This window comes from Furipterus horrens, unplaced genomic scaffold (assembly GCF_987537825.1).
Source record: "Furipterus horrens unplaced genomic scaffold, mFurHor1.1.pri manual_scaffold_8, whole genome shotgun sequence".
In the NCBI taxonomy this organism is placed as follows: Eukaryota; Metazoa; Chordata; class Mammalia; order Chiroptera; family Furipteridae; genus Furipterus; species Furipterus horrens.
In genome coordinates, this window is record NW_028327178.1 from 39,675,397 (window position 1) to 39,747,485 (window position 72,089).

Sequence of the window (72,089 nt, forward strand, 5' to 3'; positions counted from 1 at the left end):
CGTGTAAATTAGAAAGCAACTAAATTAGTGTCTATCTCATGAAGGGCACTGTGATAGCACTCTGCCAAGGGTTACAAATGCTGCTCCACCCCTGACCCAGCTGAAGTTGAGTAAGGCTTCAAGGCTGATGACAAGGTTATGAGGTAGTAATGTTGCTCTCCTTTTAAACACCAAACACTGAAGCCTGGAGAGGTTAAGTAACTTAGCCAAGCCACAGAACTGGTGTGTGGAGCCAGTATTCAAATCCACATTAGCATGATTTCAAAGTCCACACTCTTTCCACTTCATCATACCCATGATTTATCTACATCATGAATGTCAAAAGGGGAGGTTTTGGGGAAAATGGAGTGGGCCAGAATGTCAAATGCTTCAAAGAGGTCAAGAAAAGGTTAAGCTGGGAACAGCTCCCTCCACTGCCCCAATCCAAGATAAAACCACCGCCCAAAGGCTTCCTATGATCAGCCCTAAAATAAAAGACTCTCTTGACCATTTGTAAAGCAGAGAGTCACCTTTGAGAATTTCTCCTGAAGGAGCCAACTGGAAATTCTGCCACTAAATCTGGTGGTATCAAAGAGTCAGAAAAATTTGTTGTAGATTCAGTCCTCAACAAAATGTAAATGGAAGAATAGAATAAACAAAAAGAAAGTCCTGAGAAAGCTACAAAAAATAAGACTGTAAAGAGTAAATGGGATGATAAAAGTTATAAGAATGTTAAAATGTGTGTAGTCTATGCCAATGTGTTCCACACAGATTGAGATATGGCATGGTTTTATAAATTATATGTAATACACAACAGGTGCTCCCAATGATTTTCCATGAACAAGATGCCTTGTGTTATCAAAATAACGGGTACTCTGAATTAATAGTGGGTTTATAAAGTTCATTCAGTTGGAGTCATCGCTATCTCTGCCAGCTCAGCTACTGGTCATTGCCCAGTTGATTGGAGCCAGAGATCGTCCCTCTGCCAGATTCAACAAGAGGGGAGCATGAAGAATGCAGTCTCTTATTTACAAGCTGTGAAGCCTGCAAAAACTTTGCAGAGTATATCTGTCCATTTGGTGATAACTGATCTCCAGGGGCTCAGAAAGGGAAACTGTTTGGGTTAGCAAGTGTAGGTGTTTGTCCTGATTTCCTGCTCTCACAATGCTTTCATTTATTCCAGCTAATGCAGCCTGATGATTCACTGGAGACCAACAGACATTTGTGTTACTCCTTGGAGGTAGTAACTCAGAGCTGGTGTTTGGGGACATATGCAATCTTTGAAAAACCATACTGGCACAAGTCTCAGTAGCTTGTTAATTCCTAAACTGATTAATGAAGCAATGCTCAGAGTAGTAAGAAGTTACCAACCTCTGCCAAAGGCCAAGCTTTTGCTCACAGTTTGGTTCTCAAGTTTCATGCAGTGACCTCTCAGCCTAGCCCAGAGCCAAGGTCATTGAGCCAGGAGTCTGGAAACCCAGGATCCATACTGAGCAGCAAGATTTAGCCTCTAAGACTCAGCTTCCTCAGCTAGACTTCAGTAAGGTCCCTTCTATCTCTAAAGTTATATGAACCCATGATTTAAGAGAGTAAGTGCATTAGGGGATATGTATTTACTTAATTAGACAACACAAGAGCAGGCTTTCCCACCAACATCCAAACAACTGGAAGTGCAAATAGAAACTGCATATTCCCCCAGAAAATGCAAGAGAATTGGCTGAGGGGAAAAAAAAAAAAAAAAAAAAGACATGAAAATTCAGAATGATTCTGGGAAACAAACTTAATACATGCTCTTAGCATAAATAACCAATTAGAAGAGCTATACTAACAACAAAAAGTATAAAATACCTAGGAATAAACTTAACTAGAAACATGCACAAGACTCACAGGAAAGGAAGTTTAAAATACTAAGGGACACAGAAAAATACTTAAACAGATGAAAAGACATGCTTCATCCTGGACAGTAAAACTTAAGAAGTGAAGATATTAATTCTACCTAAGTTAATTTAAAATTTTAATATTATTCCAATAAAAATATCAACAGCATTTTTTAAAAACTGAACCAGCTATTCTAACATTTGTATGGAAAAAGAAGTGAAAATGATGATCAAATTCTTATTTTCTTAAACATTAATGAGAATACACTAACCCTCTAAATATACTGTGAAGCATAATAGCCAAAGCAATTTAGTATCAAAGCATGAACAAACAGATCATTGGTACAGAATAGAAAAATCCAGAAATAAAACCGAATATATAAAAAAATTTTTTATATTAAGTATATATCCACATAAGAATTTATACAAGAATGCATATGTGAGAATCGACATATTTTTTAAATTCCCATTTGAATCAGTGGGAGGTAAATGAATTATTCAGGAAATGATGCTGGGATAAGTAGGCTGCCATTTAGAAAAACATAAGGTTGGATATATATTCTACATGTTACAACAACCAAAAACAAAAATTCCAGATGGAAACAAAATGTAAACCTCCAAAGCAAAACCATAAAAATACCAGAGGAAAACAAGGGATTAAAAAAAAAATCTTAACAGTGAAGAAGGCTTTTCTAAATATTATACAAAACTCCAAAGCCATGAAAAGAAAAGGTAGACAAATCGAATTACCTTTTTAAAAAAATCATTATGATTGTTTTTATATAAACAAAGTCAAATGAAAAACCAGGAATAAATATCTTTAAAGTATATTTCAGACAAAAAGGCTAATTTCCTTCATATGCAAAAAATTTCTCAAATTAATGCAACCAATAACTCAATAGGAAAAATAGGTATAGACTATGAACAGAATTAAGCGGAGAGTTTACATAAATGAAACTACACACAGCTCTTAATCATAGGAAAAGATGTTCAACCTCATTCACAATAAGATGCAAAACAAAGCTGAGAGATGCTAAATGACAAAGATCTGAGTATTTGATAACAGACATTTGACTAAGGGAACATTGGCTGGGGGAGTGCAAATTGGGACAACCTCCGTGAAAACAACTTGGCAATATCTACCAAAATTAAAAGTAGAGATACTCCTTGTCTCAGTAAGGCCACTTCTAGAAACTCATTGCATAGTTATATTTGCATATAAGTAAAAAGACACCAGCTATGGAATAATAATTTTGGTATTGCTTGAATAGAAAAAGACTGGAAACAAATATTCTTCAACAGGTTACCAAATAAATAATGAATACTAAGTGAAAAAAGCAAAATGCAAAGCAATGTGTATAGTATACCACCACAAATGTAAAAAACATTGAATATATACATTTGTATATGCTTATGTATGCATTGATAGCCAATGCATATAATCAATACAAGAAATAAGTTACATCTTGAGTGAGAAATTGAGTGGCTGAGGAACAGGGGTAAAAAGGACAATTGTTTTTCACTGTATTCCAATTTATAACTTTTCCAATTTTGTATTATTCCAGAAATTTTAACTAATCCAAAGGCTAAGAAACCGCAGATTCTTTAGCCCTACACAGGGCCTGCAGAATCGCAACAAGCACTGCGTGTGATTCTTGTGGACCTAGAAGTTTGAAGACTCCTGACAGAGAGCCTCATTAGTAACACAAACTTATCAAAATAATAATAGCAACAATGATGTAAGCAGTAATGAACACATTTAAAAAGATAAAGCCTAAGACACCGCTGCCAAAATCTTGCACAAGTGTTCCTGAAAACATTTCTTTGGCACAACCACAATGTGATTGAAAGATTTTACACCACAACAAAGTTTTCTTGTTCTCTCCGGTGTTCGGTCTTAATATTAATAATTTCACCAGATTTTTAAACTTTGCAGAATGCTTTTGAGCTAAGTAAGAGTGTAACAACCCTTACTTGAAGTTACATGAAAAAGAAGTGACTTGCTCAAAGACAACACAACACCTCCAAACTCAATACTTTCCAGCTAACAACTGCATGCTACCTTATGTATTCTTAAGAAATCTATAACTTGAAAGAAATGTATACTTTTATGAAGTTTCTCAATCTAGGCATGTTGCAAATCACAACTGCATGTGTCTAAAATGCTAGGAAGACAGGACAGAACCTCAAGTCTCAAGACAGTTCTGCCGCCCCCTCTGGATTTTTCAATCTCTTCCCCTTTAAATGAAGAAGACAATATGGTAGAGTGGTTAAGAGCATGTGCTTTGGAACCAGATCACCATATGTAACCTTAGACAAGTTACTTAACTTCTTGTGTCTTTGTAGAGACATTGGTAAAATGAGATGGCAACACCTCCTTCACTTGGTATGAGGATTACATTAATCAATATATGTGCAGCACTTTGTATAGAAAGTGGCACATAGTAAGTACAGATATATGCTATTATTATTTCAGACCAGTTTTGGAGTGCTAAAGGAATAGAATCCACAAAAATAATGGTAAAAGCTAGGGAAGAGGTGGAGAGCCAGGGAAAAAGACTCTGTAATGGCTAGAGAAAAGACACAGAAGGCAAACAGCAATGAAAAGTTAGTTGTTTCCAAGAAATAAAAAGCCAACTACAAGATACTGAAGCAATGGGCCAAGCAAAGCAAAACTGTTTTTTCCTAGTTCTGCGGACTGCTCGACTGCCAGACATTTCCATTTTCCGGTCTGGGTCCATATCACTGTGTAAGTTTTCTATTGGGGGTTTGGTGTTGGGGGTGGCAGCACCTCTTACCAAGTTCCTGTGCTCATTAGTATGACCAGATCGCACCCTCTGTGGCCTAAGGCAACCGGAGGACTTGGCCTCCACAGATCAAAACCTGAGGAGGTGAGGAGACCAGGAGAAAGCTAGGAGATTCCAATCCCACCAGCTTCCCACGAGTCACGGTGCAGACTGCAGAAGCCTCTCAGACTCGGGGGACTCAGGCCGACCACAGACCCACCATTTCCTCATTACCTATAATCTGCACATGGGCCTGTGGGCTGCAAATGCAGGTGGAAGATACCTTCAGACTACACTGCCTGATTTCTCCATTGTGTGCTTGCTGCAGAGACTGAGGTCCAGAGGGGAAATGACTTCCTTAAAAGCTAAGGGATATCTAGATAATTATCTTACCACAGGGATCCACTGATAACTGAAATATAAGCCCTTCTACTAATTAAACATTATTTCATTTTTAATTGCTATATTTTTTAAATGTTGTTTTTTTTTAATCTCTTTAACTAAAACAGTGATAACAACTGCAGAACAGTCACATCTCTGACATCTGATGAGCAGGAAGAACAGCGGGTACCAGTTGTCCTTCAGTGCAGATCTGGGAGACGCCATAGTGGAGGTTTGACATGCACCTGCAACATCCTAACTTGCTTTTAGAAGCTATTTGGAAACTATCAACCAGAATTTATTTACCCAAAGTTCCTATGAACTTACTCAGGCTTCCAGCCTACTAGTATTTTATAATTGAAACAACTGAAGGCACCATATGACTCCTCTCCTCTGCAGATTCTACCCAGGGCTAGCACCTTGTCCCTACATCCAAAAACCTTAGCAGATGGGTCTGCTTTAGCTGCAACTCATGTTTTAGCCACCCTGAATCCATCTTGAGGCCTGAAGTGGCCAGAACTCTATAGAATTTTTATCTACAGACCCTGTTTTCAAAGATTTGATCTAGCAAATGTATTGGTAGTTCTCATTTAAAATAATCAAACTTGCCCTGGCCAGGTGGCTCAGTTGGTTAGAGCATTGTTCTGAATTGCCAAGGTTGTGGGTTCAATCCCTGGTCAGAGCACATACAAGAATCAACCAATGAATGCATAAATAAGTGGAATAACACATCCATGTTTCTCTCTCTCTAAAAAATATTTTAAAAAATTTTAATGAAATAATCAGACTCATATCTGACTGTCCACTAGAGCTTCCAAACAGGAGACTGTCAATGTGACTGGCTATTTCAACCCAGAGACAAAACTCATTTTAATTAGTGAGAGCTGCCTTATTCTGAAGGAATATTTGGTCCCTGCTCTCCACTCCTAGCTTCTCCCCCACCCTGCACCCCCGCCACACACAACCCCTAGTATTTGCTTCTCAGAGTCACAGGGACCTGAAGACCCCATGGACAATGCCATGGCATAGAAATAATACACCAAAGTCACCACGATGCCCCAAAATGAAAGCAGCCTGGAATCTGGCATAGCCACCAAAGACTTGCTGTATTGCTCTTCGAGCAGCTAACCTATCTATAATCTGAAATTACATCAATTTTCCAAGGACTGGGGAAAACATTTCCCATGAGCAAGAAGTTAATTTATTTGCAGGGGGAAATGAATAGCTTCTTTTGCTTTCCTGACCCTCCCATAAGCACCAGGAAACAACCCAAAGTGACCCTGAAGAAAAACCCCAGACAGAGCCTTCAGTTATGTAAGATGGCCTAAAATCAGCCAAGAGAGACAGAAGACATAAATTCTGCAACCCACAGTAATGGGTCTGCAGACTCTTTAAGCCAAGGGGCACCATCTATGTAAATGTACTCCTTAGTGGGAAATGACTTGTTCTTGTACATCATACTCTGGGGAAGTGGGTGCCGAGATTGTATGTTTGGAAGAAATGATCAAACTTCCACTTTATACAATCACAGGTGAGAAAGTTACCATTGAAAAAGCCTGGGTCAGTGGAGTTCGCTGTGTTAGGACAGGCTTCGAGAAGCCCCTCTTCCTTCTGCCCTTCGTCATTTATTTCATGAACGCTAGATTTCTTTTCCCCTTTGTGCTAAAGAAAGAGGAGCTTTAGCAAACTAATGGCACTTTAGGATTGGAAGTAGCAACATTTGAGACCCATCCCCAGAAAGAAAGATCATTTGGAAGCCCCAATAAGAAAAATTCATTTTCCAATCAAAGTATATTAACTCTAACAACTGCCAACCCACCAGAAAGCACTCAAAGTAATGAAAACCGTAAGAGGAAGGAGGGGCAAAAATGAGGGGATAATTTTCTTTTGCTGTCAGACGAGCCCTGTTCTATTAAACCATCAGCTGAACTCACACTGGTATCTCTCAAGCATCCTCCCCATTCATCTCTGCCACCCCCTGAGCTGGGGGGATCCCCCATAGCACTCTCCCCAGCATTGTTGAAGAAGTGCAGGTGAGCCAAGAAACATCAGACTCTCAGACCATAAACTTCTGATTCTGCACATGAACTAAGACATTCCAAACACCCATGTGGTAAGAGCTCCTGGCACTCTTCTTCAGTCAAGTTCACACTCAGTGCTTACTATGTGCCAAGCCCTGTGCTAGGCATTTATATGAACTTTCTCCTATAAGTTATGAGCTATATGTTACTGGCATCATTTTACAGATGAGGAAAAATGAGTTGGAGAACTTGCCCAATGTCACAGAGCTCATGCAAGCAGAGCAGGACTTGAAGCTTAGGGGTCTGACTCCAAACCCAGCACTCTTAACCATTGTTCTATTCCACCATATGGTTTCAGGGTGCATATGAGCTTCAGTGACTTCCCCAGACACATACATATCCCTGCCCTGAGTCTGACTTCCAACACCACCCCCACCACAAAGGAACACTTCCCTTCTCCTGAAAGAATTAAACTGGACCCCACAGAATGGCTGTAATCATGAATGAAAAGAAGTCAAAAATGCCCCACACATCAGGGCCAAAATGAAATTACATCATTTTGTGTTGTGGAATACTTTCTTGATTTCCTGAAATCCACCCAATGGTTAAGAAAAAGCAGAGACTGTTCAGATGGCTTTATATCTTCTAGTGAGTGAAAGAACTTCAATCTCAGATAAGCTTTAAGACTTAGTAGCACTTTGCAAAAGGGAGGTTCCAGAAAAGAGACTGTTTCTAGACTATAAAGTATATTCCATTCAGAGGAAAGAAACTCTGGATTTTTTCAATGTTCTTAAGGACCGATCCTAAAGAGAACACTTATAATCACAGATAATATGATATAATACTGGGCCCCTTTCACTTACAAAAATTGTCCCCAATGCAAATTTTGAGTGATAACTAACTCTCATGTGCCAACTTCAAATAAACCATGTTATAAAAGAGCTCCAAAAGGACAATTCATTGAAAGGAAGGCTGTAAGGCAATCTGCAAACCTCACATGTGCTTTTTTATATGAATATCTATAACCACAAACAATAGCAAAATGAAACTAAAAGGGAAGGAATTCACTGTACAGAAGACAAAACAATACCCTTTTTATTTTTAAAACTCTGGTGAAATAGGTTTCCATATGACATCCCATTTTTAAAAATTAATGTAAACCAACCTGCCTGTGGGTTAGTCACACCATAGAGACTTCATCTTAGTGTGCGCAGATACCTAGAGTATTTACAAATGTCTGTTAGGTAGTAAAGTTTTGTTGCAAATTTTCCAGCGCATATTCCACAGTAAATTAAAGGGGCGATATTGGTGTACTTGTATAAGAATTCTTAACAAATGAATAAAGGCAATTTTCCTGAGAGAAAATTTGTTCTTGAAATATTTTTCTTTAACAATTGAAAATATAGAAATGGGATGTAGTTGTAAAAGAAGCATACGAATGTCTAAGTTAACATTTTTCTTTTAAATTATTTAAGTACCATTAAGTTAAAATGTTTACATTCATTATAAAAAATGTTGTTAAATCTTATGCAAATGATTTAACACTGATTGCTGCAACGCAAATTGCACTTTAAAAAAAAAATTATTGTATACATGGAAGAAAAATATCTTGTTTGCTACCCTGTTTACAAATTCAGACTGATTTCAGATCAGTCACACAACATGAACTTTGAGAAACGTCAGTCACAGTGTATGTTACAGTTATAATGCAGTCTTGCAAACTGAGTAATATTTTTGACAAGTGACCTCATGAACCGACTCAGCCTCCAGAGATGTGTACCAAATGGCCTCAAATGGTCTTCTCCGTGAACGCATATGAAATCTGGGTGTGGAAAGGTATTAAGAAATTCTGGAATAAACAAAACCAATCAGAAGAAGCACATGATTTGGGACAATACACATAAAACCATTTTTAAAAAATCTCAGAATTCCTTAGCAGGCAAGGCCCAGTCCTAGTTCAGGTTTCTGGAAGTGGCCCAGTGGATGCCCTGGCAGACCCACAGGCAGGCTGGCTGGAAGCGGCCTCGCCAGGGAAGAAGCCCATGCTGTGGGCTGCACTGGTCTTCCCAGGAAGGGCTCCGTCTTCTCCCTGGTTCTTCATTGACAGGGGCTGGCTGGTAAGGCAGAGCAAGCCTCTTGGGAAATGTATCTCTTTCAAAATAAAGGCACGGAAATCACACATCAGAGGAATGTTCTGTCAGGATACTCGCCCTGGTTTGCACAGTGTGGCATCATCACTGCAGGTCCCAAGGGCCCTCCCACTCCAGGCAGCGGGCTCAGGCCAGGGCAAGTGCGCACCACGAATCCTGTCTCACTGAGGAGGAGGACGTGACTTCGGCCGGCGAGGCCAGGCTGACACCTATGTACAGCCCATCTTGACCTGAGTACTTGAGCTCGCTGTTCTCGGGGTTCGTGCTTTCTCCCGCACCAGACATCACCGGGGCACCCGCCTGGCAGAAGATGGGGGGCACAGAAGAGGGGAAAGAGAAGGGGAGAGAGTTATCGATAAATTTATCAGGCATCATGCTCCTGCTAGGTAAACACGTGAGGACAAACGCGATGGGCAATGCAGCCAGAGTGCGGGTTTTGTTCACTGTGCAGCACAGGGCCATTGGCCTAACCCTAGAGATCTGAGCTGCTCTCAGACACATTCTCCTGTTATCTTGAGAACTCATGGCAGTAACCACACAGCAACATGTGAGGCTAGACAAAAGTAGAAAAGGAACTGGAGGAAGCCTCTTTGTAAAAAGTGCCAAACCCAGAGATCTCTGACAGTGAAACAAGCCACACCACAGACGTAAACAGACTCTAATGATGCCCACACAATCTAATCATTTCAAGAGAAAATGCAGAACATTGTATACACACACTCACACTTACAGCAGAGCCACAAGGCTTAGCAGTTATGTCAAAGTCTAAAAGAGAAAGCTACACAGTTCAGCAAAGCCTGATAAATGAAATTTTTGAGCACTGACTTCATGAAAAATTAACCCATGCATATACAGGTTTTAATATCTGCCTCTTTTACCTTAACTTTTTCCAAGAAGAATGGGCTATGTTTGAAGCAGACCACATTATAATGAAAATGCTAACATTCTATATCCCACACAAATATTTCTTGAAGCAAAAAGTTACCTTTGTATTGTTTCTTTCATTCCTTCCACCCAAATGAGAAAGGCCGTAGAGAAAACATATGATTTATATGATATAATTTAGTAGGATCAAACCAAAATAACTAATCATGTTTAGACTATGGTTTCAGAAAGCAGTTGCATTTGGCTTTTTGAAAAATCTAGCCATAATCACATACTTTTAAATCCTGCCATTTGCCTTCTCAAAGCTCGGAAGCCCGTTATTTCCTCTGTGCTTTCAGGGATCTACCCCATAAATTACAGGATACTTGGTTTTTGACACAGGTAGAATATTTTGTACTTCTCAAAGCATGCCTTCCTTTTACATCCACAATCCCATTAAATCCTTAAAACATGTGTCTGGCTGAATTGATGTTACATTCACTTCAAAGAAACACAAGGCACCAGACACAGGCTGAACGGAATGGAAGGTGAGCTGGGCCCCCTTGGCTCCTGGGGCCTGGTCCTACTCTTTCCTGGATAAAATCTGGTTTTCTCTCTAATCCTCACATAACCGCATGAATTAGTCAAAGACCATGTATGAATGACCCATGGACAATGGTGTGGGGATTGACTGGGAGTAGGGGATGGGCTGGGCAGAGGAGGGCAAAGAGGGGAAAAATTAGGACAACTGTAATAAAATAAACAATAAAAAAGGTTTCAAAGTTAACCACATGATGTTGAGACATGGGGATTCAGGAGGTCTGACGACACGACTTCCTATCTGCCCATCCCAATGTCCTACCAGCTGGACAGATCAAATCCAGCCCTTTCATATGTACCCAATCCTTCTTTTTCCTAGCAAAAATGAGTGTTTGTAAAAATCCAGCAACAACAGTACCCCTGCACCCAAACTCCTTTTTAAATAATAAAAACTTGACGACTTAAACTGAGGGGCTTTGGGTGGATAAAAAAGCAAATTTCAAGAAGTCATTGATATGTCTAAAGTTTTAAATTGGTTCTTGTGAAAATTTTGAAATCGCTGAAATAATCCTGTCAAACACACTTCAGTGAATATGGTTGCACATATAAATATGGTGACTGCCCTGAGCAGTGTGGCTCAGTTAGCTGGGCATCATCCTGCAAAGCGAAAGGTGGCTGGTTCAAGGTCAAGGCACATGCCTAGGTTGCAGGTTCAGTCCCCTATTGGGCAACCAATCAATATTTCTCTTTCACGTTGATAGTTTCTCTTTCTCTCTTCCCCTCTAAATAAATAAATAAATAAATAAATAAATAAATAAATAAATAATTTCAAAAGTATGTAGAGATAAACTTTAGCCCTTTAATCCAGAACCTCCACAATGAGCAAAGCCAACATGGATCCATATTTGACATCCAGAGAAAGAAACAAAAGGGTGACATTAATTATAAACTCTTCATTTTAGAGTCTTCATTAGCTATTACACAGCGAGTAGAAAGAGTTCCTTAATAAATGATTTATGCCACATTCAACTCTGTATTGATCCATTTATCCCCCTGCTACCCAAAGCACATCTGCATTTATCTGACTAAATCTGACTACAGCATAGCAAGTACTTGTTCTCTGAAAGGAAGAAGGCACCTGTACTGGCCCAGGAAGCCCCCCACCTCAAATGGCCACAAGTGCTGAGATAGCAGAGCAGTCTGTTGTCACCACAAGTCAGTAACAAGGAACAACAGCAAGGTACCCATGAGATCCAGGCACTGGGACTGAGCCCCAAAGAGACAGTTGCTCCCTGGAGAAGCTCCCAGGCTACCCGAGGAGCCAGGACACATACACACTCATAAGAGTACTCAGCTGCTTATTGTAAATGATACACCAGTGGCTGAGACAGCGAGGTGGGACAAGAGGTCATAAAAGAAACCAGAGAGAGGAAAGGATTCCTGGAGAAGAGCCACAGGCAGCCCGCATGGTGAGGACAAGCATGGGCTTTCAAGTACTGTCCTGGTTCTGCCACCCATGAGTGTGGTCACCTACCTCCCTGAGTTTCTTCCTCCATAACTCACTCTGACTTACCTGCCTCAAGTATGGTTGTGACATTTAATTGAGATGTTTGCAAAAGCATCAGCATGACACCTTGCCGTGTTAAACATTTCATAAAAAGAAACTATTATTACTGGTGAGGAATGGGTGTTCAGAATGGGAAGCATGCAGGACGTGGGGAGACATATTCACAGGAAAACCAGCTAAGACAAATGTTTAAGCAAAGGAGTCAAGAGATAATGTGGGAGAAGCAAACTAGAAGACCTGAACTAGCACTTTCTGTGCCTCAAGTTTCCTCACTAAAAAATGGAAATAAAAAGAGATCTATAGCTAAGGTTGTTGTAAGAATTAAATTCGTTAATATATGTGAAGGTTTTACAGCAGTAGCAATGGTTCAAGACTAAATAAATATATGCTACTATTAGTATTTTATTATTATGGTTAAGGATAAGGAAAGCAGACCTAATTTAATCTCCCAATTCTATCCTTCACCAGGTGAGTTACCACCATCATTGGGGCAGCAGTGGGAACTCAGATCTAAGTGAAACCCACCTCAACAATGACTTTATCCTAATTGTTACTGACAGCTCTTTACAAAAAAAAAAAAAAAAAAAAAAAAGATGCTGCCATAACCCTTCAAAAGCCTCATTGGCCCTTTCTCATATAAGCCCCATTAGAGAAATCTTGACACCTTGATTATTATTCTTACACCTGAGCAATAAATAATCCCAAAAGCTACCAGGTAAAATACCTATTGTCTTAAGGAACCCTAGTGCATTGTTTGTGGAAATGCAGATGAGTGCAGCCACTGTGGAAAGCAGTATGTAGTTACCTCAAAAAATTAAAAATGGATCTGCCTTTTGACCTATTGATTCCACTTCTGGGAATTTTTCTGAAGAAACCCAAAATACTAATTTGAAAGAACATAAGCAACGCTATGCTCACTGCAACATTATTTACAATTGGCAAGATATGGAAGCAGCCCATCAGTAGATGAGTGGATAAAAAAGCTGTGGTACATTCACAATACAATACTACACAGCTGTAAAAAAAAAAATAGGAAATCTTATACTTTGCAACAGCATAAATGGATCTGAAGAGTATTATGCTAAGTGAAAAAAACAAGTCAGCGAAAGACAAAAATAACATATGATTTCATTTACATATGGAATCTAATGAACAAGATAAGCTAATAAACAAAATAGAAACAGACTCATAGATGCAGAGAGCACTTGACAACTGTCAGAGGGGAGGGTTGGGGGCTGGGTAAAAAAGGTGAAGGGATTAAGGGAAAAATACCCTCAGACAACAGTATGGTAATTACCAGAGTGAAAGGGAGGTGAGGTGAGGTAGGAGAGGGTAAAGGGGGGATAAATGGCAATGGAAGGAGACTTGACCTGGGGTGGTGAACACATAATACAATATACAGATGATGTATTATAGAATTGTACACCTGAAAACTTTAATTTTATTAACCAATGTCACCCCAATAAATTCAACAAAAATAAAAAATATATATATCAGCTCATTTGAAATCAAAAGCAACATCTGAGTCTCTCAAAATAAACTGGAGTTGAGTACTTGCACCCAAAGCCTGAGAACCATATTTGTAAATGGGGATACACTATTCAAACACGAAATACTACAATGTAAAACTTTTACATATGTCAACTGTACCTCAATAAAAAATTATAATTTTTATGTAACAATATATAATGAGATTTGATAAAATTGTGATAACCCCAGTACCCTCATCCACGGCCAGTGGTGCTATATTCTGATACACATCTTAGAAGGTAGTTAGCAGAGACATCAAGAGTTTTATACCCTACTTAGCTCTGTAATTTCACTTCTGAAAATGTATTATAAGGAAAGAATTTTAAGGAAGGGAAAGGCTCCACACAGGAAGACATCCATTGCAGTTTTACTTGTAATAGTGGAAACCATAGAAATAATCTAATGTCTAATAATACGGAATGGTTTGGAAAAGCAAAGTATATCCACTCAATAAGCTATATGCAATTATTAAAAATAATAAGATCAGGTAGCAAAATGGAAAAAATCCTGTAATGCAATGTTAGGTAAAAAACAGCAGGATGCAAAATTTCTATGTCATAATTACAATTTGTCCATGCACACGCAAGAGCATTTCAAGGGAACTCAGGAGGGCATTCGAGAGGGGACCATTTGAGAGAGCCCAATCTATTAGCCATCTATGCCTTTCTTTAATACACATTTTAACTGAATGGCATAGCACTTTGGGGGAAAGGAAGAAGACACTAGCACCAGAAACATGAGGCACAAGCACTTGAGGAATGAGCCAGCCTGGAGGGAGTCATAAAGTAGCATGAAAATACAGGGAGGAATCAGAATAGAGGTACTAACAGGGAGAAAGGTGGGTCAGAAGGGGTCTCGTGTACCCCTGGAGTCACCTCCATGCCTCCTGGCATAGGCTGGAACTTGGCCATCCGTGCACATGTGACACATGGTTTCACATAACTTAAAGCACCAAGCACAGTACATAGGTTCACCAGCAGAACCTGAGCACTTGAAACTGATATTCTAACTGTAGAAGTCTACAACTGGCACAACTCTCCTTAAGAAACCTGGCTTGTCATATCATTATTCATCTAAGTGCCTTTTCCTCATTGATGATATTCAAGAGCTACCTATTGAGAATCAGTACAATTTGGGGAGCAAATCACAGAAAACTTACTGTGACCCTGAACCCAGTACACACATACAAAAAAATACAAGTATAAAGTTCAACTGGTTACTACATCTTCCCGCATCTAGTTAAACACTTGAAGGACTTTAGTTCAGATCATAGATATCTCCACATAGCAAAGGCAGACATTGCACTAACCTAAACCAACTTACTCCACCAAATGTTTCTGAATAACAGTATAGAAGAGCACTAGGGAATGTCTGTAGCTGAATCATCCTTCCTCCTTTCGTGGGGATCTCAGGCAGGCGGAGTTCCTCACTCTCCCTCTGATCAAAGTGCATTGAGGGTGGAGCAGAAATCTGTTCTGTGTTTCCATTCACAGCTTATCTGCCCTCCACCCTCCCACAGACAACTGAAAATGGAGGCACTTCCTGTTGAAAAAAATGTGTTATCAGCACCAGACCCAGCCTGGGCTTAGCACTGAGCACAGGCCAAGTTAGGTGGGAGACGACTGGAGGCCCAGCAGCTGGGCTGGAAAACTCCCTCCTAAAGGAATAAATGACTTTGGGGACAACTCGGCTGCTGCCCAGGAGGACGTGGAAAATACCCACTAGCCTGTGAAGTAGGCACCGTTCAGGTTTAGATTGCCAGATGTTTTTTCCCGTGAGAAGCAGCCTTTGTTTGTTTTCAGCCATAGATCTGAAAAGTTAAGGATTTCTGAATTGATAAACTCACATAGTCAATGTCCAGCAGAGCCTGGCTCACCAACATTACCAGTTCTCTTTCTTTGCCTTTACGACAGACCCAGAGACAGCCTCCAGTGGGGGATGCCCAGAGAGGCAGCTCAGGAAAGGCAACACATCTGAGCAAAGAAGCCCTTCAAGGACACAACCTATCTAGAAGAATAGTATTGGTTCTCTGGCTTGCGAATTATAAACATGCATATCATTTTGGAGAAAGAAAACCAGTAAGCAGTCGACAGGGATGTGCTCAGTCCTCCACACTGTAATCTCTCTTAATGCAACTTCGATCTGAAGAAAGAAAACACTGCACCCTAGGTAGGCTGAGGGTGAGCCTGTGATCATTTCCAGAGCATAAGACTTTGATGATGATCACAACTGTCTCCTTAGCCTGAATTCAGACTGTCAACTTCCATGGCCTCTGATCTGTCCTTCCTACACATCTGAATAAGTTTGTGGTTATGGCTTTTTCTTGTGTGAGGGGAAGCCAGCCGTCCCTCACTGCCAAAGCTCTCTTCTATGCTTTTATAACCTCTGGGTTAGACTCTTGCAGTGCTTTATAGCAGCCTTCCTCAAAAGAAAAAGTAAAAACTATGTGTAAGTTCCAAAAAAGAAACACTTTCCAGATAAATCTAAACTTCTACCCTAAAAACAATGTTCATTTCAGTTTGAATGGAAGTAATAGAACCAGACCAAAAAAGAAAAAAAGTGATTCAATAGTTTCAACACAGGAAGATACACAAAAACACAAAGATTTTGTCTCCATCGGGACACGTAAAAACTATCAATCAAAACAAAGCCCTCTAGTTCTCCCACAACAGCTCAAATCAAGCACGACAACATGAGCGCCTTCCCTCACATCAAGAGTCACGGTCACTTCAGCTGATAACCTAACTCAGTTTTCAGCAGAACGGTTACTTGTTTGTAATTTAACAAACAAATTCCTTACCAGAGAGCTTGCTGACTGCCCCTGTGACCCCTCTTGCCCCTTCTCATCCTGAGTAAACTAGGTTATATCCATACTCTGGGGTACTGCCCTCTCAAGGACAGCAGAAAAATCCTATACTTACAATATCCTCTGGACAGAGGAGCAAATTGTTTTACACATCTGTACACACTTAAACAGAAAGCATGTTGCGGTGAAGAAAGTGATGGCCCAAAATTTATAAGTATTATGGGATTGTCAGTAAAATACTAATGTACAAATATAAATTGCAAGGAGGAGGGTTTGTTCTGCAACTTAAAGTCATTAGCATACTAAAGAAAAAGTTTTTCTTCTGAAATGAATCAAAACAAAACAGATGACTATTCTAGTCTTCAAATTAACTGGTAAAGAGTCCTCAGGCAAGATTTAAAACCTGGTGAATTATGATCTTTTATAACAAAAATGGCTTTTCAGGAGATTGGATGTCTTTATCTCACCATCTCAATTAGAGAAAGCATATGATAGTCCAAGGTCCAAGCAGCATTTACAAGAAAGCAATATAAATATACTAAGTATCATGAGGAATGAAAAATTGTTGCTATCAGAAATAAAAGCAGTATTTAAAATATGGTTACTTTGCTAACGCAATAGCTCTACATCTCTAAATTCCCCCCATTAGTAAAGCAAGGATTTATTTCTGATGTCTTGGGATGAAAAGCATTGCCAGGCAAATAAAGCACATCACTATTAATTTCCAAGATTAAATTTAAATAGCGCTATTCTTCTTGAGCTTCAAAGGGGTCCACAGGCATCTCCCACTTATGCTATACAATACTCCTAAGAACCAGATGGTAGGAATTACTTTTCCCTGTTAGTAGAGGAAAACAGAGGCTTTACAAAACCTTGGCAGCTTACTCGAGTCACACACAGAGCCGCAGCTAAGTGCCTGGCTGCCCAAAACTGTTTCCTTCCAGCTGCTAATCCCTGAACCCCCAGAATAAACTTCAGACCAGATCCAGGCTTCACCATCAATCAAGCAACTAAACTTAGTAAGAACTTTAAATTAAAAGTACTTATACTTAATAAGATAAAAAGGATGCTCGAGTATGTGCCCCAGCTCTGGTGAAACCATGCCAAGCTACCAATGGCCAAAAGAGGCAGCACACTAAATAAGTAAGCATTTAAACGTGGGCAGATATGGACTTGGAATTGTTTACTCACAAGACTCCAACAGAATGTCAAAATCAATACCTGCTGTTTATTTGTTCAAATCTTTCTTAAAATCTGAAGTCAATAAAATAATCTCTTTGTGCCCAGTCTCACAAATTCTGACTGCCGGGCCTGATATGGTAAGTAGCAGCATTATGAGTTATAACATGTGCCACCACCTGTCTTGGAAGATGCTTTTTTCAATCATTAAAATTTCAGAGAAAATTAACAGGTAGGTCTAAACACGAACAGAGCTAACAGTGTATTTAATTCATATTCATTAGCTCTTCATATTGCTAGTAACTCTTTTGGCAGACACCCATGAAATTCATAATAAATTACTTTTGTTCCAGTAAAAGAATTCATTTTCTTCAAAGATTCATTTAGCAATAACATTTCAAAGCATTCTAAGCCAAATTTCCTAAATTTGCCCATGTTTTCCCATAACATTATTCCAAGTTTTGAGACAATTTTCTATATTCCAATAGAGGCATGGGGAAAAAACTGCAAAGAAACTGTAATTTACAAAGAAAAATTGTGTTCTGAGGCCACCTGAAAAGGTAAATGACATTCTGCCCACACTTATTCTTTACCTAGTATTGTAATGTTTTCAGATTGTGATGAATCACTTATTAAATAAATCACAGTCCTGTGATAAATTGGGTGAACACATATATTATCACCTATTCAAAGCACAATACAGTTTTACTGTTTCCTCATATATGTAAAAGCCACCGGAATATTAATGTAGTAGCATGTATTTCTAACTACGTTTTATCATCCTCCCTGTGACATGCACATGTGCACACACAGACAGGCAAAAAAAAAGGAGGGAAGTCCACAAAAGGCCTTGAGATTAAAAGGAAAGTATGCGAACTCCACATACTTCAAGGTTCCCTGCCAGGGTGACGTGTGACTCTCACGGTGAAGGCCGATGTGGTCAGACAGGAACGTGAGTTATTAGAAGGGGCTGTGAAGGAAGAAAGAAAGGGAGCCTGGCACATAGGGAGCGTGAAGATAAAATGCCAACAAAATATTTATGTTCATGGCTTGTAGCAAGTGGCAAGTGGGATATTAATAACTATGACGATTGGTCAACTCCTGGGAGTGGTAACAGCCCTGGATTGGGAGGTAGGAGACGTCGGTTCCAGTCCCGACTTCAACATGAGCTTGTCTTGTGACCTTATGGAGTCACTCTGGGCCCTGGTTTATAAATGAGGCAATAATAAGACCTAACCACAACTCTCTCTCAGACCCTGTGGGAGATTAATGACTTTGTAACATTTTTTAGTCATTGAGAAAAGAGTGTCTTGGACTATAAACCCCGGGAGAAAAAAATGGACATTTGCCTATTATTAAAAAATCAGTTTTCAATAATTTTGTAAAAATTAACTGAAGGTAATTGGAACATTCTTAAAAGTTCCAATTAACTTAGCATTGCCTGTGTATGAATTTAAATCATGCCACTAAAGTAATTAACATTTTAAACAAATCTTTCTAATCACATTAGGTACTTTAACAACAGTAAATTTTACTATTTTTTCTGGTACCCAACTAACATTGTCTTAGTACTATAACACACTTCATTAATAAGTATAAAATTAACAAAGATATTTGTATAATGTGCCTTATATGTTTGCTCATGAGCAAATCATTTCTCTGGCACAATTTTTCCATCTGTTTCAGTGCAACAATATTTAATGCTGAAAAATTACTAATCAAAATTAGTCAGATTTAATTAAGAAAATATTATTCCTTCTCTTCAAACATTTCAAAATCACATATACTATCTGCCACATATTAACCTAGTATGCCATGGTGATGACGACCTGGGTCCAGCTCCAAGCCCTTGATATATAACCTTGGGCCTGTTACTTACCTTCTGAGTCTCACTCCTACAAATAGAAAATGGTAATAAAAGCACCTCCACAGTAGATTAATAATTAGGAATAAAAGAGAAAATGTACACAAAATACTTGATACGTAAAAGGTATTGATAGAAGCTAGTTTCCTGCCTTCCTATGCCACTACCTTATAAATGAGAAAGTATGAGAAAGGGAGAAGACTTCTCAAAAGCAAGAGTACAACTGATAAAATGCAAGACTAATCCATTAACGTCTGTCTTTCAAGTACTCTAAAGGTTCTTGTGGAATAGCCAAGTTCCTTTAAGTGAAAGCAGCTCACACTGTATAAATGACCTTTCAGCTATTTAATTATTATTGGAACAGTCAATAATAGGAACTATTATTTTGTAGCCATGATGCCACAGTAAATTCAATTACCTGGAGAAAAAGACAGTGGAGTATAAATTTGCTAATAAAGAAGTAAGCTACAGGACTAAAGTGTTGCTTTCCAATTTTCACCACAGGTAGCAAATAAAGAATTTTAAATATTAACCTTCAAAGTACCTAACCTTACTTTAGAAGGCCTTATAGCCCTGGCTGGTGTGGCTCAGTGGATTGAGTGTCAGCTTGTGAACCCCGGAAGGGTCAGTGGTTCAATTCCCAGTCAGGGCACATGCCCGGGTTGCAGGCCAAGTCCCCATCGTACATTGGTGTTTCTCTCCTTCTCTTTACCTCTCCCTTCCTCCTCTTTCTAAAAATAAATAAATAAAATCTTTTTTTTTAAAGGCCTTATAAAGACATCCAGATATCCTAACAGGTACCAGTCCCTAAATCACTTCCTGTAGGCTACAAGCATGTAACGGGTGTGCGTTAGCCCTTTCAAACCACTTGTAGCACAAGATTTAGCACCATACAGCTCAGGAGAAGTATGTCTTCTGACAAGGTCATTGAATAATGTTATTATTAAGGGGTGACTGCAATAAGAAAACAGGTCTAGCTAGGAACATAGCATCCCAGAAGAACAAAAGAGACAGGAATGAAGAAACCTATTTAACAAGGAGAAACTGACCAGAGTGGGAAAGGTCCACCCAAAGGCACAGAATCAGCCAGTGAGGATATTAGATGAAGTCCTTGTCTCAGTCTAAGGTCACCTGCCTCTCTTGTGGAAGTTTATCACACATAAGAAACCACAAGGTGAAGAAGCTTTCCTATCACTAACACACCAAGCCTAATATGTTTCCATTCAAGTCACGCGGCAGCCACCCTAAACCGTCTTGCCCTGAGGAGCCCTGGGGACCAAGAAACTAAACATTATAAGCTGTGAGGTCAGGGCATGTCACCAGCTCTGAGGAAGGATTTCTTTTCTTACTATTTGTGAGGGGAAACCCTGCTTGTAAAACGTACAAGTAGAAGCATGCTAGCATTTGTTTACATCAATTATCAAAATACTCCCAGCTAAGAATGTTTTAATTGTTGGGCTCTAGCATGGACAGAAATGCATTTGAGACTGAAATGGGGGTCAGAGAAAGCCCATCATTTAGAAATGAATGTGGTTTGAGCCCTTCTTAAGGCTGACTTGATATTAATTTGAAGTCATTTCACAGATCTACCTTCCACCTATTTTATTACCTCATCTCCTGCCTTTAGCTTCTTATACCCTGCACTCCAGCCACACTGAACTCCTAAAACTACGTCCCTGAAGTAACATAGATACCGATGCTCCTCTTCTTCCTGGACACCTTTATCCCATTGCTTCTCCCACAAAAATCCAGCTCAACTAATTCGAATTTCCTCTTCTCTGTGAAGCCATTTCCAACTCTGCATTCAAAATTCACCACTCCCTCCTTTAGCCTCCTACCCTACTTTGTCGCTCATTTAAAGCACTTCCAAATCTAACTAGTATCTATACCTGCTCCCACCACTACCACCACCTTATGAATAATCTGAGGTCAGAAACTTTATTTTACTCAATTATAAACAGGGCCTCCATAGTGCAATGCTTTGTAAATGAAACAACTGTAAAGCAAGAGCTAGCCATATACAGGGTGGGGGCAAAAGGTTTACAGTTGTCCTTACAGAAAATAATATAAGAATAAACTGTGTCTTGCATGCTTACAATTGTAAACCTATTTTTGCCCCATCCTATATGTTCAGTGATTTCTTATTCTCAGACTTTTTTATTACTTTTTTCATCCCCAAATTAATCTTTCCCATCCCAAAGATTAAGAAATACCTTTTATTTACTAAAACTTGGAGAATAAAAGTTTATACATTATATTATATACATGTTATGTTATATGCATATTACATATCATATATGCACATTATATATATACACATACATATTTTGCCTGCCTACCTGTAGTTCTATAAATAATTATTAAAAATTAAAAGCTCAAGTTTGTATTAAAACTACAGATATAACATTGAACATTAAATAATTTTGAAGTACATGGAAATGAACTATACAGGGTTGGGCAAAAGTAGGTTTGTGTAATACAAATAAACAATACAATAATTAATAAATACAATAGTAAATAAAAAATAAACTGTTCCACATACAACTGTAACCTACTTTTGACACCCCTATATATATATACATATATATGTGTATATATAGTACCCTCTAATTTCATAAATTTTTAATTATAAGTCATAGGAAAAATAGCAATATTTATAAACTATTAACTCTTATTTGGGAATTGCTGAAATAGAACATGTTAGTATAGCTCCCTTCTAGACAACAGTAACAAAAAAATTCTAAAAACATAATTCAGTCAATAAATGGAAATCAACAAAAGAATGAAAAATTCTTACACTCCACAGAGAATATAAATGCCAAAGAAAATCTGCAGTCTATTTAGGTCAACCTAATACACATTTTTCAGTAAAACTATATGTATTAGAAAATTTTAGACACAATGAAAGACTACTTAGGGGAAATTTTATCTTTAAGTTCAAAAGTCACAAAAAATTAATCAACTATCAAAAATTAAGTTTAATACATTTCTTAACAAACATAAAAGATTCCAAAGCAACAAGACAGGGACTATTTTAATCCTGGCAGAAGTTCTTCCTGATCTCACACAGAAAACAAACTACCCTTTCTCTGCCTTCACCACACACACACACATCACAGCCTACAACATTGATCTGATGACCACCAGAAGGAATGTCCTTTTTCCGAGGCAGAGGTCTAGTTAAAATACAAAATAGCAACAAGTATTGTACATAAGGCTAAGACATGGAAATAAGTCAAAGAAATGAGGCTTCAGAGGAGCACAAAAATTATTTTTGTGACACTTGTCCTAAAGAATGCTGAATGCTGTGTGCTAGGAATCCTGCCCATGCCTTCACCCTGCTGGGGAAGGAGCCCTGGAGCCTCCTCTCAGCAGCACAGGACTCAGCCAGAATACTCAGCCCCTGCCAGGCTAGCTCAGGAGCCAGGCCACACTGGAGACCTAGGAGCCACCACCCGGCACATGTCCACATGCAGGGCAGGAACAACAGGACTGAAAAGAAGCCTGCTGGGAATGCCTACTGGTGATCTAGAGCTGATTTCTCAGCCAGAATGAAAATGAGGTTTGGCTAAGACCTCTGCAGTGGTCTGACATCTTTGCTGTAATAATCATTAAGGAAAGGCAGAGCAGTCACTTGCCCTTTACATCTCTCCATGGAAGAACATGTGGCCCTAGTTCCTATCTTCCACTGGATACCTAAGATTGCATTTTGTTTTGTAGCTCCATTGTCCCTACTAAGCTAGGATAACTCTAATTTCCACAAAAGGGGCCACTGGAGAGCTATGGGATGTACCCATCATCCTAGGAGGCTTAAACACTGAGCCAACAAAGGTGCCATGTACTACGTACAGATACAACCTTGTTACGTGGATATAACATTTTCCTCACCTATAGCCCTTCACCAAAATCTTGTAAGTGGTCAGTACAAACAGCAACCACCCTCCAACATCATAAACCACGACCAAGATGGGAGAATGACGCATCTTTGTCAACACCACCCCCTGGTTCACAGATACCTCTCCAGGATGCTCTTTGCAGCTCCTCAGCTGCCACGCTGGCCACGCACACCCAGAGAAGGCTTTGAAGGGACCAACGGGCACACACTGGCACTCCTTGGTAGTGACCTGGGGAGACGCCTGGTATCTACAATTATTCTTGGACGGGCAGTTTCCAAAGACAACCAGCAGATTTGGCTTCTGCCAAGCAGGTACAGCAGGTGGGAGCTGATGGGCACATCTGTGATGGGCAAACCATCCAGAGAAATATCCACAACCCTGGTGCCAGCTGAGTGCCTGTGAAGCAGGCTAGAAGTGGGTCTCTGGGTGCAGGGAAGAGGGTGGGCAATCCAGCCCCCACACCTCCACACACAGGGAGAGCTGTCAGGAAGTGTTTCTGAGGCCACCTGCAGCTCTCACAGCTTGTTCCTCAAGTCCTCAGAGGCTGCCCAGGCCACAGGAAGGATGGGAGCGTACAGCACAGGCCTTGTGTAGAACTGTTCTCAAACCCCCCAATCCCTAAAATCCTGTTGCTTTGCCCCCTGGCCTCTAGGCCGGAACTGAGCATGCTGGGTCTCAGGTGAGAGATGCTGGGACACCAAAAGTTCCTCTTCCAGACAGGCCAGGGCCAGACCCCTCCCTGTCTTTTTATTGTTCCTCCTCTGGAAGGGCAACTGATTGGACTTGCAAATAGCCAATTTTGAAATCTTACATCACAAAACCACAAGAGCAAAACTGGACTCTACCCACTAGGGTTGCAAGTCCCCAAACTGGGCCCATTGTTGGGCAAATATCTAGTTCTCTGACATTTGTCACTCATATCTCACTTCTGCCATGCTTAAGCTGTACTGTATTACCAACAAAAGTGACTTGAAGCTGACAGTTATCCTCACTTGTGCTAAAGAAGACAGTCACTGAAGCCGAAAACCTGGCTGCTCCCTCAATGCTTTGGAATACCAGAACTTTGGCCTCATTTAACTGGACTTAGAGCATAATAAAAATTATTTTAAAATAATTCTGACCTTTTCATTTTCCCACAAGGACTTGTTCTATTTACCACTTTAGATCCTTAAAATTACATGTAAACTTCCTGTAAAAACATTATACATCAGAGTCCACCTTTATAAAGGCTAGAAACATTCTTTAACCTGTCTCCAACAAACAAAAATTAAATTTTTTTTTTCCCTTGTGAAGCTCTGATCAAAATTCTTGTTTTGTTAAAGAAAAAGCCCAAAAGAATTTGGATCAGAGGACAAAGGAAATAAATATAATTTTAAGCACAGTTTAAAATTGTTTTAAATTTTTAATTCTCACTTGTTTAGGTCTGTGAAAATACAACAAAAGAAACCAAGCTAGCTCTGTGGTTCCCAAACCCTGACTGGAAGACACCTCGAGAACAGGGTTTCAGTTTCACCTGGGGCACTTGTTCATAAACACAAATTTCCAAGCCACACCCCCAGAGTCTGACTTAGAAAATCCAGGGTGGGGCCCAGGAATGTGTAGTATTTCAAAGTACCCCAAATAGGACAAAACTAAATGTAGAAAACAATTACTAAGTAAATAGGGATTTTAATGCTGGTGTTTGATCCTAAACTAGTCTCAGTATCTGAGGACATGCTGCCCAGGTCACACCCTGGATTTCAATGAGACCTAGGGTGAAACCTGGCCATTTTTAAACAGCATCCAGGTATTTTAAGGAGATACTAGGGAGGCAGAATGCTCTTCACTTGAGAAAAACTGAGTTCCAATCATAATTTTACAGAGACTACCTGTGTGTGATCTTCACAAAGACCCTCACTCACAAATCAAATTGCTCACTGGTTTGTAGCAAGGCTGGAAGAAGCCTGCATATAATTAAGGTGCATTTAAAGAAGGCAAGGCCTCCTAGCAAGAGGACACTTGGGTGAAGAAAGATCAGTGACACAGCAGCACCTGACACATTATGATGAGCTGTGTTCTGAGTAAGTGATAAGGAGGAGGAAAAAGGAAGGAAGGAGATGGGAAGGAGAAGGGAAAGGGAGGGAAGGGAAGGGAAAAGGAGAAAAGAGAAGGAAAGAGAAGGGAAGGGAAGGGAAAGGAAAATCTAAAGCGGGAGTTGATATGATAAGCAAAAACAATTCAAATGTCATGGACTCTGGGGTATATGAAACCACTGAGCTGATAGTTTTTTTGATCTACATTAGATTTAGATACACACACACACACACACACACACACACACACACACACACATATATAGCAACTCAGATAAAAACCTGGAAATAAAACCATTTAAAGCACTTTAAACCAAAACTTCTAGATTTTACTTGGGTTAATTTAATCATAAAAATATGATATAGATCTTAATTAAGAGGTTTGTAAAGTACTTATGTTAGTATTTTGTTGACATTTAAATGTAACTTCCTCTAAAAACTATTCTTAGGTATCAGCTAACTAAACTGAACTGTTGGTTTAGATTATTGTTCTTCCAGATAAGATAAAATCTGAGATAATAAACTAGAGAGCTACCCACTAGTTTAGAGTCTATACTGTTTCAGCACTTACCCCCGAGGCTGTTGGTTGTGTTGTAGGGGAAGTATTTTTGCTGCAATCATCTGAATTAGAAGAGGTGGAAGATGGAGTCATAGGAATGGAATTATTGCTATTGCCTGCAAGAGTCAAAATTAACCTCATAAATATACATATACTCTACTATTAAGGTTGGCAAATACTTTACAATCAAATAGCACTTTATTATATTTACCAGAGCAAGCCTTTGACTTATTTATGTTCTTAGGTTTTCGTTTCCTGGTTTGAATTCCCTCTTTTTTCATAGCAAGCGGTCGAGGCACCTAAAAAAATATTTCACATAGGCCACATGGTTAATAAATATTAGCTAAAGACCCAACATCAGTACTGAAAGCTCTCATTTCTGCACAAAGACTACACTTACCCCGTCAAATGCAGATTCCTTCAGGGAAAATAAGGTGATTTACCAAGGAGTTATTACTCCTTCAGTTAATGCTTATTGTTTTAAACAACTTCAAGTATAGAATAAAACCACTGAATGCCTACTTTTATTTCAAAGAGCTCATGTGCTCTCTTCTTCCTATTATACATATGTACAAAGTTATTTTCCTTTTTAAGATAAAAGTACTTATAATATTTTGTGCTATCCTTAAAATGAAATATAGAATCTTTCTAACTATAATTATCAAATACAGGGTGCAGCAAAAGTAGGTTTACAGTTTTGACTACATGAAACAGATTTATTTTGTATCATTATTTATTAATTATTGTATTATTTTCCGTACAAACAACTGTAAATCTACTTTTTCCCCACTTTGTCCTTGTATATTTGCTTGCATTCAAAAATTCTAATTGGTTCCATGCTTTTGTCTGTTTGTGCAGGTTTTTTTAAAAGGTTACTACCATTTTATCAATTCTAAAATACACATTTTTCACATTTTAATATTTCTAATATTGAGATGTCTTACAATGGACATGTCTGACAGTTTAATTGGCAGCATTTTTTTGTTTCTTACTGCTATGTAAGTTAATAATTTAATATAATAACATCCTAGATTCAATAACATGCATATAAAAATCAAAATTTTTACTTTTATCTTCTCCTTTTGCTGATTTTTTTAATTGAAATCATTTACAAACTGTACTAATAAATATATATGCAGTATGAGCAGACTATGTGGCGCACCCCATGGAGCTTCATGTAGAGTCCACAAGCATTGCACACAGGTTCACCCTCGGCGTTTCTGCGCCACAAAGTGGTGGTTGTGGTGTGACAGTTGGCACAGGACAATCCAAGCCGCCGGGAGGAAGGCTAGAAAACAGCACAAGAAAGTAAGTGTAAGTGATTTTTATGTGCATGCTGCATACATGAATGTATCATGTCCCTGTCTTCAACAAGTTATTATAAATAAGAGGTTCCTTGAGAAAAAAAAAAATTGAAGGATAATAAGATTGACCTTCCTGACCCAAGAAATTTAAATTTTACAGTGTGCTTGATCTCAAACACACATTTGATCTGCACCAGTTAACATAGATTATAGAATAACTGTGAACCAGTCACAATGTTGGCCAGTAACTGCACGTACTGTTGTCAGAGGTCTGAGATATAAAGCTATTGAAATGCAATCACAACTACCCGCCAATGTTAAATGACTCTGGGTAGTCTCTGCTTCACCCAGAAACTGAAGATAATGAGGTCTATTTCTCAGATATGTGCAGAGGATCAAACCAGAAACTTTTGAAGAACTTATATATTAATAGAAACGGATTTTGGAAAATGTACAAAATGTTTGTAAAGAGATATATCTGTAATATATTCCATAATTACCATGATCAAATGCTACCTGAAAATTTGTATTATTCATTTTTCCAAAGGATAAGCAAGTTTTATGACATTGTTTTAATTCTGGCATTGTCTTATATATAATGATACTAATATATTTAATTTACCCTGCCAGTATAATACTGAACTTTTGTTCACACAAAGTGTTAAATGGTACTATCAGAAAGTCAACCCTGTTACTGTCATTATGATTTCCATGTTCCCTTTATGCTCATAACATCTTTAAAGAGAATTTAGTTCCCCTAAATTACGAGTGAATGATAAAGAATGAGAATTTAACCTAGTATAAGTTCCTCCCTGGAATAGAAAAAATCTAAATTTGTTTGAAGTTACCAGGCAGGCAACTAAAAAAATGGTGCTGTGATTCCTCTTTACAAAACAACAGGGAAAATCCAGGAACCAAAGTTGAAAATTACAGAATTTGGGAAGTGAGCTACACTAATTAATTTATGAAGTTGTAAAGAAATAAAGAATGCACAACAATTGGAACTACTGTAACAACATAATCAATAAAATGTACTTTAAAAAAAGAATGCACAGCAAAAATAAAAATCGAGCATGTACTGAAATTTCACAAATTAAAGGACAGAGATTTCCAAATCTTTTGGTGGCAAATTTAAAGGATTGAATTTCTCATTTACAATTCACAATCTGTTGTATTACTTTAGTATTACTCTTTACAGACAAATTATAAAAACAAAGAGACACTGGTAAGCCTCTTGGCACTACAACATTTTCTTAGCCGGTGCTAAGAAAAAAAAAACAATTTTACTTTTGGTTGTAATGAATATGCTTGAATGACAGGAGAACTATTTGGGAATTGCTTTGCTAAAATGATGAAAACATATAAAACCTTGCTCATCAGGGTTTCTTTCTTTTTCTTTCTTCCTTCCTTGCTGGTTAAAAGAAAATAATTTCCCAGGAGAACGCTCCTTTCTTTTTATAAATGTGAAATCAGAAAACAAGCTACAGGAAGGTTCATTTCATAAATAGATCATTTATGACAGTTTCCAGTGGAATTTGGAGCCAATGTGAAGCAAACTTGTTATCAGAATTTGCCTTTATAACAAAGAACTTTATGACTGTCAACTGCAGATCATAAGTGAAGCCAGTCGTCATAAACATGTGAAATGAAGGTGGCTGGGTTATAAAAGTTCCTTATAACAAGTGATCTCAGTTATGTTCATCACTGACAAGGAATTCAAGTTAACCATAAATCTCTTATTCTGCAATGTATTACAAGTTTAAATTCACAGTGATTGGTTCTGTACTGCTGGCTAAACAAAGTTGGGTTCAACATTCTACTTCTGATAACTAAGGTAGGTCCATCAAAACCATAAATAAGAAGCCCACAAAGAGAACTAATTGATAGACACACCCTTCAATTGGTATCATTTATAACCTATTTACAAAGCATATTGGCTGACCTTGGTTACTGCCAAGACAGCTGCCACACAGAAGGGAAACTAATTGATTCATAGATGTTAAAAATGATTTTCTGGCATTATTTTTACTTGTAAAAGTACAAAACAAATGGCACTATCTAAATATGGATGTTACTATATTAAATTTATAATGCACCTAGAACCGAAATGGCTATTATTCTACCAGTTTTTTGCTCAATCTCAAGAAAATGTTACTTTTCCAAGCTCAGATAGTTCAATGCACCTTTCCAAAATAATAATAATCAGTTTCATCGTTAAAACATAGGCTAATACAAGAAAACAAAGAACTTCTTTGGAACATTTTCCAGCCACTTTTTAAAATATCATGCTTGCAAGAAAAATGAAAACCATAGGCAGTCAGGCAGCCACTGAAGTTAAGGATGGCCTTTGAAGAAAATGTTTAAGCTGTGGGAGGCAGTAACAAGTTTAAGGCACATACACTCATTAAATTAACCTTGGCCATTTTATTTTAAATGCATTAAAAACAAAACCACCATAAAACTAATTGCTTCTCCTTAAGGTGTCAGACTTACATTGTGATGCAATTTCACTCTAATCTGTTTAACACAAACAACATGTGTAGCATTTGTTCCTGCTAATTAGAGTATAACAATTAAATAAATTACTTGGATACTTAAGATGTCTGGCATCTAACTGTAAAATATTTTACTTTAAAAGGTATTAGAGTATGTGTGCTTGGCTAAACAAATGTTAGTCTTACAGTGGGGCTTTTGAAAGCTTTATTTTCTCTAAATACCCTCTCCTTAAAAAAATGAGAAGATATTAAGAGATTAATCCCTGAAAAAAAGAATCAAAATTCCCACTTTAAAACATAGTAAAACATATTCATATCGGCAAAAATTCTCAACTTGAGAAGAATACATAGACTGCATTTTTTTCTCAAGTTCCGTGTAGTTCTCCGAACAGCCAGATTTCAAAATAACAAAGGTTAGAGTAAATAAATTTTCAACATACTCAAGGGCAATCCAAAAGACGGGTGGAATTTGCCGCTAAAACTTGTCTCTCTCCAGAAGAGGCAGAAGGGACCAAGAGGTATTATAAAAGGAACAGAATCAAACACCCCATCCATGAGGCTGTAGGAAGAAAGGGAGTGTGGGTTTGTTTTCATGTTCTATTGGGGGGTGGGGAGGGGTGCTGTAAATGGGCATTGCTTTTCAAGAATAAAATCCAGACCAGAGCCGAAGGCATAGTGAAAAACAACATCTCTTTCCTTAACCTGACCTGGGTCCCTATAATCTGTCTTTCTCTCTGGGGGTTACCATCGTTATAAATTTCTTGTGTCTCCTTCCAGAATTATTTCGGTATATTTACAAGTACATAAAGAGATGTAATTATTGATTTTTGTACTAAAAAAAAAAAAAAAAAAAAAAAAAACCGTAGTACCCTTCACCTCTCTTTTTTTCTCTTTCATATGAAATATCATCCCCTAAGTTAAATGTGGGGAAAAGGCAACATGTTTTTCTTCCCCAGGCGTTGATTTCGGGATAACATCCCGTCAGGCGCCAGCAAATGGGGAATAAAGGGTACTACGTGATCCCTGAGCTCAGGTCAGGCCCGGGCGGCTCCTGGCGTCGCTCGCACCTGTCCCCGCGGGGGTGCCTGGGGCGCCGGCAGCACCAGGCTGGGCTGCTCTGCGCCGTGCAGGGCCGCGCCGCAGGGAAGGAGGGCGGCGCTGGCACTTACCACTCTCTTCTGCGGCTTGATGAGGGGCCGGCTGAGGCCGTTCATCTTGCTGTAGAGGCCGCAGGCGTTGCACAAGTAGTGGCCAGTGCCGTCCCGCCGCCAGAGTGGCGTCTGGATGGAGCCGCAGTTCACACACTCCCGACTCTCGGGCAGGTCCTCCAGCAGGTCTGCGGTGAGAGCGGAGACAAAAGGCCAGGTGACGCCGCGCCCCTCCCCAAGGCTCCCGCCAAGACCCCTAGCATCCCAAGGTCCCAGCGCTTCCCTGCCAGCGCCCTTCCCCACAGATCTTTCGGGAGCCCACTGATGATATCCCTATGGAACGCTGACCATTCTCTGCACCCCTGGGCGCGCCCAGTAAAAACCTAAAGAAGTAGAAGACGGTGCGGGAAGCCGAACCCGAGTCATTTGCCTTCTACTACCAAGGACCTCAGAGTTGAGATGAACTGTGGGGAGATCGATTTGGGTCCCCTGACCCCTCCTTTCCGGCTGTTCACAAGCTATTCAAAACTGAAATCCATCATAATTACAGTATGCCACTTGCCAAGCCCAGCAAACCATACTGGGTTAACACTGATCACTGACCCCTGCTCTGGCCCACAAATATCCCAGGACACAGGGAGGCTGCCTTAGTTCTTTTATCTTCTTTTTCTTTTAAAAAGTATTTACTGTATCTGCCACCCTTCCTACCCCCATCAAAAAAGACATGTGAATTTATAAATACTGTTCTTGAGCATTTATACCAATTGATTAGAAAATGCCTCAGATCTCCTCAGAGGGAAAAATGCACTAATATTAATAAGCAGAGATAGACGTTACATTTTATTTTCATGCCACAAGGACCAAACACTAAAATATTCTAATTTTAAAGTGGGTCTAATTGTTTCTATCTGCAAATTTTCTACAAACGGTTTATGTTTTATTGATCTGAAAGATTACTAAGACCACCCCAGTGCTCAATAAAATTGTTTCCTTTTTCCTACATGAAAATTGCAACTTATGCAATCTTTCTAAATTACGTTTGTGTCATTTCTACTTGGTTAGTTTTTGGAGTTCACACCTATTCTAAACCTGTTATTTAAAACAATCTTAAGAGTAAGTGTTTATTACTTACCCTAAATTGGTTAAATATAAATGAATAATTATTATCTAATATGAGACAGGTACTTATTAATTAAATAAGTATTTTTTAAATAGACTTAAAATTAAATATTTCCTGTTTAGAGTTAGTAACATTATAAAGGGTTTAAACGTTTCAATTGGTTTTCTTTAAGGAGAATTTGAATCAATTGTTAAAGTAAATAAACATTACACTTTAGAATTTTATTTGAAGACTATGTGTGCTATTGGGTCTTTCTATTCCTTCTCATTCCCACAGTTAACTGCTTGTTACTACCATTAACTGCTGTAAAGATATTTAAATGTGTCTTTGGCATGAATACTCTTTAATTCCATTTACTATTTACCCTACAAAACAAGTCTCCTTCCTCAAGAAATAAGTTTAAAAGAAACTAGCATCCCACATAACTTGAGTTCAAAGTTGTCATGGGGACACTGCAACTTACAACATCACAAAGATTTATTCTTCTCCACCCTAAAAGCCACTATTGACTACGGTAATCAGTAAAATGCTCAGGACTTCAAGGACACTAAAGTTAAACAAGGTATTTGTCTTTGTTGTTGACTTTAAAATGTTACCTATCAGAGCCTCTCTCAATAGAGGAGTGGGGCATTCCCTGGAGAACCCAGACCTGTGCCTGGCCTTCTTCCCCCAAGATGAGAACAATAAGGAGAAGACAGTGCAAACTCTCCAGGTAAGTCTCTTTAGACATCTGAAAACCCCAAAGACAAAAGTTGAAGTTCACTGTGGATAAATAAAATTTAGCAAGTTTGCCTATTTTTAGTTAAATAAAATCTATAGCTCCCATTCCCTCCCTACCTTTCCCCACCCCTTACTCAGCAGCGACAATTCTATAACTGATTAAAATAAGAAAAATGTTTTTAAATTAAAATTATAAAATCTGATGGCACTGGAAGTTCCTTCCCCAGTTTCCCCCTGCTCAGTATCATCTCTCTCCTAACATGGCTGCCTTGCGTGCCCCTGGGGAATGACAGACTCAGGGGAGAAGGGCTCTCCCCAGGACCCAAAGAATGGAACTCAGTTAGCAGGAGCTTAAGAGAGGGCTAGGCTCATGAACTGAAGGTCTGTGAGGACCCTGAGAGCACCCCAGGATTCCCCACGCACCCAGTACCAAAACCAGGGAGAGATGTATGGAGCAGGTTCCTAGAAACCTCCACACTGGGCAGGTTGAGAAAGCTCAACACTCAGGTTTCAGTCCTGCTGCTTGCCCGTATCAATGAAAGAGTGCCTCCAGAAATGGTTTGTTTGGGGGGGGGGGGTCAAAGTGGAGAATCAGGGGACTCCAGCTAGGAAGCTGGGAGGAGAGGGGCTGTGGGATCAAGGTCTCTAGCAAGAGAACACCTGTGCGGAAAAGCAAAGTTAGGGTTACTTGCCTCTCCCAGCCTTAGACTGGCTTATTCTCACTCAGTAGCTTCCTGCCTTCTTACCAGACTCCATGCAAAACCTGGGTGTTCCCAAACCCCTTCCCATTTTTGGTTGTTTGGTTTTTAAAATATACTGAGTCTACAGAAGATTTTTCTAATTTTGCAGAGTCCTATCCAGAAAGTGAAAACATTGGTGAAAGGATAAGCTAAGTTTAAAATGAGTTTAACATAAATTGCCTGCAATCACACCCTACTGTCTGTAAAAGAATTTTCCACACAGAACCAATTATTTCAAACACCCAGAGACTCCAGTTACATCTTTTGGACTACTCTTTCTCGGTCCCATGAAATGCTGGAAGACTAGGGGAAAGGAACATGGAGATCACGCTAAGGTGTGTCAGGGAACAGGCAGGGAGCTACAGAACCTTGCTCCAATTGCAGTTGTCCCTGGACCCAACTCACAAAGCCTTTCAGATTCCCTGCTAGACTCCTAACAGACAAAAGCCTCACACCCTAACACCCAACCCCTTCCCATCCTTTGAAGATCGAACATCTCTCTTCTCTCTGCTCCTGGGTGCCAAACATGGGTCCCTATGCAGCAGGAAGGGTGACCTTGCTCTGCTCTCTCAAGTCTCTACTCAAAAGAGCAAACCTGCAGCCGCCCTCCACGCCCCGGCAACACACACACACACACACACACACACACACACACACACACACACACACACACACACACAGTGAAGATGGTCTCCAGAGCCAGCTTCGCAAGGGAAAGAGGAAATTTTGAAACCAAAATCTTAGAGCGGGTGGAGGAGAAGAGGAAGAGCTCATTGCCCTCTCCCACTGTTACTAATGCTTTTCAGATCAGATCCTTCACTTTCAGACACTCAAGTTTCCAGCATGTCTTTTGAACACAAGGTTGGCAATGCCTCGCTTTATCCTAACTAATTAGGGCCCCTAAAGGACTACTTGTCCCTAAATGGAAGGCTGAGGCTCTCAGACCTGGGGTGTGAAAGCACCAGGTAAAATAATTTAGGCTGACACTCCTCTGTCATTGCCACCTCTGTGACTCCCACAGATCCCCTCAAACAAACAAACAGCCAAAAAATAAAAAGCTTTGTCTTAGGAGTTTGCCAGGTTATGAAATTGATTAAATATCAAGTAAGAGACACCTATGAAAGCACCAGAATGCTGCGACTAAGAAGCCGAAGTGCTGCTGTCAGGCCAGACAACACAATTCACACCCTTCCCTGCTTCAGTGAACAACACACTTCAAAATAGGCTGTTTCCAGGTATTCTGAAAATTGTGTGTTCCCAGTTCACTCGCAAATTGCCCCAGACTCTGGGGTTGGAAACTGAAATTTTCGTGGACTCAACTCTAGACGAATAGATGTGGGAGCCCCAGACTCCCCCACCAACTGATGTCAAGCCAAAGGGCCTTCCCACCAGCTTTCCAATCCAGGTGTCCTCCGACTTCTTTCCCTCTCTCTGAGGAGGAGGTGGGGGAAGCCAACTAGGTCCTCAGGTCCTTTTCCTCTGTGAAGCCCTTTCAAATACTCTCCTCGAGGAAAATACACACAACTCCTCCCCTTTGGAGAGGTGAATTGAGCGAGACTGCGTGTGTACTTGAGAACAGGGTAATCAAGTGTTTAACAGTCTCCTAAACTTACCCCAGAAGGAGTCTCACTCTTCCACTCACACAAAACTAGAGTCTTCCACGGGCCTCAGGCCCTGTCGGTTCCCTCCCGAGCTCATTCCTTCCTACTGCCCACTCCATTCACTACTCAAGTCCTTCGAGCTTCTCCGAGGCGCTGAGGCGCGTTCAGTCTCTTCGTGGAAGGAACTGAGTCCGCAAAATAGAAGTACCACATCAACACTGCCACATTCTGGGGTGCCCAGACACAAGTCGGTAAATGCTGCCTGGGGCCAGGCCAACTTCTGGGCACCCCAACAGGAAAGCCCAGGTAATAGGACCCAAGTCAAGTAGCTGCTCCACACCCGCTTTTGCCCTAACGCCTCGGGTCCCACCCCCACGCGGCGGCGCGCCCCTTACCTGCGCTGGGGCCCCGTGGCACCGGGAGCGGGGCTCCGGCGCGGCTCTGCAGGCTGTGCAGCACTGGGGTCTCGAAGGGTCCGGTGGGCCAGGCGGGTGTCAGCGGCGCACCCACGTAGGGCGAGTAGGGACTCGGGTGGTGGTGGTGATGGTGATGGTACGTCCCGTTTAGCTGCCGTGCGGCCGACAGCGAGCTGTACTGGTGCTCTCGGCCGCCCATGGTCGCCAGGCTGCCGCCGCCGCCGCTTACACCGCCCGCTCCCCCGCCCCCAGCTGCGGCGTAGCCCCCAGGGTCCCGAGCCCCGCCGTTGGCCACGGGCGGGCTGGAAGAGTAGGGGAAGCGCGCTGAGACATGTGCCGCGGCGGAGCCGGCGCTGCCGGGCCCAGCAGCCCCTCCGCCAGCCGCGCCGCCTCCGCTGCCATACGGGGGGCTGTCGGCCGAGGCTTGGGGCCAGCCCGGGTGGGCGCCCGCACCGCCCGCGTGGTTGGCAGGCCCGCTGCCCGCCCCCTGCAGGTAAGGCAGGCCGGGCAGCATGGAGCCCACGCGGGTGGTGGGCACGTAGACTGGGGAGCTGGCTGCCGCCGCCGCCGCCGCGGCCGCAGCCGCCGAATGCACGAAGCCGCCGGGCGCGCCGTCGTAAGCGCCCGGCCCCTGGCTGGAGAGGGCGGCGAGGGTCTGGTACATCTCCTCAGGCTGCTCGGGTGCAAAGGGACTCAGCTTGGCGCCGCGGCTGGACCACAGCAGTTTGCTGGCGGTCGCGGCCTGATCAAGATCAGTGAAAAGCAGTAGGTCCTCCCAGCTCGACAAGGCGCTCCCGGGGCCAGCGACCCCGGGCGCCGAAGGTCCGTGGGGAGCCCCGAAGGGATGCGAGGCGTAGGGGCTGAGCAGCAGCGAGCGGGCCGGGGGTCCCGCCGCCGCCTCCGTGTCGAGCTGTGGCGTCCTGCAGTTGCTGGCGCCGCCGGGCCCGCGCTCTGCACCCCGGGAGCAGCAGGAGGAGGAAGAGGAGGAGATGGGGGAAGGAGGCGTGGAGGGCTCTCGCGCTGGAAAGGGTCTGGAGTCGCTGGCGTCCGCACCCGCGGCCCCGAAGCGCTTCGACAGGCACCAGCCGCCTTCAGTCAAGGCCATCCACAATCCGGCGCCGCTGCAAGCTGACTTCTAGCTCCTAAGGCGAGGAAACAGGGACGGAAGGAGAAATAAAAAGGAGTTACCAAAAGTGCAAGCTAAACGACAGCTCACTTCCACTCCCTTTCCTAACTAATGAGGTTCCTCAAAGATCCCGTTTCTGCCCTGGGAGTGAGAGTTGAAGAATGAGAGAGAACTGTGGCAAGCGCAGCCGCCACCGGATCCTCCAAAGGCAGGGATTAACCGCCCTCCCTCACCCGCACCTCTCTGGTACCCTCGCCCTTCCCTACACCCCCTCCGAAGCATCCTTCATTCACGCGCGCGCCTGATCCCAGGGGTGACTGTGAGGTTGGCCAAGGTGTTCCTTCCTCCTCAAACTCGCTCCCTCCAGACCATTCACACACGAAATAACTTTTTAAGTATCGTTGCGTGTCGGCACTGCCTTATCTCGCCTCCCTGCGGGTACCCCTCTCCCAGTATTAAGGTTGCCCGCGTGGAAATCATTAGCGTAAGAAAGGCAACCTGTCCCGAAAACGAAACTGGCGCGTTCTCTCACACTGGCTTTCCCAGAGCTTCCCGGACTGCGCTGACTAGACGGAACGCAAGCCCCGGAGAAAAAAAATGCAACTCAGCCCTGGGAAGGTGGGGCTTGGGGCGGAGACGGGAGTCTCGGACCTTCCGGGCAGAGGCAGTGAGGGGTGCCCACAAAGCCGAGACCCACGCCCTACCCGCGTTCCCGCGGCGGCGCCGCACACCTTAGACTTGGTTCGCGTTGTAGGAACCAGCGCGTGCGCTCTCGCCTGCCGGGCCACCCCAGCCCACCCCGCGGCCATCCTCAGCAGTGGAAAGGCCAGATCGTTCCGGAATCGGACGTAAGGGATGGAATGGAGTGCAGAGAAAAGGAGGGGAGACATGAGATCGCCCCGGAGCCGAGGCCACCCCAAAGGACAGAGCAGGAAGAATGACAGGGAGATTCGGAGGGGGTAAAGGAGAGAGGGAAATGCAGCAGGGCAGGCCTCCTCTGGGCCGCCTCTCCAAATAGCTTGGACTCATTGGAGATAACCACACTAAAACGAATGATCACACACAGACCCGGGCTACATAGCAAGAAAAGAAGTCTCTTTGCCAGCCTGGCTGTGGCTCCCGCCCCTTAGCGCCGAGATAACTCGGAGATAAGGCTGCGCGCAGATAAGCGCTTCGGGGAGACGAAAAGACACCAGAAGTTGGTACGCGGTGTCCCAGGAATCTGGGAGCCGCTGCAGCTTGCCAGGAGTAGAGAAGGGAGACCCCTTCGGAGCCGACCGCGGCCGGTAGAGCAGTAGCCAGGGGCCCGCGACGGATAGGGGTAGAGGGAAGGAAAGAGTGGAGCACGAGCGAGAGAGGAAGCAGCCGAACCTCGGGTGGGCGATGCGCATGGAGAACGGCCGCGGTGGAGGGTGCTCCGGAGCGCGGAGAGGCCGAGGGCGCCGGCAGGCGAGCGCGAGTCCGAGGTCTGCGCCCAGCTGCTGGTGAATAAAAAGGAGAGAGGAGGCGCCTCTTACTGCTCTGCCGGAAAACTGCAGCCTGCGCTCCTGATTGGACTCACCGAGCCCTAAACAAACAGCGCTCGCCGAAGGGTGCCAGGCTGTGGGTCGGAACTGCGCTCTGCAAGCAGCTGGGTGCTGGAGGTGAAGAGGAGGAGGAAGAGGAGGAGAGGGAGGGAGCAAGGGGAGGAGAAAAAAGTGGGTGGGGAGGGGACCGCGGGCTGCAGGGGGAGGGGAGTGCGCCGCCCCGGCAGACAATGAGCGCTACGCAGCCTGAGAGTGGAGCTGAGCGGCGTGCGCAGTCCTATGAGTGGGGGCGAGTGCATCTAGGGGACGCGAAGCGCAGGGACGCCGGGGGAGGGGTGGAGGTGGCGGAACTCCAGACCTGCCAGGCGACCCACACCCAATCTTCGGTGGAGCACTTACCACCGCCACTAGTTACACACGCACTCACAGGGGGTGGGGGCGGTTGGCACGGGAGGAATTGGCTGTGCACAGCCCGGTGCTGCCACCACTGTGGGAGGGACGCGCCAGCTGCTGGGTCAACGCTCCCCCAGGATTGGGGGCGGAGGGATGCTTTGCTACGCTGGTCTTCCCACTGTTCCCTCCACATTAAATGAGCTTTTTGCTCTACATTTACTTGTGTGTGATTGACCTTAAACTTTCCCCGACCTCTGCACAAAACCCTGGAGCTCAGAGTGTCGTGGTGGCCTTCGAGGTTGAGGCTTCTGTGATGTGGGAAAGGAACTCGAGTGCTCAGCTCCCTATCTGTGCCTGTCTTTATAGAAACATACTAAATTTCTGGGAAGTTTCGGGAAGTTCACGTCGGTACTCTTCCGCTCACCTTGGGGACTTTTAATTAGAGGTCGTGGTGTACTTACGTTAGTTAGTAGGTGGTGTATTAGGTTAGTCCGTGGGGTGCACAGGACGGAAAAGGGCTTCCACGCCAGTAGCGCCCGCAGATGCTCTCCGGGTTTGAGTGTCGTTCGCTCTGAGCTTTCCCTGGAGAACTTCTGTAAGTCTCAGATAAGTTGTTGGAAACAGGGGGATCATCTTCGCTGAACCCAGCACACCTACTGCTTTCCATCCACCCCCACATGCACACCCCTTCTTCGCTCCTTCCAAATGGTTATCACAACTGTGTACAAACTGATACGGTCCTTAGCCGGCAAAGGGACTGGAAATAAACGTCGCGGGGTTATCAGCGCCGATCTGTCATCAGCGAGTCGCGCGGCCACGGGTTTGTCCGCGGCAGGAGCCCTGATATTAGGTCTCGCTCCCTTTCGCTCACAAAAAGGATTTCTTCCGACAGACGTGACCCCAGAGGCTTAAGAGAATTCTAACAAGAGCAGGAGGAATTATTGTGTGGGAATGGATTTTTACACTTTTTTTTTTTTCAGGTAAATCGAAGTAAATGATTTTCTAAAGGTCAGTCTCCCTGAAAGCGTTTGGGCTCTGTTTTTGGTTGTTTGTTTTTGTGTTTTTCAGTTGGGGAAGGGAGAGGAATCTAAGCATAGTTAAACCAGAGTAGGTAGGGGCATCGTAAAATATGGTTTTGAAAGACTGTGAGACCTAGCCGCTAAATGCATGCTTTCTCTCAATATGTTAACTGGGAGCTGTGAACCTGTGTGTCCCGGGGGCGGGGGGGGGGGGGGGGTAGCGCCCAGGGCCTGGCAGCGCGGTGGAGGCAGGCGCAGAATCGAAGAAGTTCGCGACCATTCTTTCTTTCTTTTTTCATTCTTTGTTGTAAATTGCTGCTAAACACTTCTGAATATTAAATTGCTGCTGAGAAGGTCCATAAACCGTTCTCATTTAATTCAGTCGCTTTTATTACATTCCTCTCAGCCTCCCCAATCACTGTGGCGGTTCCCAGTTTCAGTTGTGGCCACCTTTCTGAAAGACCGAAGGTAGAAAACTCTGGAACCGAGACCGGAGACAGGAGCAGGATCCAGAGGCTTTAAAATGTTAACCTGAGTTTGATCGAATGAGACTACCAGAAAAAAACCCGGCTTCTGCCGAGCACTTAACTCGGGCCAGGGCTTCCAATGTCCTTCTTATGGTTTTTACATGAGTTCTAACCAAATTGTTAAATAGACTGAGTTTTGCAGAAGCTCCTTTGTAAGCAGTTACAGAAGTGTTGTGGACATTTGATTTCATTTGAGTCCAACTGGTTTTAAATGTTTCTCTTAAAAGAAAAGTGGTTTTGTTGTTGTTTTTTTAATTCAAATTTTGGTGAGCTGATTTCTAATGAAGATGGGTTTACGGATCTTTTGGCCAATTAGAGTCCAGGCTGTGAGGGGCCTCCAAGCCTGAGTCCCCAAGGAGACCCAGCCCTGCACAGATCTAATGCCTACTATGTGTGTTTCTTTATGTTTGTAAATACGGGGGTGTCCATGCGAATTTCCTTGGACAGTAGCTCGCCCCCAGCGACCTGCTTTCGCCACAGCTCCACAGCAGCGGTGAGAGGGTAAGCTGGCTCCCGCACCGCTGGGACGGAGGTGAGAGGCAGGACAGACACTGACCTGACGGAGAGTCCCCAACGTGAGTGTTCTAAGGGCCCGAGAAGGGACAAGGCATTTTACCCTTAAGATTCCCAACCCCTTTTTAACATTGCCTAAAACAAAGAGGGGGAGGGGGAAGGTCATTGCTCCCTTCCTGGATCACAAATTGTTTTTTGGTTTTTTAAGATTGGTTTTCCAACCAAAGAGGGGAATGGATAGTGAAGTGCTTTCCTTGTCAGTTAATTTAAAAATAAAAATAAAAATAAACCTGTTTAACCCGTAGAGTTTATTCAAACTAAAAGCCAGGTTGCCTGACCCTTCCAGTTTGCAGTTTTCCCAACGCATCGACTTTGGCCCTGGGGACACCACCCCCGGGAGCGGCACATTTCCAAAGCCAACTTCCACCGGCCCCAGGCCCTGTGAGTTTTCTCTGAGCGCCCCAGCAAGTCTCAGAAGGTGCGGGAAAAGTGCACCCCAAATTAGAGAGAAACCCAAGAGCTGCAGAAGGCCCCAACAGTGTTCCAGGTAGACAGGCAGGCTCTTAGAAGTTGTTCTATTTTCTTCGTGGTTTCTTTTCTTAAGCCGCCCCCCCTTTCCCTTTCCTTTCCTTCCTTTTTTCCTTTTCTTTTCCTTCCGCCTTCTCTGCTTTTGGGGTTTGCTCTTCTGAAACGGAATCGTTTCTCTCCGGACTATTTAGACCCAAGGGGTGGCCCCTCCGAAGCGAGCCATCTCTCCCCAGCATCCCTCCTCATCTTCGCAGAGGGGCTGGCTCCGGGGCGCGGCCTGTCCCCCGGACTGATTTATTTGGGCCGAGCCACACCACTATTCGCGATTCGAATTCAGCCAGAAAACAACAGCCTATTGGGCAGGGGGCGGGGGCTTTGCTGCCAAACAGGAGAACGTGTTTGGGGACTCAGTCCTGCGCTGCTTCCGGAGGAGCAACTAGATCCTCAGTACCCTCATCACCATACGGCTTTACGTCCGCAAACTTAAGCTAACTGTATGGTCATTTTACAAAGTTCCTAGCTGCTCCAGCGACGTTTCATAAAGAAAAGGAACACAGCTTCTGACTTAAAACATACATTTAAATTGAGAATGTTTTTCAGCCAGATTGATGGTGCCTTCTGGCTGAAACCATACTTATTCCCGTCCCGGGAACACTTTCGTCGAAGGACGCGGGGTCACCTCGGCGCCCCCAACCCGGCCAGCGTCCTGGCCCAATAGCTGGGTCCAGGAGGCGTGTCAGTCCAACACAGGCCATCGCCTAGTCTTGACGGTGGTTTCTTAGGGGGCGGGGTGTTGTTTTGTTTTGTTCTTTAATTCTCGAAAACGCCAAAATACTCTTTAGAAATGTCAGGTGGTGGCAGAGGAAGCGCAAACACTGCGCAGCCTCGAGGTCGCCCCAACCCCCTCGCCCCGCCGCCGGTCACTTTGGGTAGGGAACGTGCAGTGCCACGCCCGGGCCCGGGCCTCGGGAATCGAGTTCCTGGAGCGCGGCGGCCGCAGGTCCGGCCCGGCGGCCCCTCGCCCCGCAACCTCGGACCGCATCGCGCAGCCCCGGCCGCCCCCCGCGCCCGCCGGCGGCCGCCAGCGCGGCGCGGAGGTGGGCTCTCGGCGGCGGCGCACGAAAGGTCACCGCGGTGGCATTCCTCTCCGCGCGCTGTTTACGTGACTTAATGTACTTCATACGCGGAGGGTAAGTTAGGGCCGCGATAAGGGGCGGCCGGGGGAGGGTCGCTGTAAAAGCCCCACGCTGGGCGCCTTCTAGCCCTCCCCTCATCCATTAACCTTTTTACTTTCTTCTCCCCTCTCTCTTTTAAAGCTTGTTATCTAGGCCACCCAATGACCGACGAAAGATTTTCCCTCACTGCTTCTCCCAAGGCCGCTTTAAACCAAATAAATTTAGCTATTAAGGGCCAAGATGTCTGACAAAAGATCGAAAGGTGTCTTTCCGTGATCGCCTAAAGAAGCGAAGGAGAAGCGGGTGGCTCTCGGATCCCGATAAAGACATTCCACAGCGGCGCCGGCCTCCCCGCGGCCTGGGTGCGCCCCGACACCCTGAGATCTCCACTTCAGCGGTCCAGACCTCGGATGGGCTCGCTGGACCTAAGGCTGCAGCCGAGGGAATGTGGAGGTCCCCAGGCTGCCGGGCGGGGAGGGCCAGACCCTGGGGTCCTGGACTCCAGGCCAGAGCTGGGCTCCCAAAGCAGCCCCCAGAACTTAGCAGAAAAACTAAACGGAGCTCGGTGGGACCTAAATTGCAATACCATTTTAATTATTGTCTGATGCTGAATAATACTACAAAGCCAAACCACCCCTACCTTCCCGCCCGCACTCCCTGCGGTTTTGCTGAGAGGCTGTGTTACTTCACATCTCTGGTCGTGGGGCGCAGGCCTTCTTTTGAACCCGTCAGAACACGGTGGCTGGAACCTGGCAGCTGGATTCGACCCAAGCTAATCGGAGGGTGTGGACTCGCAGACTAACAGCGTGCAGGTGGGAGGCAGAGGTCCAATCATTCAGTCATCCTCAGGTTGGGTTTGGTTATGAAGTGTGGTATTTATTGTCATTATTAATTACTACTGGCATCACTACATAAAGCCCAGGGCTGCCAGCTGGGCCCAGGCGCTGCCCCTGGGGTGATTCCTTCCCTTTCACCAAAGGGGAACTGAGGAATACTCAGTTTCCTGATCCAGGACTGGAAAGTGGGTTTGGGGTGCATGATGCTATGTTTTAGAGTTTCCCCCAAGGCCCAAATAAGCCTTTTCTACCACTCTGAATATGGCAAGATAAAAAGCTGGGGCTGGCATATGAGACTCCCTCATTCCCGGCAGTGGGGCTTCTTCGCACATCTTCTGCCTTCCCGTATCTGTTCTTCTCTGTCAAAGTTGGAGACAAGGCTCTGAATTCCAAAAGTCAATCCAGCATCTTTAGCTTCTGTCTGTCACCTCATGCTGGGCCTCAGAAGTTAAAGATGCCTCTCTTTTCTCCTCTCCCCATCCAAATAAGGTGAACTTCAAAATCGAATCCTTTCTCCTCACGCAGTTCCTGGGAAGAGAAAAATCAGATCATCCGAGAGAAAGGGATCATTTCTGCACCTGGGAAGGTGAAAGAGATGCAGAAAGTTCCAAGCCCAAAATCCTGGGCTTTCCCTGGATTTTGCTGGTATCATTAAGTGTGCAGGCAATGCCAGTTCTAGGGTCAGGGTCCAGATACCACTACCCCAGAGCTGTCTCAAGTCAGAGACCTTTCTGACTGGGTCTCCCCCGCTCACCCTGGGGTGGGGGACGGTGTGTGTAAAAAGGCAGCAGAAAAGGGAGATGATAGGCTTTCGGATATTTGCTAAGTAATTAATGTTCCTCCGCGAATCAATTTTTTAAAAGTGCCCATGAAATAAAAAGTTACCGCATTTCCTATTCAGAAATATGACCTCTCCATTTAGCTATGTTGCAAATATGCAGAGAATTAGGACCAAAGGGTTGTCTACCCACATGCAGTCCTCCAGTGTCCTGTACTTACCCAACAGTACTGAGTAACCACTGCACAAAGAAGAACTAGAAATGTTGGCCTCTAGTTTTGAAGTGTTTACAGTCTACAAGGTTGGCACTTCTGTAGAGCTGGTCAGGCAAAGTACCACAGATAACTTTCAAGATGGACAGAGAAGACTGAGCCTTTTTTCTTCTCTAGTGAAATACCCAGACTGAGATTTTCCTATAGGCCTCATGATTAATTTGAAAAGAAGGGAGATGCTTTAGCTCACACACTGAGGACATTCTAAAAGCCAAAACTCTACGCCAGCCTCCTTGGGTTTGGATCCTATCGTAACCACTTACTAGCTGTGTGACCAGGACAAGTTGCCTAACCTTTCTGTGCCTCAGTTTTCTCATCTATAAAATGAGGATGATATGTAAAGTGCTAATAGTACCTGGCACCGTATACATGTGAACTGTTATTACCAATATCTATATTGTAATAGATTCACAAATACTACACCAAATTTTAATTTCTTGTGTGATGTAACTGTCCTCTGAAGCTAAATTAATTCTCAGGAAAGAGCTTCTTTGAAACTGCTGTTCACCAGAGATCTCAAGCTTTTTCTATGCACCAGCAGTGAGGACTTTATTTATTGCATTATGGTAGGAAAAAGGGGAGGAGGGAGTTGAGACAAAAAGGTCCTTTACTTGCTTTTGATTCCTTTGAAGAGGAAGCATTCCTTGTTCTCCTTGCAAATGCCGGCAACAGACCAACATCTTCTACAGGACAAAGATAGTGATCTCGAGGCTTGTCCTCTGCTCAGGGAAAAGAATCCCAGTCTTAGCAGCATCCTCTCCCTGGAACTCCTTTTTGGCAGTAGATAGCAGTGAATTAACAGACGGGGCCACAAGGAAGGGCAGCTGTGAGGACTGGCATTAGATATCGGAGAGAAAACTAATTAAATTAACCTGGTCAGCTAATTACACTTCTTTCATGCTTTTTATCTTTCAATTTGGTATCGCTATATAGTCTTATTCTACTTCATTTATATTTTTGTTATGGAATGAAAAAATGTCTCTAAAGAGCTATGCAACACCTATATTTACCCCCAGTTTTACTGAAAATGGAACACACTATTGACAGGAGAATCCAGGCTGTTCCACACATTTTCCAACAGATATCTTTTCTTTTTTCTTTTTTCTTATAGTGTCCTCTCTTTTCAAACAATATCTAAACTTCAATCAGGAAAACTAAAGAAAAAAAAATCTGTGGGACATACAAAGAATACTGTTCTCTAGATAAAATGACAGGGAAAGAGATTTGTTTTTCAAAAGGCAAAGTCTGGAGAGAACATAAAAGTCTTCCCCTCCCTGCAGGTTTTCAGCAGGGTTTGTGTTTTTCTCTTGTCTCTGACAGTCCTGATCTTCTCTACATTTGATTTACTAAGTGCTGTCATTTCTTTGCTCTTTACTTTCACAATCACACATTTAAACCTGATAAAGTTCAAGACCCTGAATACTTGCAGCTTTCCCAGATTTACAGTACTCCTGCCCCCCACCCTGGCCAGCGGTCTGGGGCTGATTGAATCCTCATGGACTAAAGCCTTGGAGGATCAGCAGAGAGCCAGTGGGTCCAAGAGGGTTGGGTCCATGGGGAACATTAGCCCCCATGTCAGCTCTTTTAGTTAAAGCAAATCTTGGTAGCTTCCTTCTCCTAGAAAGTGGATGTCAATCTCGTTTTAGTTTAGATCCAACTTTGTTGTAACCTACCTGTGGGCAGGTACAGGAACTGTAACTTGCAATGTTTAGAATTGGTGAGAATTGGATGCAAAACCATGGTTAGCTGGCATGAGTGCCTGTTTTTCCCGGATCTACGAAGCAGCATTGTGATTGACGGCAAAGCCACTTAACCTCTCAGTGCCTCAGTTGCTCCATCTGTAAAATGGTAGCAATATCACTTTCTACAAACATTAATCACAGACTACTGACTTGGGTCTTTCTCCCTGTGTGGAGCTCTGTCAGGGCCTCAGGAAGACCACTTGCATATGTCTAACCTGGTTCTTTGGACTCTTTCAGATTAAATACAAATTTGTTAAGTTAACCTAAATACTACCAATGGGCTAACCAAAAGGAATTATTTATCTCCAAAGATTGAACAGTTAGCTTAGGCTCAAATTTTCAAATTTGAAAACTTCCAATAGAAGATGCTACCTAAACAATCTATCCTTTACCTATGAGTACATAGTAAGTCAACTAAATCACAAAACACTGATGAAAAGCAATCACTGACAACGTATGCCCTTATTTCAAATATGGTTACTATCTGGGGACTTCATATTTACTAAATAAGTAATTATTTTACATGATTTAATGTTTTTATTTATCTTGAACTATCAAGAATTTTCTGAGTAAGTTAAACATTTTAGGTAGCAGAGGTTTAAATAGGTCTTTAAATAAAACAGTCATGTTCCAAGGTGATGAACTAAAAAAAAGTATGATTTTATTTTCCCCTTTAAAATTTATATTCTAAAGAAAGCTAAACTGTCATAATATCTAAGGGGAAAATTGTATTTATCTGTTCTGTTAGGGAGGAAAGGAAGCAGAAGGAAGCTTTCTTCAGAAGGCTATTTTTTAAAAAATCTATGCAGTTAGGAGACACCCACTAGAATATACTCCATGATGTTGCTCTTTCCTTATTATAAAATTCACTTCTATAGAGGTGAATAAAAATAGAAACTTGACTTAATGGATATCAAATAACTTTCTTTAGGTGCTCTTGAGCCAGATTACTTCTCTGTTTATAATACCACAAATTAAATACATGCAATTATCTAATAGAAACAGTGTGACTATTGCATCGTTTTTAAAGACTGACTACCACAAAGCCAGTGGCCAGCAGACTCTAACCAAAAACCACAGTGTGGATCCACAATTAAAACTGTTAACCTTTGCATTTCAAAGGCATCTTCCTAGAGACCTCAGCATACTTTGGGCAAAAGTGAAAAAAGCTAACTGAATGGGGAAAAGTCTACCAAGGTTTGAGCTAGTGGGCCCACAGCAGAATCTGCCTACACTTCAACACTGCAGCGAGATTAAGCACTGTATGCAGCTCTGGGTTCTAATCCCAGCTCTGCAGCTTGCCATCTCTCTGGCTATATGTCTTTATGCAAATTCCTTAATATCTCTACTTGTCACTTCCTCATCGGTAAAAAGGGAGTGATAATAACATTAAACACCTCAAAAAATAGTTATAAAGACTAATCGAGTTAATATTTACAAAGTGCCTAGAAGAAAACGTGGCTCAACAAACAAGCTATTTGATCTGTTTGATAAATAATTAAAAACATAAACTTCTACTTCAGCCCATCTCTTAAGAGGGAGAGAAATGAGAGGGAAGAGAGAACATACCAAGGCCTCAAAAAAAGTTTGGTAGGAAGTGATCAAAGGCATTTTTTAAAAAGATAGAGGAAAAAGCCTTTGAGGATGTCAGATATTTCTTATGGGGAATGATTTAACAACATAACCTCACCCTTTCTGTATACAGCACCTTCTAATATGCTGTCTTCACAATTACATATGTGCCAATAATTTGATTTGTGAGTGGAGTTGTGGGCTTTCACCCAGCATATAATTTTTATAGAGAGGTAAAAGTGAAGGTTGCAAAGGCAATAAAACACTTTCAGGGCACAAATATTTTAATTTCTAGTAAATATAAAAGATTCTTCTTTCTGACAGAATCAGCACACTTTCTCCCTTGAAAAAGCACATGATGGCTAGAACTTGGCCTGGGATTGTGACACCCATTCTGTCCTCATGAGCACTCCACAGTCACTGCATCCACAATCACAACTGTGTGACTCTAGTGACAGTGAAATCTATCACATAATTAGTGAAGGCTGTCACATGTGTTTCCATCACACAATGGCCTTAATGGCTTTCTTTCTCCACCCACCCCACCACACTCCCACAGTTACAGCTGCCCTCTTTATGCCCAGGTAGCACTGTGGTCATTGTGTTATGTGGTCATTGGATCACAGATGATCATCTTTACTGTGTCCTTGTGACCTCATTCATTTTTGTGTCCCCATTGACACACACCATGTCTAACACATAGCACTTAGGAAATGCTTGTTGAATGTGATTATATTAAAAATTTTAAGATACAATACTCCAAGCCTGAAGCATGAATTCCAGCACTATCAATATCACACCATTCTACACTAAAGACAATGATCTCTTTATATGACTTTTTAAAATTTTAAATTCTTCTACATTCTTCTAAATAGAATCCTCAACCAGAAGGTTTTTTAAATATATCTTATTGATTATGCTTTTACATTTCTCCCAATATTTCCCCCTTTGCCTCCCTCTACCTGGTACCTCCCATTTCCTCCAGCAATCCCTCCTTAGTTTATGTCCATGGTTCATGCATGTAAGTTCTTTGGCTTCTCTATTTCCTATACTCTTCTTAACATCCCCCTGTCTATTTTATACCTACAAATTTATACTTCTTAATCACTACACCTTTCCCCTTATTCTCCCCCTTCCCCCTCCGAACTGATAATCCTCCAGATGATCTCCATATCTTTGATTCTGTTTCAGTTCTTGTTTGCTTAGTTTGCTTTTTAGATCCAATTGTTGAGAGTTGTAAATTTATTGCCATCTTAATGTTCAAAGTTTGATCTTTTTCTTTTTCTTAAATGTGTCCCTTTAACATTTCATATAATAAGGGCTTGGTGATGGTGAACTCCTTTAGCTTTACCTTGTCTGGGAAGCGCTTTATCTGCCCTTCCATTCTAAATGATAGCTTTGCTGGATAGAGTAATCTTGGTTGTAGGTTCTTGCTTTTCATCACTTTGAATACTTCTTGCCATTCCCTTCTAGCCTGCAAAGTTTCTTTTGAGAAATCAGCTGACAGTCTTATGGGAACTCCTTTGTGGGTACATCTCTTCTTTTTTCTTGCTACTTTTAAGATTCTCTCTTTATCTTTAACCTTTAGCATTTTAATTGTGATGTGCCTTGGTGTGGTCCTCTTTGGGTCCATCTTGTCTGAGACTTTGTGCTTCCTGGACTTGTGTGTCTATTTCTTTCACCAGATTAGGGAAGCTTTCCTTCATTATTTTTTCAAATAACTTTTCGATTTCTTGCTCTTTCTTTTCCCCTTCCCGTACTCCTGTGTTTGAATGTTGGTGTTTTTGGAGATGTCCCAGAGGCTCCTTAGCCTATTCTCATTTTTTAAATTCTTTTTTCATCTTGCTGTTCTGATTGAATGTGTTTTCCTTCCTTATGTTCCAAATCATTGATTTGATTCTTGGCTTCATCCCCTTCACTGTTGGTTCTCTGTAAATTTCTCTTTATTTCATTTAGTGTAAACTTCACTTCTGCCTGGATCTTTTTTATGCTGTTAAGTTACCCAATGAGTTCATTGGGCATCCTAATAACCAGTGTTTTGAACTCTGCAACTGGTAGATTGCTTATCTCCATTTTGTTTAGTTCTTTTTCTGGAATTTTGTCCTATTCTTTCACTTGGGCCATATTTCTTTGTGTCCTCATTTTGGCAGCCTCCCTGTGTTTGCTTCTGTATATTAGGTAGAGTTGGGTCTGCTGCATGGGCAACAGCAGACCCTCCATATCACCCTGCCCAGGCTCTGTAGCTTCAGCTTCACTGGAGAGGACACTCCAGCGTCATCGCAAGATGTCGATTCAACACGGGAGGAGACAGATACCGTGTCACTCCCGAGTTAGACTGCACAGCCATTCTCGGCGGTGCAGATAGACTCTTAAGAAGCTACACCATCGTCTCTCGAGACGGACGGCTGCCGACGATTAGGTAGAGTTGCTTTGACTCCCTGTCTTAGTAGCGTGACCTATTGTAGAAAAGTGCACTGGTAAGTTGGATGGGATGGAGCCTTAGGTAATTGCCAGGGCAGGGCAACCTGAATCACCCCTCTGTGGCTCTGTGTGCAGGTGGGGCTCAGGAAGGGGACAATGCTGCTGCCTGGCTTCTGGGGTTTTGTCCAGGAAGAAGCTGTCTCCCAGCACTTGCCCTGATGCCAGTCACTTCAATTTCTCCCTGGATGCCATTGGTGCTCTTCCAGCTGTTACCCTGGTGCTGAATCCCAGGGAATTAGTCTGCATAAGTCCTAAGTCTGTTGCAGGGCCTTTAAGAGGAGATGCCTGAGATTTTCACAGTTTCTTCAGGCTCCTCAACCCCCAATAGTTTTTATAGCCAGAAGTTATGTAGACTTATTTTCTTGGTGCTTGAACCCTGGTCTGGGTAGTCCAGTATGGGACTGGGGTCCCTTGCTCCCAAGGTATCCCTCCCAATTTTTATCCACTACATGTGGGTGTAGGACCACCCATTCTGTGTCTCCGTACCTCTTCACACCTGTCCATATCTCCACCCCTCTAACTCTCTGGATGAATGTGGCTTCTTTAATTCTTTGGTTGTTGGACTTCCATACAGTTTGATTTTCTGATGATTCTGAGTGATATTTGTTTTGTTTTCTAGTTATAATTTTCGCTGTGGTTGTGCAAGGTGGTGAGCCATGTTTACCTATGCCTCCATCTTGTCAACCAGAAAGTTTAAACATCAACTTTGGAGGTGGGGATTTTATATTGAATAGAGCTGATAATGAAATGATATCTTTATAAATATTCTGTGATCAATTATCTTAATACAAAAAAAAAAAAAATCCTGACTGTAGCCTATGGTCATCCTTGTGTCCTTGGTCCTTAAAGGAGAATATTGTGAGGCTATTGTTGCAGCAGGCATTGTTCCTTTACTTTCCAGACTTTTTCTTAGTTTTTATGGACTTTACATTTTACTACGTTCCACTACCTCCAACTTCAAAATGCTTTCCTCATTTTTTTATCTTAATTCAGCCTCTTAAGAATATTATATGTATTCAGAATTCTGTATTAGCCAATACTTTATTTAACCTATTAGAAAGAGCACTTTAAAATAAGAACTAATGTCTAAAAGTACAAATCAACAAGAATTTATTAAACATCAACAGCATCCCCAGTACCAGGAACATGAAGAAGAGAAGTAACTTTTATTTTAAGTACTGGATGTATGCACCTCTTTTGTTTCCATCATTCCAATATTAAGGAACAGATTTCAGTCTCGAGAGCATCTGCCTTTTGCCACTTATGACAAAAGAATAGATTATTGCTGGCACCTACCAAAACTAAAATAGGATAAGTTTATATCATAAAAGGGGAAAAAGCATCACTTTTGAAGGGGTCATTAAAATAAAATGTCAAATTTCTTTCATTTTAACTGAACTCGATTTAAGAATATTATCGCTTACATTTTCTATTGTGTTGTTTAGAGTAGTTCAAATTTCTTTTCATTGATGGGGATGTGTCCAGTATGAAAATGGGTGTCCTACCTGAAGATAGCCAGCCATCCTTCATGCTGTGAATCCTCCCTTCCTGGAAACCTTCAATATATGAGAAACAAGGCAAGAACTGCTAAGGAAATTAAGTTTAAACACTCTAACACAAAACCAAGAAGAGTACTGTAGGAATCCTTTCTTAAAGTATAGCCACTGTAAAACATACTACCTAATTAAATGCACCCCAAATAGATTCATAGCAAAGTCCCAGACACATGCCAGTTCAACTGTACTTCTGTTCCACAACACCTTGATTGCTTCATCTTTCACACTGATACAGGGACTTCGGGCTGGAGATGAGGAAGAGGTGAAATAATTGTCACTTCCTCCGTATGTGCACCAACTCTGGGGCTCACTAAAGAATCATTATTTCTGGATATAACCCTAAGTAAGTCCTTCAGGGGAGATAAACAGCACCCAAATAGCTGGTTTTTTACTTACAAAGCAACTTCCTGGCCACATCACAAGTGTCCTGGAGAGACTTCTTTGTAGGTGACCATACAATGAGGAAGAACAGGGCAGAGAATGTAAGGAATATATGTTCCAATTGGCATCCTCTGAGACTCAATAAGGAGAAATTAGATCTACTGACTTCTTTTGAATCAAGATACATAGGGAAAGACCAATGCAACAAATTGTCTTTGGCCCCTTGTTCCCATACCCAGTGCTGTGTAACCAATAGGTACTCTTATCAGGCTTCCCCACAGTCAGTCCTTCTCTTCTCTCCTCTCCCAGCAACCCACCCCAAACAGGTGGCTACAGGGACTGATCTAAGCTAGTGTGCTACTGGGTGTTAATGGACTAATAACCAGCCCTTCAAGGTAGCATATTATTGTTTCACTGGGGACTTTGTGTAGTATGGTTTCTTAAACCAAGTGATTGATGGCATTTCTGTCTCTTTAGCAGTCTAGTGGGAGAGATTTGGCAAGGAGGGATAAGGGGAGGGGAGTCTCCAAAGAACATTTAATTCCTACTAAGTAGATGACCTGCCACACCTATAGATAGGTAAAGTAGGTTTCGTTTAATCATGGTTCTAACATGGATCTTTTATCCAAGGCACTCTTTGTGCTGACCTGTTCATTTGTTTTTCAATCTATAACTTCAGTGATAAACCAAAGTATTATGAACCATTAAATTTTTGTGTTAAAACCATCTAAAGATGGCAAATGTCTTTACTCTTAGAAAAAGTCTCTGCTTTGACTAACCCATGTGTGGAGAAGAAGGAAATTACTATCTGCTTTTGTTTAGAAAAATGAACCTGTGTGGATGTCTCGTATTTCCATAAAACTGACAAATCAAAAAATGAATTTGCTGTAAGAAATAAGGTACTTTATGTATAAATATTTAGAAGCAAGATGTGAGCACTATGCTAGAATTTCAAGAATGGCTAAAATGATGGCAAATTCTCAACTGCTGTGAAAACAAACACGATACAACTTGCTGAACAGGAAATGAACAATCTTCCAATATAATATTATTCAAGAATGCTGCCATATCACAGCATTCTTACTTAAAATGGACCAGTACCATAGAATTATAGAATGTTAAAGCTAGAAGATATCCTAAACTTCATCTAATTAATATTATTCCCTCATGAGAAACCCAAGACCTAGAGAGTCCCCAAAGTCATTTATAAATTGCTTGTTTGGAAGTTGAAGCAGATTTTCTTATAGAAATATGTGATAAATGATGGGTAGATCCCAAAATACAGTCTTTCCCCTCTTTATTATAAAGTATTGTATACTTAAAGAGTTTTGTTTTTTAACATCATTCACTGTAGGTATATAACATTTCATCTATATTCTAGGTTAATATGAATAATTGACTACTTATAACATGTCAGGAGGAAGACACAGACCCTAGAGATGGACCCTATGATGCTTCGATATAAGACCTCCAACCTTCTCTAAAGGTTGCAATGTTTTTGGTTCCAGGACACAGCAACACTTCTTTCACTGGACTGAACAATGAACACATTCATGTGTTCATGTAACTAGAAGTTCACAGTCAGTTGAACCCAGGAGCTCCTGCTCCATTTTTCTGCCACTCTTTTGCATGTGTTTCTCCCATTTAATTTCATTTTAGGTCATTTTTCTCAGGTGGCAAAAAGACTCTGGTGATTCCCATATATCCTGATATCCAGAAGAAGGAAGAGAAAACCAGAATTCCAAGCAGGACTCCTGAGATTAACCTTGCTTGGACCCTGTAAATCATAGGCTCACCCCTGAACCAAAGACCTTAGCCTGGGAATGGAATGGGCTGATTGGGTTAAGCCAACGAAGAGTTAAGACTGAGATTGTTTCTCTTCAAAGTACATGGATGATGAAGTAAACTAAAATGAAAATGTGGGTCTACTGAGAGGGAGAAGGGGAGAAATGAATAAATAATCAATAGTGTCCTCTAAATCATCTTTGCCATGGACCCCGGCCCCAGCCACTGACAAAGTGAAACTAAGGAAGGTAGAATGGCATATGCAGGCACACAAGTCTGGGGATCAGAGGAAGGGAATGAAAATGTTCTACTTCTGTTCACTCCATTCTAAATTACACTAGCGTATCTTCTAGATGCCCCAGACTATAGATCTCCAGTCTCTGTCTCAAATCCCAGTGACTTAGAGCTTTGCTCCAACTTAGGACTTTCAGATCTACCACCACCACTAGAAAGGAAAATATCAATTTAAAAAAATGTATCTTGCATCATTTAGAAGTGGCTACACGTCTTACATCTTCCTGTCCATCTCATTTCCTTGCCAACAGGAAGCATAAGGGCCCTACCTAGAAATACAACCTATTCCTTATCCCCTGACAACAGGACTTAGGTACCACTGTCTTCCCAGTATGCTTTGAGTGACTTCAGATCCACTTTTGATGGTCTGTCTTTAATCATGCACTAAGAATTGCAAGGTTAATCATGAGGCTATCTAAAGAAATTTACAAAGAAAAAGGGAGCAATAGTTTTTTTCCCAACTACCCTCATATTAATAAAGGTACATTTTTCTAACTACAGAATATCCTTGTTTTTACTAATGGTAGTTACAATGTTCGTTCATGAGTATTCAAGATGTGAAATAAAATAAGCTTATGATGGGAAAATAAGCTGGAATTGGATTCATGATAATCAATGAAAATGCAAAAGTAAAATAAAGAAAGGGCCGATTACTCAGGCTTTTCATCGAAATTGTCTCACGTAAGGATTGATTTTGATCTCACTCCCACTATACTCCAAAAATCCCACTTTCTGAAATGGTAGTTTCCCACTGAATGACTGACTCAAAGCCCAGGATTCTCTCTCTAAAGCTTTCCACAGAATTCTAAGTAATATAACCTTTGTTTGACTGGAAACCTGGAAATAAACTATCTTATTAAGGGTTAAATTTAAAATAGTTAAGCTATTCTGTTGCAATAATAATAATACTTTAGGTGTTCATAATGGCTCATAGTCATTTTGAACACTGGCTTAATAAAGAGATATGTGGACATGATGTATTTAGGAACTGATGGATACCTGCAGTAGGTACTGAGCAAAGTTTTCGGTCTGACAACTGGTCTACCAGTCTCTGAGGTGGAATATGCACTGGCAGAAAAAAGAAGCACCAGAATGTAACTTTCTAAATTATAATGGCAAATCATTTTTGAAAGTTTTGGCTTTCACTATATATTATTTTTGAAAATGTTTCAGAGTGAAACAAATATATATTTCTTAGAGGTGAACGTTAATTTTTTTTAAAGTCCTCTCTTTAACTAGTTCCTCTCCCCAATATTTCCCCCTTTTAATTAGCATGATTTTATCTTCTGTAAAGAGAAAATAGTTTTCAATTTGAGCCCTGAATAAAGTGACAACAATCAGCATAACAATAGTAGTTATTTTGTGTTACTAATATCTCAATTTGGGGCATCATTTCTCCTTCACTTTATCTCACAAACTTTTTTTGAAGGGTCAATGTTCTCTCCTCAATATAGGCTGAGGTTTCCAGGCATGTTTTTCAAATTATCCATTCCCCTGTGGTTTACCTGACTCTTCACAGGGACCCAGAGTTAAGTCTGAAGGAAAACGTTAGTTCACTCTCATACTGGAGGCTGTTTAAAAGGAAAGGAATTGCTTTGAAACTGTTATTTCTCAACTGTCAGTATTTAAAATATCTGCCGCACTAGCATGTGGTCTTAAATGGATATAATCCTTTTGAAAAGTAACTTGATAATCAGCATTAATAGTCAGAGAGTTTAATGTATAACATTACAACATCATCTCCAATAGTGGCAAATTTTAAAGAATTTATATGATCCACAACAAGGAAATGGTTAGACATGAAATGTCCACACAATAGATCATTTAATTATCATTAAAAACATGTTTTTGAAGAATATTTCATAAGTAAGAAAATGCTCATCATATGACATAATCATCTCTAAGGCTGGTAAGATAAAGAGAGCTTCATTTTCTCGTGTGTGTGTGTGTGTGTATGAATTTGTTTATTTTACAAATTTCTTTAATGAGCATGTATTGTTTTTTGAAATAAGAAAAAAATTCCAGGAATTCAAGGAGGCTAAGGCTGGACCCTCACCCTGGGTGTAAAGTCTGGCTGTCAGTGGGTCAATACTTCAGTTAGCAAATATCCAGTGGTCTAGTTTGTGCCAGGTAAGGGGACAAACATGTAGGACACGAATGACTTACAAATAAAACAACACGACAACAACCAGGAGGAGTGCCTATGCTGAGGCACTCAGAGTCACAGTGGGTCTTCACTCTGTGTAAGTGCGGACACTTGCTATCCCAGCAGTAGAACCTAACTATTGGTACTTTAAGGGAAAAAAAGTTAAATGACAGATATAGTGGTTAACTTTTTAAAATCCAAGATACCCCTTGCCAGAAAGTCCACCTAATCTAAAATTTCTTTCTCCTATGTGCTACTTTTAAGAGAAAAAGTTAAGTAACAAAAAAAAGGGGGGGGGAAGTAGCATAGGAAATGATTTTCTTTTAAAAAATCAGCTCACCTCCTACCATTTTTTCTTGGTACTACATAATAGGAGTTGCTGTTCATACTAATGTGAAATTTTAAAGAAATAATTGCTTCTCCTTCATTTTTGTGTTTGGAATCTTTGAAGAGTGATGCTGCTGCTATATACAGTAATGTTCAGTTAACCAGTTCTTCTTAACCATCTGGATAAATGGAAGATTCTGTATAGAATTTAAAAATATCATCAAGAATTCAGCTTCAGGTAAAAAAAAATGCAATTTATGTGTTCACGGAGCTTCTGTTTAAATAACTATTACTGTTGTTTGCAAATAATTGACTGGATTATAATGGGTGAGAAGTACGTAATAATTAGTCAAAAGGATAGTCTTATTGATAATGATTTTGTTCAAAAGCAACATATTTTCTTAAATAAATATCATGTTTCCATACACTAATAGAAGTAATATAATTTTTAGAGTAGTCCCAGATAGGAACTAAAAAACTGCAGGCACTAGAAACCAGTCCCAGCCAGGCCACTATCTGGTCTGAGGCAGTGTATCTACATTCTTGGGTTTCATTTTTCTCATCTATAGAATGAAAGTTACAATTGCTACTCCCTTATTACTTTACAGTGAGGATTTAAGGATAAATAACATATTAAAAAGTGCTCTTATTTCTTGGCAAAAATAAGCTATAATTAGCTGAGGAAGACTCAGAAAACCAAGAGTCATTGCAGGTGCATGAACATGCTCCCTCATCTCCATGCCTTTGTCAGGGCACCTCCACCTTTGGTGGTCTCTATGTGTTTTGGTAACAAGAACAACACACAGTCGTGGTAGATAAACATTCTCTTCTTTTGCTTTAACTAAGAATAATCTAGGGCTGTATAGGTCAAGGAAATCTATAAAGTGTGTCCAAGGTAAATTACAACTAATAACCATAGAAAAAATAATGAAGATACAAAAATATCCTCTGGAAAACACCACAGTAATAACTGGTTCAGAGAAGAATCATCAACAAAATTAGTCAGTGAAAGTATGAGGAGAAACAAGATTTTTATATTATCTTAAATATGTCCCTACAATACTTACTAAGAAAAAATTAATAGAGTAGTCCCACCTTATCCATAGTTTCACTTTCCTCAGTTTTAATTACCCATAGTCAACCACAGTCCAACAATTTCACATGGAAAATTCCAGAAATAAACAATTCAAAATTTTCAATTGAACCACTGTTCTCAGTAATACAATAAAATCTTGAACCATCCCACTGTGTTTCACCCAGGACATGACTCATTCCTTTGTCCAGTGTCTCCATGCTGTATAACTAAGTGCCCATTAGCCACTTAGTAGCCATCCTGGTGATCAGATCAACTGTTGTGGTATCACAGTGCTGTGTTCAAGTAATCTTTATTCTATTCAATAATGGCCCCAAGTGCAAGAGTGGTGATGCTGGCAATTTGGATATGACAAAGAGAAGCTGTAAGTGCTTTTGTTAAGTGAAAATTTCTCAGTTTAAGAAAGAAAAAACATCATGGCGAGGTTGCTAAGATCTATGGTAAGAATGAATCTTCTGTACATAAAATTGTCTAATTTATAAATTAAACTTCATCATAGTATGTATGTATAGGAAAAAACATAGTCTATATAGGGTTCAGTGCTATCTGTGGTTTCAGGCATTCCCTGAGGGGTCTTGGAACATAACCCATGCAGATAAGAGGGGACACCACCTTAATCAGGTTATTAAAGTTAGCATTACTTGTAATGAGACAGGTCTATATCATGTGCTTCCTGATACAGAGGCTCTGAGAAAGACCATCACTATGGTGGTGCAAAAAGTCCATAAGGAAATACAAGACAACCCAAATTTAGTTATTCTATAAAATAATTGGCCGATACTTCTCAGGAGTGTCAAGATTGTGAAAGATTGAGGAACTGTTCTAGATTAAAGGAGACACAACAGCTAATTCAACCTCATTGGATTTGGAACCAAAAAAAGGACAAAGTGAAACAATTGGTAACATCTGAATTAAGTTGATAAGAGTATTGTATCAAAGTTAATTCACCAATTTTGATCATTGTATTGTGGTTAGGTAAAATATCAACTTTGGAGAAATCTGGGTGAAAGGTGTACAGGAATTCTTTGCACTAATTTGCATTTTTCTTTTCTTCTTCTTTTTTGGGGGGTGGGAGGAATCTGAAAAAACTGTCGAAGATAGGCAACTACATAGAAAGTGCTTAAAATCATTTTTTGTTAAGTGCTGCTCACAGGAAATAAATAGAAATATGACAATATCACAGGTCAAGATGTCTCAAAAAACCTCTCTTAAGAGGATTCAGGGATGGAGAAGATAATTTGAGAAGTGGTTTTCATTTCACCATGCCAAACATAGATTCAGAGAATCTCAGTACTGGAAGGAAACTTAAAGTGAATATTGATAAGAAAAAAAATAACCCCAATCTTAACAACCCAGCAACAGGAAAATCACCCACTCCAGGGACTTATGCAATCATTAAAAGTAATCCTTATGAGAAATCATATAGGAAAATGGGAACATGATTGTACTATAGTTTTATTTTAAAATAAAAATGCAAATTATACAATATATACACTTTTCTAAGTCCAACTACATAAAACACACACACATGAAGAAAGACAATGGAAAGGCATGGTGAATTTGGTTTAGATGGTGGGATTGCAGGGAGAGTCTGTTTGTTTGTTTTCCTATTTTCCAGGTTTCCTGTGATATTTTAAATTTCAACTGTCTTTATTTTGAAAAAAATAAAACTCTTGTCCTGACCAGGTAGCTCAGTTGGTTAGAGCATCATCCAGATATGCCAACGTTGCATACAAGAATCAACCAACCAATGAATGCATAAATAGATGGAACAACAAATCAATGCCTCTCTCTTTCTCTCTCTCAAATCAATAAATAATAAATTTCTTAAAACTCTGATTTTGAGCCACAATTTATTCTTCTATGTGATAAATGCCAGACCTACTTTCAAACAACTGCCTTGCCTATACCCACCTAAGTCATAGGTACTGAGGATTTTCACATACATGTCAACCTGACAGAGCCATTCAGATACTTCCCATGACAACAACCAAACTTCCTGGGCTCTTGCTGCCCTGCATTTGGTATAAGATATTTTATGTTTGGGAGGTGAGTCCTGAAACAGCCCTTGAGTGCAGCTTTAACTTCACTGAGTTTTCCCAGAATTCACTAGGAATTGTCTCACTTCCTTTTTCATTTTTATTCCTCTCATGGGCTGAAGCTTCATTCCCCTACTCGGCAGTTACTCTGATATACTGCCTGGTATTTGCCAGTCCCCCGTCCTCTTCTGGGAGTTGAATCCTATTCCCATGGAGCTAAGGCTGTCATAACAAGGCATCACAGACTGGGTGGCTTAAGCATCAGAAATGTACCATTTCATACTTCTAGAGAATAGAAATCCAAAATCAAGCTGTTGGCAGGGTTGGTTCCTCCTGAGATCTGTGAGGAAAGAAGAATCTCTTCAAGCCTTTTCTCCTTGGCTAATAGATGGCCATCTTCTCCCTGTGTCTCTTACTATTATCTTCCCTTTATGCATGTCTCTATATCCAAATTTCCCTCTTCTTATAAGAGCCCACTCTAATCCAATATGCCCTCATGTAATATTGATTACATCTGCAAAGCCCTTATTTCCAAATAAGGTCACATTCCGAGGTACTAAGGGTTAGGATTTGCGCATATGAATTTGAGCCGGAAGACGTAATTCAAAGCATAGCATCTACATCCCCAGGTATTGATGGCCGCTCCAAATAAAATTAGACCACTTGAGAACGTCAACATGCCTCTGGCCTGACACTTTCCAGAGACTCCCACTGTTGAAGTTTTGATCACACCCCTTTGGCAGACTTCTGATCCTTGGCTACAGGGGGTTATTAAACCTGACTGGAGAGCTGTCCCCATGGGTGAGAGACAAATATATCTGCCCATCATAAAGAATCTGTTTACCTTACCACATGAATGTCAACATTACATTTGTCATTTTTTTGAAGTATGTACTTTTTGATAGTCTTAACTCTTGTACATTTTTTTTTAAAGATTCTATTTATTTATTTTTAGAGAGAGAGGAAGTGAGGAAGAAAGAGAGGGAGAGAAACATTGATGTGAGAGGCATACATCAATCTGATGCCTCTCACACCCTCAGACTTACATTGATCTGTTGCCTCTCATGCATCCCCAACTGGGGACTTAACCCGCGACCTAGATATGTGCCCTGGCTGGGAATCGAATTGCTGACCTTTCAGTTTGCAATTTGATGCTGAATCCACTGAGCCACACCAGCCTGGGCCTGTTGTACATTTTAAAATAGTTATAAAAACATTAAAAAGTTTTTGTTACCCACTTACACAAAAAAGGTTTTTTTCTTGATGAAGATGATTGAGAATTTCAATAATCATTTTTTAAGAGTCTTGGTCAGCAACTATATGTAGCTATTTCAAGCATAAAAATGGATATAAAAAGTGTTATGCTCATTAAATCAAGGTCAGATTTCCTATTAAAATTTTTGAAAGAATTTTATTTAAATATTTTATATAACTTTTATATTTACTATTTGCCCTATTACATTCTGGGCAAATGCTTTAATGTTCTGATCTTCTCTTCCTAAATATTCATCTTTATGTTCTTCAATGGCCTTCCATTTAGTTTCCCTACAGCCCACACCAATTGTCTTCCCTACCTCATAGATATACTTCTTTCAAATGGGGCATAGATTCAATTTCATCACTGTATGTCAGTCTCAAGTCCCATCTGCAAGATTTCAATGAGATTATCATGTTTACACCTGGTGTTAAAATCTCTAGTTTACTTTGCTTGTTACCTATGCCCTGTGTGTGTGTACACAGATATCTAAGGCCCTAAGTATTGTTTCTGGCCTCCTTCCCAACTGCACCTCTTGCTCCCTTATTCATTATCTGTCATGGCTATTACTCTTCCAAGTAACTACATTCAGTTTTACCTGGGTGCTTTCCTCCCTTTCCTTACCAATTCTCTTTCCAAGCTCCATGGATAAATTATTATTTACCTGGTAACCTCCTGAGTTATTTCACAATTTTGTGAGATACCCTCCAACTGAAACCAGAATTCTATCATTTTCATAATATAGCTACCCAGAATCAATATCCACAAATCCAAATTCAATAAAACAAAACTATCTTCATGACCTGCCACTCATGTCTCAGACCTCGCCTTCAAACTTACAAATGTCAGTAGTAAAATACAAAGGAATAACCAACTGAGCTCCCAGATCCTAAACTTTATAGTCTCTTAAAAGTGCTTCCTTTCTTTTCTGATGAAGTCATTCATTTCCACAAGAGACAGAAAGATCATTTTTCAAAGTCCTAGGTATTATCTTCAAGCAACAAATCTCTTCCACTCACTTCAGCCAATTCTTGTCCTGTAATTTCTTCCTCCCTTGGATCTGCTTCAATTCAATCTCTTTTGCACTGCCTTCATTGAAGTCCTCATTATATCCTGCTTGAAACATCACAATAGTCTCTTTAATAGTTTTGTCCTCACACTGTCACCAGAATTATTGCCTGATGCTTCTCAAAAACTGTCAGTAGCCCTCATAACTACACAGTGAAATTCATTACCTTTGACCCTCTTTTCTGGCATCACCCTATATTTTGTGCCAATCCTATGCGAAGTGAGCAACTTGCAATTCTCTGAATGTATCATATACTTACATGATTTGGGGCCTTTTCACATTCTCTAGTTACATAACTATGATCCCATCTCTCCAAGCTCATGCAGAGCATCCCTCTCTGATTCTCCTCCTTCCGCACACCTTGCCAAAGTTAATCTCTTCTTCCTTTGGTTTCTATTTGAGTACACCCACTATGTTATATCTGTCTCCTGACAGACAAAGACTCCATCATAATATCTTCTCCACCTTCCCCAGCACCTGACCCAGACCTGGCACAAGTGCTTGAACTGTTAAATTTCCAAGAATTTGTGAACTAGTTGATCTTATACTGGTTGCTTGAAATTAGCAGTGGTGGAAGTATTTACGGCACACAGATGGACAACACTTCATAGAAACCTGTTCAAAAGAAGAAATAGCTGCTTCTTAAACATATACCAGCCCACCATTGATCACGTAAATGACACATGAATGCAGTCAAAATCAACTGTCCTTTTGTCCTGGCTGGGTGGCTCTCATCTCAGTTGGAACATTGCCCCCTATCCCCTACCTCCACACATAGAAGGTTTCGGGTTTGATTCCCAGTCAGGGCACATACCTAGGCTGGGGCACATATAAGTGGCATCTGATTGATGTTTCTCTCTCACATCTCTCTCTCTCTTCCTCTCTCTCTCTTCTCTCTCAAATAAATTAAAAATAAATAAATATCCTAGGGTGAGGATAAAAAAATAAATCAACTGTCCTTTCAATAACTTTCATACCCAGTCCCAGGCTCCTCCCCAGAACTAAACAGTTTGGTGTGTATCATCCAGACCCCTTTTCATATGTCTTAGGTATTATAATATTTGCTGAGTTTAAGCCTGCTAATTCATTCATTGCCTCTCATTCATGACATCTTCTCAGGCTGTCTCTGCTGTCACTATTGTGACTTTCCTCTAATCTCCCTCAGCACCAACTACATCATTTCCAACTTTTATGTGCTTATGATAGTAAGATTGTAAGTTGTTTGGACAAAGGTATCATTCATATCTTAAATGTCTGTATTTTCTACAGAATAGACTCTCACTGAGAAGAATAAGTTCTGTGGACCTTATGTACAGCATGGTAACTGTAGTTAACGATACTGTGTTATATACACAAAATTGAAAGTTGCTAAGAGAGTAGATCTTACATGTTCTCACCACACCAAAAAATAAAATGGTAGTTATGTGAGGTTATGGTGTTAAATAACCTTCTTGTGATAATAATTTCACAATATATATGTGTATCAAATCATCATGTTGTACACCTTAAACTTATACACTTTTATATATCAATTACAACTCACTAAAGCTGGAGAAAGTAAAATAAAATAAAAAGAACAAACCCTAAAACTGTCAATTGTTTAATTCTTTGATCCAAAACCTGCTAGGAATCAGTGCTATATGAATATACCATTAGATATGAAGGTGTCCAAACAATAATAGGTAGGACTAGAGGTTTTCCTTTGTTTTTATCATTTTTTTCAGTTATTATTTTTTTGTATAAATGACACCTTCAATTTTCTCAGGGTACTGCAGTGCCCTGGTCAGGGAATACTTGGCAAGAGAACAAGGCTATGTTTTCACCTGTTAGCATGTCTGTAGGTAGGTAAGGCCTTCATCTCTTCCTACTCCCCTCCGCCAGCCTGGAGCCATACAGAAAGCACAGATTCTAATACTCGGCAGCCTTTCCTGTTGCTGTAGAGCTGCCATTTAAATGTACTGGTCAAGACACTGTGCTGAGCTTGAGAGCCAACCTGCGGATGTACACCTAAATTTCAGATATAGAAAACAAGTTCAGTACAACTGAATTTCTTTAGGATTCCCCAGAAGCAGAAAGAGTGGGGGTTCTTTCAGCAACTTCTCCCCCATTCTCTGCCACAGCCCCTCCTAAAGTGAGGCCACCATGCCATCCTATCTAAAGGACACCAAGAAAAAGGTTGTAGTACATTTAAACAAATTAAGCACGCTAAACAATAAGATTATAAAAGTTAGATAACTGAGACAAGGTGACAGAGGTCATAGCCTTTAGTCTTTATGAGTTATTTTCTTAATTGTTAAATGAAAACGTTAAAGTAAATATACAATAGATATGAATGGGAGAACTTAGTTCTCTTGGGTATCATATGAAAAAGGCAGTTAAATCTTCCACAGAGCTGAAGAATTATAGATATGGCTACCTTGTACTATCAATTACTTCAAAGCCATATAGAAAAATGAGGAGATGTTCTGCTTAGAAGAATGGCCCCTGTATCCTTGTAAAAGTCTTCTTGACATTTCAAGTGTCTTTCTTCACTTCTTTTCAAGTAAATAAAGAGGGTCCATTCCCTTTCATTCAAAAGTTAGCTGTAACAACTTAGGGTAATGATACTACAAGGTTCACTTCTGACGGATTCCAGAAAATGGAAATCAGGTTATTGCTAGAGGAAAGGGGCCCCCAACCTGTGCATTCCCAATGCCAGGTCTGATACATCAGCAGAAAAATTGAGAAACTCAACCACCCTTGAGCTACCAATACACTTTTCAAACAGGATGCCTGACAGACAGCAGTCCTGGCAACCATTTTATTTTTCTTTCATAAAGGGACATAGACAATTCCCTTACCCATTTTGAAAAGCACTTTTGGCTTAACACTTTTTGGTTGGGCAGCTTCAGTATCTTCCAGAGCTGGCATACATTGCTTACATTTCTCTCTTCTCAGAATAACTTACTTCATCACTGATTTGCATTTCCCCAAATCCAGCAGACCTTGTCAAATTCCCTTGCCTTCATCCATGCTGCTCCCTTTGCTCAAAATTCACTTCCTTGGAATATAACATTATAGGCCATATTATCATCTTTTTGTTTGTTTGTTTTATGGTCTCCCTTTTCCAATAAGCCATGAGCAGCTTGAGCACAGGAAGCAGGACACACTCATTTTTGTTCATCCAAAGGCTATTACAGTGTCTAGCAGATAGTGGGTGCTCAAAAAATGTCAACTGAAAGAATCAGTAAGTCTAAATGAAAGATATCATGATGTTCATTGTACTATTTTTTTCAACTTTTACATAGGTTTGAAGTCTTTCAAGGAAAGAAATGCTGAAGAAAAAAGATGAATTGAAAAGAGGCCACTAAATTTCAAAATAACAGTACTTAGGATCTTGAGTCTGATAAATGTAGTCCTTCCCTAAGAGTGGCAGTTCTATCAGGATCTAAAAGCCCTTTGAAGTGTTTAAAGGTGGCTCTGTTTATATGTAAGTGTACGTTGGAGGGGTGGGAGAAGTAAGCAGGAGCCATCAGGTTGGGATATGACTACAGGAGTAAAATATCCCAGGTTCCGTTTGGGCGGGGGACGGGGGGCTCTTGAGCCTCAGGTCTGCCTGAGGAAGCATGAATAGGACATTGTAAGTGGAGTGAAAATCTGAGATGCAGAACTCCACCCACTCCACACTCTAAAAGCAATAGCTCTATATCCTGCTCACAGGTGCAGCAAGTCCCGCCCCTGGGAAGTGGCCACCAGGGATATCAGCACCTCACCTGGCTCCAGCTGTCTCCATCACAGGGATTATTTCCTCAATTTCACATCCTTCTGCTGTGCCTGTTGGTCTGTGTGAAGACCTTTATCCCACCTCACCCCCAGCCTTGATCTGGTCATCCCTGCAACACGCCCTGAATCTCCACTCTGAAGACTGAGAGCATTTGAATTGTCTGTCATTTGCGAAATTAAGAATTCACAGTACATCTTTACTCACGCTTTAGAAATCTTTAGTTCTAGAATTTAATCCCCTGTTCACTTTTGTTTAATGTCAAATGTCCCAGTAACCTGACTCCCACCATATATCCTCAAGCCTTTCTTAATGTAGTTCCATCCTCCAAACAGTGGCCTCTCTTTGGTCCTTGTCAATAGTAGCCACAGAGAAACCCTTAAGGAATCAGAATACTTACCTTGAGAACTCATACCTAATGAAATTATTAGCTATCATCTGTTGAGCTGTAATAGCCTGACACTCTGCTAAACACAAATAATAATAATAGTGTTATTTATTGAGCACTTACTAGGTGCCAAGGATTGTAGTTAGTGCTACCTTAATTTTCTTATTAAATCCTAACATAGATTCTTCCTGGTGAGTGTTATCTCCATCTACATATAAGAAAACTAACATGCAGAGAAGTTAATAAGTGGTAGAACCATAATTTGAAGCTGGTCTCTGTTTCCAAAACCTGTGCCTTTCAGAAACTATGCTAAAGTGTCTTTTCCTACATAACTTAATCTGAATTGGAATGAGTAACTTGAATTCTAAGTTTTGAAAAGTAGGCAAAATGTAGTCCCCTAAAAGGGTGGCATTTCTGTTTCCTTGAAGAACTCCATTTTTATTTATTTTCTTGAAATAGTATTACTGTCCTAAAGGTGTGTGGCCAATGATGCTGGCCCTCAAAAGTCCCAGGACTATCAGTGCTGTAGGCAGTTGTCCCCAAAGGCTACAGACAAAAAGACTGCCTGGGAGGAGTCAATAATGGGTTTGAGAACAAGCTCACTCAGTCTCCCCTCAGCTCTGACATTTGTTCTGTGTCCTCAGTTAAACCATTTGATTTTTTTATTCCTTAGTTCCCAAAATGGCCTTCATTACACTTGTGTTATATACTTTGCTAATCATTTGGAGGATTACAATCCAATAAGAAATATAAAGTATTTTAAGACCAAAAACAATTGTATAGATTTTTTTAATATGTATGTACACATTATCATAGAAATCAAAATCTATATTAATACAAAATCTAAACTCATGTTTCTGATGCATAATTAGTCACCCAGATAGACACTAGCAGTGAGTCTGTTTGGTTTTGGTAATGTAGGGGTTTGTTTCCTTTACTGTGCTTCCCCATATTATGTAGTTCTTCTAAATTTATTTATGTTAATTCTAAAGTCAAAATGAAAGAATATACTTACTAAGTGACAAACACTGTGCTAGAAATACAAAGATGAATAAGATAGAATTTTTGTGTTTAGAATACAGATTAGCAAAGAAGGCAGACATGTAAACCATCTATAACTAATTAGGAAATAATATAAATGGCTTTAAAACACATATGCTGGAACTTACGAATTGATAAGTATTATATCATTCAAGTCAACCTTTCTACCTCCTGAAGGAATGAGGAAGCTGTCATTACTCAGAATATTTCTGGGGATTCCAATTTGAGAATTGTACTCAGAGTTTAAGGTTCCCTTTGTGAATATTTTCAATGACCGTAAATATTCATCATTTAAGGATAAGTCAATTTAAAACATTTTTTAAAGAGCCTATATCCTGTTACATCAGAAAGCAAAAAAGCTATGAAGGAATATTAGGGTCATATCAGTAGACCATAAGAGCCAATTTGGAGGGGTTCTTACTGGTCAAAAATGTGACTATTTCTGTATCGAAACGGATAACTACATGGGATTGAAACACATCAAATATGTTTGTATTTCATATCATGATGATACTAAAAAACAAAACTCATTGTTCACTAATGGAAAATAGCAGAGGACCAACTCATTATTTTGAAAAGTTATAGGCAAAGCATTTAATCTGTCTTTCCTTTATAAAATGTATCTCAGGATAACTAAAAAGAGTTGAGAGAGAAGATTGTCTTCATTGAGGTATTTCAACTAACAAATGAAGAACAAACAGAATTCATCACTATGTGCAAGTAATGGCTACAAACCTCATAAAAGGAGACAACTAGACATTATGTATCTCTTAAGAGAAGCATATTTGGGTACTTATGAAGTAATCATGATATTTTTAAATTATGAATTTTATCAAGAACTATCATTTTACAAAACAGAGAATAGGTAAACATGTTTAAAAAATAAAACACAGTGATGCAATTAGTACAGTCCAGGCTGTAAGAACTCCACAGAACTAATAGCCACTCTTCTTCAACATCATCCACAATAAATCTAGGGTGGGAAAGGAATTACACAGAAAACTGTAAATTAAAAGAGACATATAGAACATATCAACCAACCTCAATATATGGGCTTATGTAGATCTAAATTGTAAAAAACACATACTTATAAGACAGAGAAAATATGAATATTGACTGGTAACTAATAAAATTTAAGAAGTACTTTTTTAGGTATGATTATGATATTGTGGTTATGTTTTTAAAGAAGAGCTCTTACCTTAGCGATGCATACTAGAATATTTACAAGTAATTTTTATTTTTAAGACACAGCTGGAAACAAAAATGTTTGAAATGAGTCTTCAAATGTCTGGTTAACATAAGCATTTTCAAAACTGGACATAATTTGGATTTCAGTCTTATGTGGCTAATAAATCTATTCTGCGGACAAATGCAAAAGAGACATTTTCAACAAATGCAGTAATTTTGGAATAAGTGTTGATCTTTACAATGAGATACTATTTTCACAAATAAAATTAGCAAAGATTAAAGAAACATAAAAAATAGCATCAGTGAAATTTTAATGAAGTAAACATGGTCACATGCTACTGCTAGGAGTATAGATTGGAACAGCCCCTTGGAGAGCAATTTGATAACATACACTAAGTGTTAACAAATCTCTGTGCTTTCTAACTTAGTAATTCCACATCTGCAAATAATTTGAACTGTAGAAGAAATTGTACATCAACATATTCATGGTAGCATTTTTAGTAATAACTCTAAACTTTAAATTAACCAGTTCTGCAAGATGAAAGGTAGATAATTTTGAACATACAATAGATATTAGAAACAATATTTGTGATGAATTTTTAATAACACAAAACACGACTTTTTATGTTAAGTGAAATAAGTTGATAGAATTTTTTACAAGGTTTACAATAACATAGCTTTTCTTATATTTAATTTTAATTTGCTTCACATTTAAAATAAAATTTTATATTTTAAAAAGTGGCAATTTTGAAATGTTACCTTTTTCCCACTTAGTTCAGGGAAAAAACTGTTAACTTCACAAACATATTGAAAACAGTGTATTTTCCTTTTTAAATGGTATTTTGAAAAGTGGAACTTTCTTGTCATTTATACATACAGGAAAGAGTTTATTGGTCAATATATTTTCTTTACATGAACAAAGATATATGTACACACCACCTACAACAAGAAAGCAAACATTTCTTGCTCCCTCAAATCCCTCTCATGTCCCCTCTCAGACTATCCCACAAAAAGTCAACATTACCCAAATGTATCACCGTAAATAAGTTTTGCCTAATTTTGAGTTATAAATAATGGAGTCATACAATATATTCTCCTTTGTGTCTATTAACTTCTGCTTGATTTATGTTTGTGAGATTCAACCACATTGCTGCATTTAGCAGTCGTCGTCGTCGGCAGCCGTCCGTCTCGAGAGACGATGGTGTAGCTTCTTAAGAGTCTATCTGCACCGCCGAGAATGGCTGTGCAGTCCAACTCGGGAGTGACATGGTATCTGTCTCCTCCCGTGTTGAATCGACATCTTGTGATGACGCTGGAGTGTCCTCTCCAGTGAAGCTGAAGCTACAGAGCCTGGGCAGGGTGATATGGAGGGTCTGCTGTTGCCCATGCAGCAGACCCCCCCTCTCTTCGCAGCTGAAGGGTCCAAGGGAAAGACGGAGTCAATACAGCTTGGCTTCAGGTGCGCCGCAGGAGTTGCCGGTGTTGACTACAACGTCAAACCGCCTTAGGGACTCCAGCTCCGGATTTTCTGTCGGGGTTTACTCCCTTAGCCTTTCCCCTGAAGAGGTATGCCACAAGGCAGCGGAGGTTTTTTGGAGTCAGAGTTTTCCTTCTCTGATGTGCCCTGACTGGAAGATCGAACCAGCGACACTTAGCTCGCAGGCCGACGCTCAATCCACTGAGCCAAACCAGCCAGGATGCATTTAGCAGTAATTCTTTCTTATTGATGTATGGTATCACCTTTATAAATATAACATTTTAATCTATTCTATTTTGATGGACATGCTATTGCTTCTAGTTTTTGGCTATTGTAAATGCTGCTTCTATGAACATTCTTATTGGGTTGGTCAAAAAGTCTGCTTAGTTTTTTCCATAAAATAAAAGACACATTTTTTATTTTCACCTATAACTTTATTGACTTGGATATTTTGAGTATATTGGACATCTCTTGCTGTTGGCTTCTCATGGGTAGAGGCCAGGGGTCCTGCTAAATGTCTTCCAAGGCTTAAGACAGCCCCATAGCAAATAATTATTAGGCCAAAATATCAATAGTACCAAGAAACTTTGCAAACCACTATTGACATGTTCAATTGGTCACAGCAACTTCTCCATACACTGCACAAATCTTTTTTTGTGTTTCAGTTGCCTTTTTACCTTTCTTGAAATAATAAAGCATAATATGTTGAAATGTTGTAAATTTTCTTCCATCTTCAATATTTAAATGGCTGCCTCAAAATTCACCAGTTTTGGTAAGTTTTTTTTTTTAAATGCACACTGATATGAGAGCTGTCACAATACAATCTAACAAAATTGTTTTGAATGAATTTAAAGACAACTAAACATTACTAGAGTCATCACAGGGAAAAAACGAAATGATTTTTTGGCCAACCCAATTTATGTACATTTTGTTGCACAAATGTATAGATTTCTGTTGGGCATATACCTAGGGTAAGAAATAGTGGTTGTAGAATGTATATATGTTCTTTTTTTCTTTTTTTTTTTTGTAGTCTCATGATTTTGTTTCTTCAGTTACTTGAGATATGTGTATTCATTTTTAGTAAATTCTGACTGAAAGTTTTCCAAAGAGTTGAGGCAATTTACACTCTCGTGAGAAGTATATGAACATTCCAGTTGCTCCACATTCTTACCTGCACCTTATATCATTAGTCATTTTAATTTTTTCCCTTCTGGGAGATGTTTAGCAGTGTTTTATTGTGGTTATAATTTGCATTTCCCTTATGATTAATGATGTTGGGCACTTCTTTACCTCTTTATTGGACATTTAAATATCTTATTTAGCAATGTGCCCACTCAAGTCTTTTGCCTGTTTTTCTAATAGGTTACCTTTTTCTTATTAATTTGTAGGAACTTTTTAATACTCTGAATATGAGTCCTTGGTCAGATACTTTTATTGCAAGTATCTTTTTTCAAGAATGCCCAATGTCTTGGCTTTTCATCCCGTGTCATGACTATCTGAGTTTTTATTTGTTTACTTTTTTAATTGATTTTTAGGGAGAGAGAAAAAAAGAAAGTAAAAAAGAAACATCTCTTTGTTGTTGCATTTATTTATGTATTCATTGGTTGCATCTTGTATGTGCCCTGACCAGGGATCTAACCTGCAACCTTGGCATATCAGCGCAATGCTCTAACCAACTGCGATACCCAGCTATTCCCTCTATGCTGAGTTTTTAAAATAATTATTATGTGGAGAAAAAAAACATAAATAACTTCAAGATACCATTTTTGATTGCTAGAAATATGTGTGACATTTTTGTTCTTAATATTTTATTTAATTTTTATTTCTAATTATAAAACAATAAATTTATATTTAAAAATAATTATATTAGAGTCTAATGATGAAATCATTCAATGCTAATGATGACGATAAAGTAGAAGAGAAAAAATCCAGGAAACAAATGTGATTTTATCATTTTAAATGAAATTTCTATTCTTTTTTTAACTCTACTTTTATCTATCTATTTATTTATTTATTTTTATTGAATTTAGTGGGGTGACATTGGTTAATAAAATTATATAGATTTCATGGGTCGTCGTCGTCGTCGTCGTCGTCGGCAGCCATCCGTCTCGAGAGACGATGGTGTAGCTTCTTAAGAGTCTATCTGCACCGCCGAGAATGGCTGTGCAGTCCGACTCGGGAGTGACA

At 40.7% G+C, this 72,089-nt stretch overlaps 1 protein-coding gene across 4 annotated transcripts; it reads right to left on the reverse strand.

The window, feature by feature from the left end:
- Positions 1-8,107: 8,107 nt before the first annotated feature.
- GATA6 (GATA binding protein 6) lies at positions 8,108-38,375 on the reverse strand. 4 transcript variants are annotated; one of them, XM_090285742.1, is made up of 8 exons: positions 38,113-38,375; positions 35,595-36,757; positions 31,040-31,206; positions 27,234-27,359; positions 26,283-26,370; positions 26,084-26,187; positions 9,360-9,494; positions 8,108-9,195 (listed from the first exon to the last, which is right to left on the reverse strand). In XM_090285742.1, the coding sequence occupies exons 2-8, from the start codon at positions 36,718-36,720 to the stop codon at positions 9,142-9,144; spliced, it is 1,800 nt and encodes a 599-aa protein (XP_090141868.1). In that variant the 5' UTR covers positions 36,721-36,757; positions 38,113-38,375; the 3' UTR covers positions 8,108-9,141. The 4 variants fall into 4 exon arrangements, with proteins under 4 accessions (XP_090141868.1, XP_090141865.1, XP_090141866.1 ...); XM_090285739.1 differs by having other exon boundaries at positions 8,108-9,494; XM_090285740.1 differs by lacking the exon at positions 38,113-38,375 and adding an exon at positions 37,473-37,895 and having other exon boundaries at positions 8,108-9,494.
- Between the last annotated feature and the right edge of the window lie 33,714 nt (positions 38,376-72,089).

Excerpts from the sequence above, each read along its gene's own strand:
- GATA6 (XM_090285742.1), bottom strand. The coding sequence starts at position 36,720 with ATGGCCTTGACTGAAGGCGGCTGGTGCCTGTCGAAGCGCTTCGGGGCC. Across the intron at positions 31,207-35,594 it reads GCCACGGGGCCCCAGCGCAG|ACCTGCTGGAGGACCTGCCC; the intron begins GTAAGGGGCGCG and ends CTCTCACCGCAG. Across the intron at positions 9,196-9,359 it reads AAGTCACGTCCTCCTCCTCA|AGATACATTTCCCAAGAGGC; the intron begins GTGAGACAGGAT and ends TTATTTTGAAAG.